This window comes from Pinus tabuliformis, chromosome 3_1 (assembly GCF_031772625.1).
Source record: "Pinus tabuliformis cultivar Carrire ecotype Pingquan chromosome 3_1, CPIR1, whole genome shotgun sequence".
Classification (NCBI taxonomy): Eukaryota; Viridiplantae; Streptophyta; class Pinopsida; order Pinales; family Pinaceae; genus Pinus; species Pinus tabuliformis.
This window is the reverse complement of record NC_142301.1, coordinates 462,785,526-462,857,614: the sequence shown is the minus strand read 5'-3', so window position 1 is coordinate 462,857,614 and position 72,089 is coordinate 462,785,526. Positions and strand designations below refer to the sequence as shown.

At 38.3% G+C, this 72,089-nt stretch overlaps 2 pseudogenes across 1 annotated transcript; one reads left to right on the top strand and one right to left on the bottom strand.

Moving 5' to 3' along the window:
• Window positions 1-27,488: 27,488 nt before the first annotated feature.
• LOC149187745 (rac-like GTP-binding protein 7 pseudogene) lies at window positions 27,489-28,162 on the top strand (annotated as a pseudogene).
• Window positions 28,163-39,548: 11,386 nt separating this feature from the next.
• LOC149187744 (benzaldehyde dehydrogenase, mitochondrial-like) lies at window positions 39,549-63,315 on the bottom strand (annotated as a pseudogene). Its single transcript, XR_016255582.1, has 6 exons — window positions 63,295-63,315; window positions 41,232-42,315; window positions 41,010-41,147; window positions 40,176-40,313; window positions 39,798-39,859; window positions 39,549-39,681 (listed from the first exon to the last, which is right to left on the bottom strand). The product of XR_016255582.1 is annotated as a benzaldehyde dehydrogenase, mitochondrial-like (transcript).
• Between the last annotated feature and the right edge of the window lie 8,774 nt (window positions 63,316-72,089).

The window sequence follows — 72,089 nt, the reverse complement described above, 5'->3', positions numbered from 1 at the left end:
CTCAAATATAAATGTTGTTAAAATTCAATACTAAGGATGAAGGAATAGAAATGGCCAAGAAGAATGCATAATGCCCCAAAAATAGAGGAAGAAGAGGATGTAGTGACTAAAGTTGAAGCAAACAAGAGAGCAGGAAAGGAGGCAATAGGAGGGATTTCAAGAGGAGGTAGGGACTAGGATTACCTAGGTCACTCCAGAACCAAGGAAAATTCTTTTTCTTTGTGAAAGATGTCCAAGATGAAGGTTGAAAAGTTTTCTTGGGAACTAGGCGAGAATATTTTAGAATTTAATGGGACTGTAATAAATCAGAGGTGGATCTTTTAAGTTGGATGATTATGAAAATTTGTGCAATAACATTCCAAGCACTTCTAAACATGGAGAAATTAGTTTACTGGAAGAGTGTACTTTGCCAGTCTATCTTTATTAGATTCCTGATGCAGAAACTCCATTGAATGCTCAACATATGGATAGTAATTCTTTTGCACCAATAAATTCAAATTTTGGTGACACTTTTCAGATACAATATCCATCTGAGTGGCAATTGGAATTAAAAAATGAAATGTTACAGAAACTAGAGAGAGATGAGTGTGACTTTGATAAGGTGGAGAAGTAAACTAGATGTTTGAAATTTGAAATTAAAACCGAGAATTGTCATTCTGGTTGTTTTGATGTTTATGTATATTGATCACAGGAAGCATTCAGAGAAATACATGAAAAAAGAATTCTGAAGGATTTAACTAGAAGTATTAAACTTTAAAGCATATTCTTTAGGGTATATAAATAAGGATAGAATTATAGTACCTTCATTGGCATCAAATTCAACTGAAGTGGGGCTTAGAAATCAATGCTTCATAAATCTGTCATTTCAATGCCATAGAAAACAAACATAAGACAACAAACCTATCATGTGGACTATTGGAAGACAAATTACTGAAACAGAGGATTGTGGTGTTAACAACATGGATGCTAGTTTGGAAGATGAGGCTATGGAAATCTAATCAGTAATAGATGAAGATTCAAGTTCACATTCTTCTATAAAAAATAACTCTAGGGAAACTTTTGAATTGAGTTCTAAAGTGGGTAATTTAGTATTGTTTAACTCAATGCCTTTGCCTACAAATTCTGTTGGTGGCACTTGGTTATTATCTTCTGAAATTTCATAGATGCCACTATGGAATCAAAATGTTGTGGTGCATGAAAGAAATAGAAAGAAAATGGAAGAAAATATTGTTGAATGGAAGCGTTTTTTAAACTTCAAGGAGCAAGTTCTTGCTCTTAAATTTAGAATTCTCAGGGAATGGTTGGAAAAGGAACAACTTATCTTATCTGCTAGGAAAGGCCATGGAAAGAAACATCAAATTGATGGTTTTTTTGATAGTATGTTTCATGCATATGTCATCTTATCAATTCCAATCTTCATTTCCTGGTATGTTTTCAATGGAAATACATGAGAAGCGATATTTCTACCGATTTAATTTTTATGTTGCAAAGGTTTGGCACCAAACATTTATTTTCTAATAGAGTAATTGTCTGTTTGTCAATGTATTTGTAATATTTTATTTGCCACTATTTGGAAAAACAAAATAGTGTAATGGGAAATATCATTTAAAGTGGAATGGAAGGAAGTAATAGTTGAATTTTATTTCCTTGCATCAATGAAATCCCAAGGGTTAAAAAATATACATTTCCTTCTTTATTCTTCCATGCTCTTATGTGATTTGAGGCTATACATATGCTACTCATGTTTTGGAATGACCTGAGTTTTTATGATACAAAACAATTGATAGAAAACAGAAGATGGGGATAGAAACTGAAAACCTTCATTATTATTCAATATGCTTTTATTATAGCCTTGTAGGGGGTTGACAATTGATAGTTGTCTCTCAACAAACTAATTAGCTAATATATGTGCTAACTAACCACTAATTAGTTTTTATTACACTTTATTATCACTACATTTGGAAGGCTTTCAAGTGTTTGGGTCAACACAACTAATCATGGTAAGACCATGCCCCAGTCTTAATAGTCGACACCTTTGTCAAACACTAAATATTTGTTAGTGGAGATTGGGCTTGCCAAGGAAAGGTTGGTCCTACCCTTGAAGTTGCTAGCATTGACTTGGTTCCTATCTAATTTCAGACAGTCATACATTTCCCAAGAAACTTTTGATTTTATGCTTCAAAGAAGTCAGTCATAATTTACACTATATATGCCTTACGTCATGTGTGTAGATTGATCTAGAGCATGGCATGCTTTGCATAGAAAAATTATAGTAGAACCTCAACACTCGTGTTATGAATTTTGATCTATCAAACATATCCCATAGTGGTTTGTAGCAACTCTTATAGTTTTTGTTTTTGTAGCATTTCAACGAGTTATCATACTGAATAACTCCCTTTGTTCAGTGTTATCATAAACACAACTAGTGGCGGTAGGTGATTTACCTTGACTTTCAACAAAATCTGTCACCTAATTCCCGCAATAGTTTGGAAGTGATTTTCCTCCAATGAACAAGATCTAATCACCTGAGAAAATGAGGCCAGGGAGATGATATTGTATGGCTGCATCCAAGTGCAGTCACCTAGGAGTTGTGACTAAGCGATCAAATATGCAGTATTCGCATCTCAATCTTCAGATGATTGATATTTCAAAGGTGTAAAAGCTCTTATGTACTACACAAAAGAAATCAACCAGGAAATATTGTGGAGTAATAAAATAAAGTAAAAACAACCTAGCTCTGATACCATTAATGTATCAATTACAATTTGCTTCACCTCCTTGATGACTTGTGTTTGAAGAATATTATGGCTAGGACCAAAAGGGTTGTATCCTTAACATATTTTCAACTTTGCAATTGAAAAAAACCATGATAATGATAATGATAATCACCATGAACAAAAGGGACATTATAGATTGAAATCCCATTCAGCGGTCAAAGGATCCCAAAGGAGGTGCTAAAAGGAAATTTTATTTCTTTGAGAAATTTAAAGAGGCCTAGTCAAAGTTACAGTGAACAAAAAAAAAAGCGTGTGTGGGGGAGGTTATTATATTTTGATTTGGATCCAAAAGTAAAATTTAAAATTTGGTTCTAAGAATTTTTGTCTCCAACATTGAAATTTGAAATTGCAAATTTTTAAAAGATTGACTCCAAGGTGATTAGGCCATGTCAGGCCCTCCTAGAAGCCTCCACGACCACTATAAAAAGAAACTTGTCTGCTCTCCAAAAGACAGAATTGACAAGCATATTTTTTTCTCTGAATTTATGATGTTTGGGGTAGAGCGTAGAATAATAGAAAGAGGCCAATCTTCTTATGATTTTGGGCTTCATTTCTATGTTTTTTTGTGTATGGATATTCTCTGTATAAGATGATGAAGTCATGTTAAGTCTAAGGTAAATTTCTATGTTTTTATGAGGCTCGCATCAGTTTCATCCAAGGCAACCTCAGAGGATGAATTTCGTCCCCTTCTTAGTCCAATTTGAGGTCAGTTACACATTGTTCCAAGGTATACGAAATGCACATTTGAGGACTGTTGACTAAGGATTCGTTTCGACATTCTTTGGCACTATTCACTTAAGCATTGTGGTTATTTGAGTGTTGGCCCTAAGGCCTATTATTTGGATTATTTGAAATACAAGACCAACCTTAGTCTGAGATCATTTTATACCTAGAATAGGAGGGTAATCAGATCACCTGAGGCATAAACCTTGATTTGTTCTGTGGCTAAAATCATCTACATTATTTGTTGGAGTATTTTCATCTACCTGAATGGTTAATTATTGACCCCTATGGAGTTTTTCTAAGGTTGCTCGCACATCTTCCTGAGGCCCATCTCAGTCCTTCGACGAAATATCATTGTGACATGAATGTGGGATTTTGATCTCATAATACTCTTACATCCTTGAGATTGAGCATTGCTTGAACCAAGACCAGAGTAATACTCTCTCGAGTCTCACTTCAAGGACTGATCTAGTATTATTTCATTGCAAAGTTTTAGGACTGTGTTGACATGGAAAATTTTCGCTATACCAATAATGGAAAGTAACTCAATCACAGACCCCAATTAGATCTGCTTTCATTTGGAGTGGCTAGTTCGAACGGGTTTTAAAGGACCTCGTGAACTGCTATAGGTGTTGAGATATTGCCTCCTGGAGGAAGACTTCAATTGAATCAACAAAAGGAAGCAAATATCCTATATGCATCAAATCCTATCTACACTACCGTTAACTACTCTAAACTATCCTAATCTATCCTACAGGAGCATAACAAAAGGGAGGTTAAACATCATAGGTAAATTCCAAGTCCAAACAAATCAATTGATGGTTCACATAAGAACAAGGCTGCATCAAATCTAAATTGCAATCCAATCACTCATACAGGAATACACATTCCTTTTTATGCAAATAAATCTTACAACTGATGTCTAACATAGTTTCAAATCAGGGACTGCCTATGAATTAACTATGATGAAGAATTACATTCAAACAACCAAGGCTAATCATAAGTTGTATCATTATCAATATGCACAAAAACAAAACACATTTGTATTTATGCTAGCAACGACACCCTGTTTCAAACATATAAAAGCAAAGGACCTTAAATCTGAAACAAATGGCTCCATGTTCAACCAAACAGTTTTTTTTATTCATAATAAATCAAAGTTGTTCTTTCTAAACAAAAAAAGCCCTGATCTCATTTCCAGAGGTAATACTTATATGACTCGGAATGACTTTCCGTATTCCTTTCTTTTCACCTCCCCTCTTTTCATTACATAGATCAAAATATACATATGGGAATGGTCAGTGAAATTGTTGACACGTCGAGGTCACCTTTGCTGAAGCGTTCTACTTCCTAGGGGAAAGAATGGATGTCGATGGAATAGAGAATGACTGCATATCATTTCTTTGTACCTGTGTGAAGTGGTTATCATTCCCTATCATTTCTTGAAGGAAATTGAAGATGTTGCACTCATCATCCCACATCTGGCATGCTTTGAGGTGTATTTGGAGGAAATGACATCTTGATGGATCAGCACTGCCATGAGTGCTACAATTTCACCTCTCATCTCTTGATCCTCACTTGCAGAGATATTTAATCATTAGCTATGGATATAAAAAATATAACAGAAGTGCTTAAAAACAAAAACCTTTTCTTCATTAAATGTTTATATCATCAACAAGAACAAATGTGAAAGAATCGACCCTTGTTTTTTTAATTTATGCAATGATTGAGTCTCGCCAACGTAAATCCGATTTACATTGAAAATCGTTGCATATATCATACCGGATCCGAAATCCGGACTTGAAATATTATAAGCGGGAACCTATACCCTATCAGGTTTTCCATATGGGATTTTCCATTAAAAACCACGACCACATCATTTTATTGAATACACAGGAAAACACAGAAAAACTCGCATCCGGGCCGTACAGCCGGACTTCAAATCTTATATACCTGAGCCTATAATTATCGGCGTGTCCGCTGTATCACAAATCTCTTTATATATAATCCCCAGACCTTGCCGATTAGGATATGCGATGGGGAAGCAGACCCGATAACGTATATATTTTACTTTATAGTCATGTCAAGTCCACTATATCACATCAAACTTATGTATAGGCTTCGAATTCCATCGATTGTGATATGTGGAGGGCTCTGGGTCCAAAGGACAGGTGCGCCTTATATGTATATAGCCTTGGAATCCCACCAATTGCAATATGTGATGGGGCTTCGAACCTGAAATATATGTAATGTGGTTAATAATCTCATCAGGTCCGGTGCCTTATGGTGAACATCATGCCTTAATGTTGATTTCAATAGGAGAAAAGGGGTGATTTGTGCATGTTTTGTGAAGTATTTCCGCTGTAAAGAGTTATGATGGAGATAAGGATGCAATAAAAGGTTTCGTGGGTCGAAAAAGTCCCGATGAGCATATGAATGAAGGGCTTAGAGAGAGTTATAGATAAATCATGTAGCAGGGATTTATTAAGGGGGCCTTGACCATATAAAAGTTGAAGATTTGACTTGGTAAAGAGTTAAAATCCCTGGGATAAAATAGATCATTCAGAGGGGTGCAAGATCAACTTCTAGGGGACCCATTCAAAATTGCTACCAGGGAAAATTTTAATATGGTGGTTGTTGTGGCCACAACAAATGGTGAACTGCTGGGTGAACTAGTTATCTCTATTTCCAAATAAACCTTGGATCAATAGAACATCAGGGTGTTAAAATAAACTTGAAATGAAAACTGTATAGATGGATAGGCATGGGTTCCACTTCAACATTAATTGCTTCAGGTGGGATAAAGACAAATAACTTCTACTTACTGATAGGGTTTCGATAGGCATTCTCCAAAGGTAATATTATGGAATTTATTGACCTTCCTTTACCTGTTTCCTACTTTCAAAAATCCTTTCGGGGCCATCACTGGTCTGTCAATACCTGTTTAGGTGTGTACCTCAGCTCTTTATTTCTCATCAAACTTGATGTAGATACGTTTATCTACACTTCATATGAGAATTTCAGTGCTATATTTTCATATGATTGAATGGGGTGCAGTCATGGATCATGCGATATTTTTAAACTACTTAAGAAAGGTTAGGCTTGCTGTGTCAACTGGTACTCTGAGCCTACCAACAGTCCTTACTCTAATCGGCTTCCCAGACACCCTATCCTTCCATATTGGCACAAGAACTTGACATTTCATTTTCTTTTAAATAAATCCTTCCAGTTTTAGGCACAAGGACTAGAGCACAAATGGATTTGCCACATGGTATATGATAGTGAGTTTAGCCCATGAAAGGAGATTTACTTGTAGATGATAGGTATTGGAGAATTTAGTGTGGTGGATGGGACCAATGGAGAATAACTGCAAACCTTGCAGGTAGGCATAGGCTAGGTATGAGTGCGATTTATTTAAAATGCAGTGTTCCTCCATGCCAGTCCAACTATAGTTACACATTTTTTGTTTTATGAAGATGCCAATACATGCTCTAGGTATTAAGGTTATCAACATATCTTACCTAGTTCCCAAGAGATGCTAGTGAGTGGCTTCAATTTGAATTCCACAACTGGTTTCCAAGCTCTCATAGGCTCATTGAAAGTTTGTTTGATTTGCAACATAATGATGGATTTAGGATCATCATAGTCATCAGCAGGTTAATGAAGGAGGTGAAAGCTGAAGGTGGAAAATGAGGGCAATCTTAAAAGGTAAAAATGAGACTGAAGGACCAAAATCAGTTGGCTGAAAAGGTCTACAATTCAAAATAACAAGAAAATAAACTTTATAGAAAAACAAGAAATGAAAAGACGGAAATGTAACTAAACTAACATCAAAAATAAGATGAATTCTAACCTATTCAGGAGGTAACCACCATTTGGTGGCTACTGGAAGTGTCTCTTCAGATGTTGGCCATTAACAGGGAGTTTCTCAATTTCTCCCTTTAAAGTTTTCCACCTATAAGTTCCTTGACCAATTTTTTCCGCAACTTGGAATGGGCCCAACCATAAGTGTTGGAATTTTGTGTGTTTACCTTTTGGCTCATTCAACTTGTCCCATTTCAGGACTAGCTCTCCTACTTGGTAATCTTTATCTCTTGCCAGATGGTGATCAAACCACCTCTTCATAATCATTTGGTGATTTTTGAATTTATTTCTAGGTTTATCTCTCAATTCCTCCAACCTCACCAGTTGATTGATCCTTTCTTGAAGCAATGCTGAAGGGGTTCCTCTTGAAGCTTGGGAGAGCTGTAAAGAGGGAAGGGTAACATTTGGAGGCAAGATGGCTTGCTGTCCGTAGACAAGGAAGTATGGGGAGTTTCCTAAGGCCACTTTTGGGGTGACCCTATTAGCCCAAAGGGCATTTGTTAGAGCGTTGTGCCGGTTCCTCTGGTTGTCAGTGACAGATTTACAAATTATGCATATGAGGTTCTTGTTTGAGGACTTTGCAACTCCATTTCCCTGGGGGTAATAGTTCGATGCATACCTTATGTGAATTTATTTATCAATAGCAAATTCAATCAATTTCAGTGATGAAAAGTAAGAAGCATTATCAAATATGAGAGCATCAGGAATACCATATCTGTTGATAATGAATTTCCCAATAAATGATATTACCTCATCTTCGTCCACCTTCTGAAGCAGGATGGCTTCGATCCATCTGGTGAAGTAGTCGATCGCTGTGAGTATATACTTATGCTGCTATGAAGAGTTTGGAGTGATCTTGCTTATGACATCCAGGCCCCATTGTTGGAATGGGCGATAAAGCATAATGGGCCTGAGGGGAACGATTGGCTTTATTTCTCGTCCTGTGGCAGTTTGACATACCTTGCATTTCTAAGTGTAGGCATGCGAGTCTCTAAACATTGTGGGCCAATAATATATGGCTCTTTATATTTTGTGAGCAGTGGTCTCTCCACCATAATTACCGCCTGCTGGGCCGTCATGCATATTTCAAGACATGGTAGGCATCATCCTTTTCTAAACACCTTAGCCAGATTTTGTCATAATTTTTTCTGTATAATGTGTTATTGGCCAAATGATACTAATTAGATTTCAATCTGAGTGCTCTCCGTTGTGATGCCTCCATGTGTTCAGGACATGACCCCCGCGTAGGATAAAAGCGGATGTCATAATACCACGACTCAGGATCCAAAAGGGCTTCCAACATTTCATTCTCCCACATCAGCGCTTCATCAATCCATAGGGGCTCCTCCCTTAATTCCACTTGTGTATTCTATAAGTTTTGTGCTTCTGGTTCTTTGGATGCCCCTACTTTCTCTTCCAAGGCTTCTGCCGAGAGCTCACAGTCCTTGCCCTTGAACTATCTTCGCAAGCTTAATCTCGAGGTTGTATTCTTGAAGTGCGGTTATCCAATTTCCTCTCCATTTACCCATTTCTTTCTGCACGAAGAGGGCTCTTACAGTAGGATGGGGAACGATCACTTCAGTCTTGGCCTTTAATAAATAAGGGCAGGAATGTTTTATGGCCTTAAAAACCACAAAGCCTTGTTTCTCCATGTCTGGGTAGTTCAATTCTGCTCCCTGGAGATTAGAGCTCATATAGGAAATGGGGACTTCATTGCCCTCGTCATTTTTTTGGGTGAGGATTGCAGCATATGAAACATTAGAAGTGAAAGTATACAAGAGGAATTCCTTGTCGAAATCGGGACTAACCAACATAGGGGCTTCTGCGATGGCCTCTTTAATTCGCTGAAACGCTTTCTTGGCTTCATCGCTCCACTTATACACCACATCTTTCTTCACCATTAGTTTCATGGGGTGCACTATTTCCGCAAAACTTGAGACAAATTTCCTAACGAAATTGATATTCCCGAAGAAAGAGTACATTGCACTTTTATTGGCAGGGGGTTGTATTCTCATGATGATCTCTATTCTTTGAGGATCAATAACAATCCCTTCTTTAGAGAGGATGTGACCCAGTAGTTTCCCTTTTGTGATTGTGAATACACTCTTCTTGGGATTCAATGATATTGCATGCCTTTAGCATATTTTGAAACTTTGTTTCAAGTGATAAATATGATCCCTTTTGCAATATGAATAACAGTAATGTCATCCATGTACACTACTACTGATCTGTTGATCAACCCTCAGAAAGTTGTGTCCATGGCTCTCTGGAATGTGGTGCCTGCATTAATAAGTCCAAAAGGCATTTTACGATATGCCTAAGTGCCCCATTTAGTGTTGAAGGTTGTCTTTAGCTGATCCCCATTAGATACCAACACTTTATTATATCTTGAAAACCCATCTAAAAGGGACAACATTTCAGACCCAGAAATGCACTGAAGGATGTGTTCCAAAGAAGGGACATGATAGTTATCCTTTTGCGATGCTTTGTTCAAGTTTCTGAAATCGATACACAGCCTAATGTCTCCACTTTATTTTGCACTGGCACGAGATTGGCTACCCAGTGGGTGTGTCTAACCCAGAAAATGATTTTAGCATCCAACATTTTGTTTAATTCTTTCTTCACCAATGGTTCTAGGCTTGGATGCATCTTGCGAAGCTTTTGTTGGTAGGGCTTAGCCTCCTTTTCCAAAGGAATTACATGCTGCATAACGCTACTATCAAAGGTTTTTAGGCCTCCATATGTCCATTTAAAGAAGTCCTTGTATCTTTTAAATAGCTTGACAAATGCAGCCTTTTCTTGTGGAGAGCACCCCAAGCCCAAATTAACAGTTTTTGGGTCTTCTTTGGTTCCAAGGTTGACCGATTAGTACTTCATGGATGAGCTATGCATTTTGCAATTAGTTGACATTTTGAATTTATCATATAGGTCATACAAATGCTCCATCTTAACAATTGACCTGGGAATTTTATTGAACTGATCTTTTTCCTCACCTTCCCTTTCATTCATAAGCCTATCATGTTCTTTTTCATTGATGATTGCATTCTTGAATGTCTTCTCGTAGTGCAAGAACTCTAGGATTTGCTTGTCATCTTCGAACACCTGCCAGTTTGAAATGTTATCAGGCCCAGATGGTCTGAAAATCAATTCAACATAACATTTATTCTTCTTTAATCTAAAATTAGGCAAAATTTTTGTAGCCATATCAGCCATCAGATCGGCATCTTGGTTTTGTCCTCGAGGTATGTATGTGATATTGAAGGAATCAAAACTGTCAATTAAGTTCCATACCTCATGATGGTATCTTACCAGGTGTGGAAAATTGCAGTGTATCCTCTTCCTTACCTAGTCCACAATTATTTGCAGGTCACCAAAAACTTTAAGATTTTTTTCCTTCATATCAATGGCCCTTTTCAGGCCCTATAGCAAGCCTTCTTATTCTGCCATGTTGTTGGTGCACGTGAACTCCAACTGGCTGGCCATCAGATGTTGGTTCCCTTGTGGATCAATGAGAACGCTCCCAACACCTACACCTTCAAGGCAGTTAAAGCCATCAAAATAGAGTGTCCAAAATATAGAGTCTAATGTTACATCAATTGAATTGCTTCCTATGAAACTAGTTCTATCATCTACTATATTACAGGGTGGTTCATCAGTTGGACTATAGGGGAGAGGTTCCAACTATGTGTTTACTGGAGCTTCTTCAATTATTTCTGCATGGAATTCTCCAAAACAGGTTTCTGTGGCACAAACATTGAAACTATAATTCCCAAGGATAGAGTTGGTAAACATTACAGGTTCATTGGGGCTGTTTAATTCCGTCACCACATACTTCATGTATCTTTCACGATCAACTCTCATCATATCACCCTTCCCCTTCTAAGGCAGCAAGAGATGGGACCAATCAGTTGAGAAATATCCATTCAGTTTTGCTGACCAATCCCTACTAAGCAGCTTTCCATAAGCCCTGGGTGTATTGACTACCACTATATCAATGACTTGTGTGTATTTTGGTTTAGCAGCCATCTGAATCAACACATCTTTCAATTCCCCAATTACTTTTACATTTCTCCTGTCCAATTGCATAATTCAAGTCCCAGTTTTCTAGGGTATTGCATGCAGTCTTTTAGCAACTTCGTAAGGCATCACAGTGGATGAGGTACTGGAATCTACCAAGCAATTGTATACATTCATGTTGAGGATTCCAAATGTGATAAGGAAAGGTAGAGTCAAGGATTTTGATTTCCTCCCTATCATGGCTACACTAACATCTTGGGGGCTTCGATTCATTTTAGACAGAGTGGCTTCCATAGCTGATGGTATATGGGTTGTACTAGGGGTACTAACAAGTCTGAACATCGACTTCTTGGTTTGCCTACATGGGATGGTGGGAGTTTTGTAGTTCTGCTCATTCATAGCCTTCAAGAGCAAATCTCTTTGCTGTGTTAATTTTAGCAAATCAAAATATGTGATATTAGCTCAAGATTTCTTAAGATCATCCACAATATTGTAATCAATGTTATAAACAGGATAGGGTAGAGTAAACATACCAGTTTTGCCATTATTAGGTGGGACTTTACCATTTTGAGTCGCTTTGTTGCATTTGGAGATACATTTTCTTTCTGAGGATAGCTCACGACTGGCGTACTCTTGGAATCACCACTAGGTTTATTCTTCTCAACAGGAACCTTGGGAGTGGATACCTTCAAAGGGCGAACATCTTTCTTTGTCTGATCTACAGGCTTCATCACACTCACAAGTGGCCCCTTAGTTTTGTGTGTGGATTTCATTAGTGTGGATTTCTGCCATACTGTCCCCTTGGTCATCATCATTCTCATTTGTATAGAAATCCCACAGTACGTTGATTTGAGATTCTTTGTCCAAGGGCTCTTCTACTTGGTACTCTTCCTCATTTTCTTGTTCCGACTCCAGCTCCACTATGGGTTCTTCTTGGTTAAGGAGTGATCCGATAAGAGCCAGCTCTTTTGTATTTAAATTCCCTTCATTGGGTGGAGCAGGCAGTGCAAGTGGACCATGACCACCTTCTGTCTTCTTACGATAGAAAGTTTTGAAATAGTTTCTATTATTATACTCTCCTCCACTCCCACTTGTACTCTCTCTAGAATTCCTTTTCATATCGATGACTGTATTTGTCAACTTCTTAATGATCCGATGCAAACCTTCTACATCTGTGGTATCCTTTTCTTTGATTTCAACCTTTTTGTTATCCCTCCCATTATTCTTCTTGGATGATTGAGAGGCTTTCTTTTCTCCAGTTGTATGATGGCATGCTGTGAGACTGATCATTTCATTCTTGACTTTCACTGATTCATCGATGGCACCCTGTAAGGTTTGTTCATTACTCCTTTTGACCCACATCGCAATAGGAACAGGGAGAGAAGTGATGTAGAATTCCATGAGCACCTCCTCAGTAGGTCTAGCGTTAGCCGGGATTATATTGAACAAAATTTTGAACCGGATGTTAAAATCTTTGACCTTTTCTTTGGTTTCCATTTTCAAATGGGATATTTCTAAAACTAAGGCCGCAAGTGTTTTTTCATCGCCATACTTGTCTAAAAAGGCCTGTTGAAACGCAACCCACGAGGTGATCGATCTGATTCTCAAGCTAAAGTACCATGTGGAAGCTGCACCAATCCGGGTAAAAGGGAATAGGTGACATACTATATCTTCATCGGCTTCCCCCAACATGCACACGACCAGGAAGAAAGAGTGAATATAGTTATCAGAGGTGTCTCCCTTCTTAGGGTCGAATTTAGGTAGCACTCTTTCTGCATTCTTGGGTAAGGGCTACTACTGCCCAGGTACCGCTACGACATCTTGAGTGAGCCAGGGAGAGAGTGCTCCCGGACGAGGTGGGAGTTGGTTCCCACCTAGTTGAAGCTGATTTCCACCTCGAAGAGGAACGTTAGCCATATTATGGATAAGGAGGTTCTGCTTGAAGGTGTCTTCGAGGTGTTCTTTATTAGGATTTCCCAAATCGGGCCAGGGATTACCTTCAGAGAATGGATCCTTAGGAATTTCTTCCAAGGAGTGTCAATACTTTGCAAGGATTCTAGCACAATATCTTCAAGAGACGGGGCTGCAGAGGTCTCTTCATCCATGGAATAGATCCTTGGCTGTCGGAGGTAAAGAGTGAAAGATGGGGAGCTGAGAGAGGGAATGAGCATAAGCCCAAGTAAATACTCTAACTGGTTGTTCCTGAGTGAGAGGATACTCCCACAGTGTCTCTTCTTTGAAATGAGGCTTTTCCAAATGGGATGAGGTATCTTTTCGACCTTTATGATCCATGCATTAATCTTTTCGAATCCATGACATTTATAGATGAAATCATAAAAATCTATGGACAACATTCAAGCCCTCCTTCTAGCGCCAATTTGTTGACATGGCGAATTTTTGCTATACCAACAAGGGGAACTAACCCAATCACAGACCCCAATTAGATCTGCTTACGTTTGGAGTGGCTAGTTCTAACGGGTTTTAAAGGACCCCGTGAACTGTTATAGGTGTTGAGAGATTGCTTCCTAGAGGAAGACTTCAATTGAATCAACAAAAGGAAACAGCTAACCTATATGCATCAAATCCTATATACACTACCGTTAATTACTCTAAACTATCCTAATCTATCCTGCAGGAGCATAACAAAAGGGAGGTTAAACATCATAGGTAAATTCCAAGGCCAAACAAATCAATTAATGGTTCACATAAGAACAAGGCTGCATCAAATCTAAATTGCAATCCAATCACTCATACATGAATACACATTCCTTTTTATACAAATAAAGCTTGCAACTGATGTCTAACACAGTTTCAAATCAGGGACTGCCTATGAATTAACTATGATGAAGAATTACATTCAAACAACCAAGGCTAATCATAAGTTGTATCATTATCAATATGAACAAAAACAAAACACATTTGTATTTATGCTAGCAACAACACCATGTTTCAAAACATATAAAAGCAAAGGACCTTAAATCTGAAACAAAAGGCTCCTCGTTCAACCAAACAATTTTTTTTATTCATAATATATCAAATTTGTTCTTTCTAAACAAAAAAAGCCCTGATCTCATTTCCGAAGGTAATACTTATGTGGCCCGGAATGACTTTCCGTCTTCCTTTATTTTCACCTCCCCTATTTTCATTACATAGATCAAAATATACAGATGAGAATGGTCGGTGAAATTGCTGACACGTCGAGGTCACCTTTGCTGGAGTGTTCTACTTCCTGGGGGAATGAATGGATGCCGATGGAACAGAGAATGACTGCGTATCATTTCTTTGCACCTATGTGAAGTGGCTATCATTCCCTATCATTTCCTGAAGGAAACTAAAGATGCTGCGTTCATCATCATTGCCATGAGTGCTTCAATTTCACCTCTCATCTTTTGATCCTCGCCTGTAGATATATTTAATCATTAGCTATGGATATAAAAATATAACAAAAATGCTTAAAAAATGATCTGAAAATGGGGCTCTTAGGTTTCTTGTCTAACTTATAAGAACCTCTCCCACTTCCAAAGATTTAAATTTTCCCAAGTCTTAATGATTAACCAATGCAGAAATAAGAAATGCTTGAAAACATGGGTGTATGCTTGTATTTGTTTTCAACTGATTATTTACTTTAAAATCTGTTGTTTGTGCTGATATGGGAAGGTACTTGAACTGATATATAAATGCTATAACAGTAGTTAAAGTAGCAGCAAAAACAAACACATAAGACAACAATATAATATGGAGTTCACCCCAATATGTTGGGCTATGTCTCCTTGAGCTCTCATCAACTCGATTAGGCTCTCTGGGATTATGGCTTCAATTATTTTACAAGTTCTACACTTAACTCCAATGTTTTATACAGGAACATTGGGCTTAGAACACCATCTTATCCCTTGGCTCTTGGAGCTCTTCGACTTTCTAGCTCTGGCTCTTGGCTCTAGCTCTAGCTCTTGCTCTGGCTATGGCTCTAACTATAGCTCTGGCTCTATGGCTCAGGCTCTGGTTTTGGCTCTCAGCTCTCACTTCTGGCACTAGCTCTGGCTCTTGGCTCTGGTTGTGGCTTGTGGCTCTCTTCTCTTGGCTTTTCTAAGCTCTTTCTCTCGGCCTTTGCATGCCTCTGTGAGTCACTCGACCTCCAAGCAACTTCAACAACAATATGCTGCTGCCAATTGAGCTCTCTGGGTTTTCACTCGACCTCCGAGTGGCTCCAAAGGCTCTTTGCGCATTCAGCGTCCTCCAAAGACTCTCTGCTCTGTTCGTGGCTCTTAGAACCATTCCATTCCTCGACTGTTTGTTTCGGCTTCTCGGCTCTCTAGATCGCTTGCCTCTGTCCGCTGGGACTTCTCTACCCTGCATCATCATTGCTGCATAACTCTTTGCAGAGAGGTGGCCACTTGTCTCCTTACGAATAAGTGTCAGGTTCACCGGAAACACTCGATCGTTTGAAATGGTCATTATTTCCATTTACTCCAAGAATGCCCGCGAAACACAAATCTCTGCCAACCCATCATCCACGTCGGACTTCAAATCTTTATGTGTCATAGCTTATTTTCTCCCTCGGGTCAAGTCTCCCATCGGGTGCAATATCCTCCATTAGATCTGGGGCCTCCAGATCCTATAATTATCTCTCTTATCGTGCGGGTGACTTGCTCGGATGTTAGCCCGCGATGAGAGTGGTTTTCTCTCTCATCTACCCGACACGTGTCAATCACTGTATGGAATTGTTGTGTCCTCTGAAAAACCTGCTTATCGCCCGAAACGCCTCCAATATTCCGCCGGTTTTGGAGCAGGGGACCCGCCTTTTAGTTTAGCACTTTTCCCATGGTTTTCGACTTCCCTTGTGACTGAGTGCTTGGGGATATTCCATTTCGAGGGGTTTTTCCCAGCGAAAGCATTAATCGCGCATCAGAAATAGCCTCCGTTTTCTAACCCGAACTTCCCAATCGCTAGCTTGTGCCACTGCATGGTCTGCATGGGCCAATGGTCAGTGTGTTTTAATCGAGGGTCCTCGTTGCTCCATGCTGGCCACAAATTGTTGTGGTTTGGAGGTTATTTCTGATAGGCTTCCACATCCACAAGACTTTAAACTTCGGTATGAGTTTTTACAAAGTTCGGGTAGCTTTAAGAGAGTTTAAGGATCCATTTTCGGATCACGCCTTCCAACTAAAAGAACTTTTGGTCCACCAAAAGACTGATATACTGATTTGAGTAGTCAATGAGAGTAACAACACCCTCTTCTTTTAGCCTCCCTACACTTGCGTTTGTACAGTGCCTCTGACCCAAAATCTCTGACCTCTTCCCTTCTGGGATGGGTTGGTCGTCTTGGGAAGAACTATTTTCCTCCTTGACTTCATGCAGAACTTCTACTGTGAAGTTTACAGAAGGTAGTTTGAACTTCTTTGCCTTGATCCTTGATCCAAGGCGGCTCAAACAAATTTGAAGTACATCTGCTCCACAAAAATTTCATTTGTGCCTGTTTGAAAAGCTACCAACAACCACTGTTAGCAACAATAGGCATATAGACAACAACTGCATGGGCTAACTCCTGCTTCAACAAAGAAACATATTTCACATCTTGTGAACCCTTCCATGTCTTATATCTTCATACAAATGATTAACTAAATAACAAGCCAATAAAACATGCCTTTACAACAAATGACCCTTCAAGTCAAGCATGTAGGAAAAAGACCTTTAGGACTCTTTTCCAAAAGATGAAACACTACATCAAGATCTCCATTTTGGAAACCAAGTTAACTTCTCCCAAGACAACATCACATGCATCTCATGCTCATGCATGCATTCCATCTATCAACTTTTGCTTAAGTACACTGTACTTTCAAAGCTGAAATGAACAAATTGTTGCAGCAATAAAGTGAGTTTCCGACTCAACTTCTTTCTATTTACCATTTTGGTAAGATCCTGCAACTTTCATTTATTCCACAAGGAAATGCAAATAGATGCATCAAAGGACATGTAGTCTTAATTGGATAAGAATTCTAACCATTTCTTACCAATCCATTTCAAAGGTCCCTCCTTTGTTTACACATCAGCATCAATATGTGAATCATCCTGAACCACATCAATCATGGAATCTTTATTTCCATCCCTGCCATTTTCTTTTTCCACCTTCTCCTTCAGCTTTGGTGGAAACAGTGTTGGATTGAAAGTCCAACACCTGTCAGTAAGATGCACTTGCTTATGGCAGTAAGTGCAACACACGTGCATCCTTTTGACAGCATGATTTGCCTTGTCCTGTGGACCTTTGGCTTCTTGCTTCTTGTCCTTAAAAAGTTTCATGTATGTGGCCATCCTCTTCCAACATCTAGAAACATAATGGTTATCCAAACCACAAAAGGAACATGCAATTCTTTTTCCATGCTTTACAAACTCAAAAGGAAGGTTTTTAGAACCAGATTTATCCCTGCCTTTTTCACCTTTATTGCCTTCATGAGGAGGTGAGACAAATGAGGAAGTAGCTCCCTTTGGGACACTATCACTTTCTTCAAGGCTGTCAGAGTTTCCACAACCCTCTGGTTCAAGTATGTGCTTCTGAACACCTGCATCATGCGAATGATGTTTCGAGCTATTGCATTCCTTTTGAATAAAACCCTCACGCTTCTAAGGTAGAGGACCTACAATGAAACTCCTTTTTGGAACTGTTTCAATGTCCTTCATGGAAGCTTTGGAATTCTCTCCATAAGACTGTCCATAGCCAAGACCCAAATACTTAGGCCTTTCCTCAACCATTATTGGCTCAACAATACCTTATGCATGTTTGCCCAATCCTTTTCCTTCATAACCCATCTTGGACATTAGCTTGGAACCTACGCCTCTGGTATGTTTTTCAAAGGAACCAATATAAGCATTATTAGAAGAATTTGAAGAAAAACAGGAATAGTTTACCTCTTCTTCAAGCTGATACTTGGCCAAGGCTTCTTTGGCAACAAAGAGTTGTGACTCCAACTCATGCATCCTTTTCAGGTTCATCTCCTACAATTTTCCAAAAATCATCTGCTTCTCTTCCCCCACGGAATTCTGTTGCTCTCTAAGTATGTTGCTCTTCCTTCCATCCTCATACATTTCTCTCACCATATCCATCATGGTGGACAAGTATTGCTTCATGTCTCCAATAAAGGAACTTCGAGAGCAAGAAGAATTTGAGAACTCACTTGTAGAAGTTTTCATTTTCAAAATGCATAAAATAACTTCAAACAAGATTATTAAAGAGCTTATCCAGTAACCTCTTGCAATAACCTTTTGTTCTTCAAGGATTACCCTGAGGTCCTTTGGGATAGAGGAATGCCTTCAGCTCCTCTTCCTTCTTGTCTTTCCTAGATTGAACTATCAATAGCTTTCCCTTCACCTCTGCAAACTCAAACAACAGTCAGTCTGCAACCAAGCATACAATCAATGAGGTAATCGATCCTTGACTGTCCAAACACCTTTCAGACAAGCAATATTTTCCCTGTCAATCAAGCATTATGATACAACCTTCTTTGAAGGTGGGGTTAATCAATCTTAAGCTCTAATACCACCTGATTTGAAAATGGGGCTCTTAGGTTTCTTGTCTAACTTACAAGAACCTCTCCCACTTCCAAAGCTTTAAATTTTCCCAAGTCTTAATGATTAACCAATGCATAAATAAGAAATGCTTGAAAATATGGGTGTATTATTGTATTTGTTTTCAGCTGAATATTTACTTTAAAATATGTTGTTTGTGTTGATATGGGAAGGTACTTGAAATGATATATAAATGCATATAACAGTAGTTAAAGTAGTAGCAAAAACAAACACATAAGACAACAATATAATATGGAGTTCACCCTGATATCTTGGGCTACGTCTCCTTGAGCTCTAATCAAATCAATTAGGCTCTCTGGGATTATGGCTTCAATTCTTTTACAAGTGCTACACTTAACTCCAATGTTTTATACAGGAACATTGGGCTCAGAACACCATCTTATCCCTTGGATCTTGGAGCTCTTCGGCTTTCTAGCTCTGGCTCTGGCTCTTGCTTTGGCTATGGCTCTAACTCTAGCTCTGGCTCTATGGCTCAGGCTCTAGTTCTGGCTCTCAGCTCTCACTTCTGGCGCTTGCTCTGGCTCTTGGCTCTAGCTGTGGCTCATAACTCTCTGCTCTGGCTTTTATAAGCTCTTTCTATCGGCCTTTGCATGCCTCTGTGAGTCGCTCAACCTCCAAGCAACTCCAACAATAATATGTTGTTGTCAATTGAGCTCCCTGGGTTTTCACTTGACCTTTGAGTGGCTCCAAAGACTCTTTGCACATTCAACGTCCTCCAAAGACTCTATGCTCTATTCGTGGATCTTAGAACCATTCCGTTCCCTGACTATTCATTTTGGCTTCTCGGCTCTATAGATCGCATGCCTTTGTCCACTGGGACTTCTCTGCCCCGCATCATCATTGCTGCGTAACGCTTCGTAGAGAGGTGGCCACTTGTCTCCTTACAAATAAGTGTCAAGTTCATCGGAAACACTTGATCGTTTGAAATGACCGTTATTTCCGTTTACTCCAAGAATTCCCGCGAAACACAAATCTCTACCAACCCATCATCCACATCGGACTTCAAACCTTTATGTGTCGTAGCTTATTTTCTCTCTTGGGTTTGGTCTCCCATCAGGTGCAATCTCCGCCGTTAGATTTGGGGCCTCCAGATCCTATGGTTATTGCTCTTATCATGCGGATGACTTGCTCGAACGTTAGCCCGCGATGAGAGCGGTTTTCTCTCTCATCTGCCGGACACGCGTTAATCATTGTATGGCATCGCTGGGTCCTCTGACAAACTCGCTTACTGTCCGAAATGCCTCCGATATTCCACCGGTTTTGGAGCACGGCACTCGCCTTTAAGTTTAGCACTTTCCCACGATTTTCGGCTTCCCTTATGACCGAGTGCTCGGGGCTATTCCATTTCGAGGGGTTTTGCCCAGTGAAAGCGCTAATCGCGCATCAGAAATAGCCTCCCTTTTCTGACCTGGACTTCCCAATCGCTAGTTTGTGCCACTGTGCAGTCTCCATGGGCCAATGGTCAGTGCTTTTTTACTGAGGGTCCTCGTTGCTCCGTGCTGGCCACAAATTGTCGTAGTTTGGAGGTTATTTCCTATAGGCTTCGACATCCACAAGACTTTAAACTTCGGTATGACTTTTTACAGAGTTTGGGTAGCTTTAAGAGAGTTTAAGGATCCAATTTCGGATCAAAAACACAAACCTTGGCTTCATTAAATGTTTATATCATCAACATGAACACATGTAAAAGAATCAACCCCTAGTTTTTCAATTCATGCACTGATTGAGTCCCGCAAGCATAAATCCGATTTACATTGAAAATCGTTGTATAACACATACTGAATCGGAAATTCGGACTTGAAATATTATAGGCAGGAACCTATACCCCATTGGGTCCACCATATGGATTTTCCATTAAAAACTGTGACCACAACATTTTATCGAATACATAGGAAAACACGGAAAACGCCACGGTCGGGCCGTACAGCCGAATTTCAAATCTTATATACCCGAGCGTATAATTATCAGCGGGTTCATCGTATCGCAAATCGCTTTATATGTAATCCCTGGACCCTGTAGATTGCAATATGTGATTGGGAAGTAGACTCGATAATGTATATATTTTACTTTATAGTCCTATTGGGTCCACTATATCACATCGACCTTATGTATATGCTTCAAATTCCACTGATTACGTTATGCGAAGGGCTCCGAACTTGAAATATATGTATTCTGGTTAATAAAGCCATCAGGTTTGGAAGACAGGTGCGCCTTATATGTATATAGCCTTGGAATCCTGTTGATTGCGATATTCGATGGGGTTCTGGATTCAAAATATATGTAATGTGGTTAATAATGTCGTCGGGGCTGATGCCTTATGGTGAACATCATGCCTTAGTGTTGATTCTGATAGGAGAAAAGGAGTGATTTGTGCATGTTTTGTGAAGTATTTCCGTTGTAAAGAGTTATGATGGAGATAAGGATGCGATAGAAGGTTTCGTGGGTCGAAAATGTCCCGATGAGGATATGAATGAAGGGCTTAGAGAGAGTTATAGATAAATCATGCAGCAGGGATTTATTAAGGGGGCCTTGACCATTTAAAAATTGAATATTTGACTTGGCAAAGAGTTAAAATCCCTGGGATAAAACAGATCATTCGGGGGGGGTGCAAGATCAACTTATAGGGGACCCATTCAAAATTGCTAGCAGGGCAAATTTTAATAGGGTGGTTTTGTGGCCACAACAGACTGTTGTGAAGCATTTTTGAAAGATTATTCACACAAGATGATTCTAAAATATTATGGGTGATACAAGACCTCTGATGGACTTAGACATGGAAGTCAATGAATTCTTTCAAATCTTGGCAGAGCCCCCAACTTCGCCTAGCCAAGGAAATGCTTCGAAAGAAGATACTAACAAGGAACAACAGGTAAACATTGGCACACCTTCAATGGGTTTAGACATCCAAATTCCATATCAATTATGATCCCTATCTGCACATAGGGCACCATGTCTAAGGGACTAATCAGATTATTCTGTCTAAAATGCTAGATATCTTCCTATGAGAGAGCCTGAATCTAAATTCATGTGAAAGCTTACAATCAAAAGTTCAAAGAACACAATGCCAGAAATAGGTATCGATCATAACCCAACATTGAATCAGCCAAAGATTAAAGTATGTGAAAATATAATCGGAGCCTAAAAATACACCCAAGAAGGACAAGCCAGATAGTGAACTTGACATGGACAACAGACCAAGGAACCATCCATTTTCACTATATCATATATTGAAGCATAATAATTTGAACCCTCTCAATATGTGACCATTCTACATAGCCTAAACTAGGGCCCCAAACCTAAAACCCATGAATGGTGGGTTTAATAATAGTGTTGAAAAGGCACTCCTTTGAAGGAATATCCTAAAAATGTATTTGAAAACACTAGCACTCCAAGATGGAGAGTGAAGCATATAATTTACAAAGGTACAACTAGGAGGTAGGGTTTAGATTGAGGATAGGCTAGTAAACTGAACCCCTAAACCCTTATAGGAGATCTGAAATCTGGACAGAGCATCCCTAGAAGTATTAAAAATCATAACCTTAGTCTTAGCTCAACCACTAAGTGTATCCAGTTGTCTCTGTAAAGTTTAAACTGTCAAGAGAATAAGAGAGTAGGACAACATCATCAGCCAAATGCATCAGAGCTATTTCCTAAAGAGTTTTTTTAGGTTGTATATGGGTAGAAGGTATGTCGTATAGAAGATCTTCCAATAGTTTCTGTTAGTAATCATGGCAACCAACTCGGAGCTGAAAAAGGGTTGTAAGTTTCTCACCTATGCCTTCCCTCATTTTTTTGAAATTCCATACCAAAAATGTCGAATAAATTTACCCCTTGGGCCCTTATTATTCTCATGCATCTTGTTTTTAGCTGATTTTGTAATTATAAGTAGCTAAAAAGAATTCCATATTTTCACAAAAGGAGCTACATTTCATAATACCTGCACTATCATCTCTACAAGTACAATTAAGTGATGGATTACTATTATAGTTTCAAATTTCACAAAGGCATATTCAAACGACCCTCTCGAGTTTTGCATGTCATTCAAGGTTTTTGGAGGATACTTTGGACTCAGAAAAAAGAGTCTATATAAGCATGAAAAGGGCTTAACAAAGACAAGACTATTGTAACAAAAAGAAACTATACTCTAGTCCAAAACCAAATAGAGACAAAAAAAAAGGGGAACCCTAGATGAGAACAATTTATGTGCCTAATAGGAAGATAATGAAGGGTTTCAGAAGTGAATGATTGGACATCCCTCCAAGAACCAAAATCAAATATTGAATTTTTTTTATTTGCATAATTACACAGCTTGAAGGGAAGTCACAGGCAAGCAAAGACTAATTGAGGAGGTGAAGAAGACCATAGAGAACATTACTTAAACTGATTAGAATAGGACAAGACAGATCATTAATGTTTGTATTCTAAGATCGGTTTGCTTGAATAGAAAAGAGAAATAATAGCCTCTAGCCATTCAAACACTAGACAATCATTATTGTAATCCATTGCTTTCAAACTACTTCTAAAATTACTACCATTGGCTGTGTTCCTAATGAGTAGTTCCGAGTCTCAAATAACTCATAAAGGGTAATAAAGACTATATGGAATGATTCTAATAGGAGTCGGAGTTAATGTAGTTGAATTCATTGATAAGGCTCAATAGAAGTGAAAATTACTCTTGTATGGTGATCATGTTATTCATGTGTTTCAACTTTCAACTTTTTTCCCTTTTTCTAGTGCACCTTAGCATTTGTTAAATTTTGGATTATAATGTTTACAATCCTAAAATATTGCAAAAATTGATGCATGTTGATTTTCTTAATATAATGCATTGACTAGAGGATGCATGAATACATTTTTGATAGGGAAGGAAAGAAACAGTGAGGAACCTTTGCATCCAACGAGCACATATTTTCATTTTTAACCATATCCATGGATGTTTTTTCTAGCTCTTTTATCCTGCCAAAAAGTAAAGGAAATCAATCTCAAATCATCAGAGCATAATTAGTTTGTCTGGAAAAATATAAGCACAAGTTCCATTTCCAATATATTAGCCCTTGTAAAGAATTATCTATAGACCTTTGTTTAACAGTTTCGATCTCAGAATAGTGGCTTCCTTCTCCTCCAAAGCCTGACATAACTCAATTTTGAACCACTTTACCTAATGAATGAAAATCACATGATAAACAACATTGGGATCAGACATGTAATTCTTCCATTATTAATTACTATATGCCATTTTATTAGAAGAAGATTGAGATTTTATGCATCTTTCCTTTCACACAATACATGTATAGGAAAATAAAATATTCCATAAAAAGGACTACAAATTCCAATAGTTACTTAGACTTATCATCAAAGTTACACAAACCATGGGTGTGACCAAAACCGGCAGAAGATTCTGGTGTGGTTGCGGCACTCATCCCAAACTTACGAATCAGGGAATCAGAACCCTCACCCTAACCTTTTTTTTACAAGTATGTCTTTCAAATATCTTTGAGATCTCCCAAGTTTTTCAGGTTGCCAAATTTGTCCAATATTTCCAGAACTCTTGAGGTCTAAGTTTATTTTGCTGATATTTTCAATATTTTCCCCAGTATTTCTAATAAGTTTCTTTTTAGAGCTTCAGCAATATATTCCCTAAAATTATGTTTTGAACAATTATATATATTGAAGAAAAAAAAAGACAAAAATAAAATATGAACTAAAGTATATCAATTGTTTAGCTTTCATACACATATTGGTAAATGAGATAAACAATAAATTAGAAACACTAAACTAGTAAATATCAAATATCATACGTATCATTTTCTGATATGAAATCAAATTGAATTTTTAGATTTCTTATGTAAATCAAATTTAAAATTTCGTAATTTAAAATCAAATTTCAGATTTTCATCTCAAGGTATTCATAAATTCTATATCTATCAACCAAGGCCCACATAATAATATCAAATTGAAATGCAAATATCATAATATCTCAACATGTCAATGATAAAGTTGAAAACTTCAAAGAACAAAAAAAGAGATTATCTGGAAAGCTCCATGAGTCTAGGAAAAAAGACTTGAGAACATAATCTAGATAGTGAGACTAATTGGACAAAAGTCATCGCCCTCCACATCCTCCAATGGAACTGTTACCCCTCATTTCAGCAAGGGTACCTATAGCTAATTTTTCCTTTTGGGAAGCATCATTGTAGTCCTAGAAAATCCAAATCGTAGACTTGTAGGTCATGTGATGTTATATATTGTGGTGTCCTATGCCTATTACTGTCTGTCATACCCAATCTACTTACACTCCACTTTTAGGTTCTTTCATCCTGCATAGGATTGGAGGGATTAGGAAGGGCATACTTGGACACATGCTTTAGAGGAACCTTTGGTCTTGTAGCAATGATCACTATTTGTAGTATAGCCCATGTCTTGAGCGCACCTATGTCCTATCCACATGGTCATGTGTCATAGAGTCTGTATGCAATCTTTGGCTGTGATATATCATTCATGTTACAGTTCTCAACATGGCAGACTCACATTTTACAACATTTCACCTTTCCCAAGGCAGTTTACAGATCCCAACACATAGGATCCCAAGGATCAAGAGTCAACAAAGACTCAAATTGCTCAACATAATTTTTACTTGCCATGCCACATGGAAATTTTATTAAAATGTCAAGACACCAAGGAGATATGCCCAATCAAAGGTGGTTGTACTCCTTTTGTGACACAGGTGGGCTTGAAGAAGGCATATTGAGGTCAATCCTTGGTCAAATGAGACAAGTGATATGTTAAAAGTTATCGACCATTTTTTGTGCAAGCAAACCCATGTGCCCAAATTGGCAAAACCAACCTTAAAAGACAAGTCCTGGCACATCTCAAGAGATATGTTAAGAAAGGAAGGCAAGTCATTGGGCCTCCTAAGGAATCTAAAAATTATTTCAAGTCACTTCAAGCCAATTCCAAATGGAACATTGCATCTCTAAGGCAAACCATCCTCCTCCTATGTTTGGGTCACTTTATTTACTGGTTGTTTTATGACCCATTTTTTAGCGTGGACTATAAGCAGCAGATTATAGAGACATCGGAGAAAGCCATAGTTTTCTCCCAGTGGACGAGTATGCCATATTTGCTTCAGGTTCCTATAAAAAAATCATGCATACAACATAGAAGGTTGGATGGAAGTTGGAACTATGTCTGTAATAGCATGGGATAAAGCTGTGAATGATTTCATGACAATCCCTAAGGTAACTGTTATGGAAATGTCCCTGAAAGTTGCGAGTCTTGGTCTCAACATGGTTGCTGCATGTTATGTTCTTCTACTTGATCTTTGATGGAATCCAACAACTGAAGACCAACCTATTGATAGATCACATCGAATTGTACAAATGCGTCCTGTAATGGTTTCCCTATTTACAGTTAAATATATTGTGGAATATCGTATTTTAGCACTCCATTAATGGAAGTGAGAAATGCTCGCATCACCATTTAGGGAGGATGGAGCTGGTGGTCATCAAATATGCCTTATAGAGGAGGACTTGATACATCTATTTATGGTTTGAGAACATTGGTCTTATTTCATGAAAGGAAAAGTGACTGAGGAATTACAGAAAAAGAAGCAAAGCTACAAGTTTTGAGATAATTTTGGGATTTCATGGGAGCAAGTTATACATGAAAGTGAATTTCCATTGGGTTGCTAAGACTGTACTTTTCGAAGACCACTAGACATGTATGGTTTTTTCCCACAATTTGTTTTGAGCCGTCAGGAAGGAGCCACCCTTCAAGTAGCTTCCTACATGTTCTAACAGTGTTGGATTCCATTTTCTAGATCCAGTTGTAGATTCTGAGATGTGTTTGGCTCTATTTCAGCATTTTGTGAGCCTCAAGTTTTAGCTTCCCTTCCCTCCTTTTAGAAACATCTTGTGCTCATTCATGTTCACTCTTCCCTTGACACTTTATACTCCTAACCTCAATTAAACCTAAGCGCAGGAGTATCCATCCTACCGAAGCAACCGAAGCATGCATAGTTTATGTCTTCACTTTCCTAGATCCAGGCCCCGCAAGAGAAGTAGTCCCCATCCCCCCTCGGGACATTGGGTTGCTCCTCTGGAAGGTTGCTCGGAGGTGCTTAACACAAGACTTTTAGTAATGATAACAATTTGTTCCTCATCCATCAGACAACCTCCCACAGAAGAACTTGGAAATAACATCATGGACTGTGACAATATCTTATAATGGCCTTTAACTATCAAAATTGATTTTTTTTCTCTTCTGTAGGAAGTTGGTGGGCCTCGCAGTGTGTGAGAAGAGTGAGCAGATCATAGAGTATTTGGTTTTTGTGAGTACAAATCCCAACTGTGATGTTCTGGATTGAGATGTTTGTTTGTTTCTTTTCAAAATGTGTTCCATTTTCTAATGGTTGTTAATCTCTCTAGGACATCCTTTTAAATATTAATTTGAGAAACAATTTTCTTTCTAGTTTGTAATCGCTCTGGGTGCTTTAAAACTTTTGACTGTCTGTTATGTGTTGTTAGCTGAGCTAAGCAGCCTTTGTGAATTCAGCCACTGGATAGGAAATGTTCCAGCAAATATAGTTAGTTTTTCTGAAGAGTCAGAGCAACCATGAGTACTGCTAGATTTATTAAGTGTGTGACTGTGGGGGATGGTGTTGTGGGAAAAACTTGCATGCTTATTTCCTACACAAGCAACACATTTCGAATGGACTATGTACCAACAATGTTTGATAACTTCAGTGCAAATGTAGTGGTGGATGGAAGTACAATGAATCTTGGCCTCTGGGACACGAAGGGACAAGAGGATTACAACAGGATCAGGTCCCTGAGTTATAGAGGTGCAGATGTCTTCCTCCTGGCTTTCTCCTTAATCAACAAGGCCAGTTATAAAAACATTTCCAAAAAGTGGATTCCAGAATTGAGACACTACGCACCATCTATGTCTATCATTTTAGCGGGGACAAATTAGATTTACGAAAAGACAAATAGTTTTTTGTTGATCATCCCAGAGCAGCCCCAATCTCAACAACGCAAGGTGAAGATTTGAAGAGGAAAATTGGGGCTGCAGCATACATTGAATGCAATTCTAAAACACAACAGAATGTTAAGGTTGTTTTTGATGTCGTAATCAAAGTGGTTCTTCAACCACCAAAGCAAAAGAAATGCAGAAACAAGCAAAGAACATGATTTATTCTTTAAGGGATTTATCTATATTTGGCATATGTAGAACTTTACAGTGCATTATTTAATCAAAGGCTAGCATAATATTTCCCAAGTATTTATGATTTGTTACTCTATGTTCAGTATGTTGAATTTATTGTAAAGCCAGATGCTCTAGCAAAAGGTCCTGGTTTTTTCATTTTATATCATTGCCTGTGTGGTTATGGAGGAATGTTTTGAAATGTAAATGAAAGGTCCTGATTTTTTTCATTTTATATCATTGTTTGCTATGGTTATGGAGGACTATTTTGAAATGTAAATGAAAGTTGGGTGTACATGCATAGGATACTATGATGAGAGTGGTCAAATATTTTTTTTTACCATGTGAGTTCTCAATTGCAGTTGAAGTCATACTGCTAAGAATCATGTTCAAGGCATGGAGGTGCTCTGCGCTTTGCCCTGTCAGAAAGCCATGTAATTTTTTATTACTGAGTTTGGCTATATTGTCTCAACGTGCAAGATTTACTTTAGTATATAAAATATCATAGAGTATTTGGTTATTTGACTCCTTGCAAAATATCTACATAAACTTTTTTATGTAATTTCTACTTATAATTCATAGGTTTTTTAAGTACAATCTACTTATTTTCATAACTTAATGGGTTTCACCAATCCAAAAATAGACAATGATTAAATGGAACAGGAGCTTACTAAGGGTGACATCACCGTTGGGGCTCTGGAGCATGGGGCCAAGTGAGGTGCAAAGGATTCTCGCGATGACCCTAACAGCTACAATGTTGGCCTTCTGAGCATCTAAGTCTCTCATTCAGATTTTCTGCACTTACTCCTTCAATATGATAAATGGCCTCTCAAACTCATCAAATGCCAATGCCATGCCTGCAAACAGTAACAAAATGCAGCACAGAGATTAAAGCCTAAACATACAAGTGATTAAAGCCTAAACATACAAGTGTGGATGCAAAAAAATAGTGGATGTTGAACCAAAGACCTAAGATGTGTGTACTCCTCTCTGCGTCGAAGACTGAAAATGGGGGAAATGAAAATGAGGGAAATGCAGTGAAGTTAAATATGAAACATACCTTGGCACCATCAACGAACTGAAGATCGGATGGGGTTCGATACTGGGTTTGCTACTGGTAAAACCCTCATTCGTAAATCTCTTCATTCTAGTTTTCGCTCTCGCCTGTGATCTCTTCAATCTAGTTTTCCCTCCCGCCTGTTGAAAAGTGAACAGACACTATTGTTAAGTGTGAAGCCAAACTGACTCACACTGTGCTAATGTCGGCACCGACTCCCCGACACTCTGCCATCCCAGCCGTCACCGCCACACTCGCGCCGAACCTACCACACCGCCATTTGTTTCTAGATCTTCATCTGAATCACATGCATGATTCTAGATCCTCCTTCAGCCTCTATAAATTTGTATTTTCTCAGCTTGAACATCAGCCTCTATAAATTTGTATTTTCTCATCTTGAGCAAGGCAAGCCAAGGCCTAGGCCTATTGTGTAATATGAAGTGATTTCTATTCTCCAGTTATTTGTTTTCTTTTCTGCTGTCAATTTATCTCTTCTATTGTCTATGATTGAGTATAGAATATGATTGAGTAATGTTGTTGTTTCTCCATTGTTTGTGATGTTTGTCTGTTGCCAGAAAAGTTTTATTTCTGTTGTGTTTCTCCAAACTAACATCAATTTTTTTTATATGAACATGATAATTGAGTTCCAAATTCTGAATCTAGAGAGTCTTGTAGAGACATGACTATGCACCTTCACAGAAAATCAAGAACCATAAAACATGGCAGAAACTATGACACCCTTCATTTTACATTTGATATGGCCATGATAATTGAGTTCCAAATTCTGAAACTACAGAATCTTACAGAGACACTACCGTTATCGGGAAATGTAGTGTCTATTCAGAGCTACTAGTCCCACTAAGATAGGTAGCTATCTTAGAAACAAACAGATTAAAGTCACTTGTTTTTCCTTTACGAGAGAGAGATGAGAAAGAAGCAGAGAGTACCAACCTCAGTTTTCCACTTGGCTCCTTGCTTGTTTCCTTTCTCCTTTGACAGAATCTCGCCACTGCTTCCTTACTTATTTCGCTTCAAAGAGCACCTGTAGATTCACAACAACATAATACCATCAAAGCATAGAGATCTATCACTGTAAACAATATAGGATCAGATATATATTGACCATACAAATGCATATATCAACACAATATTCAGAGATACACAAGAATATGGAGGAAAAATTAAATAGCTTTATTAGTAAAAGTAGTAGAAGAGAGGATTACAACCACTTGGTCTGACCCAACACCATCCTCCCAGCTTGAAAGCCCTCTTCACCTCATACAGAGCAAGATCACCCAACAATGTCTTCAAAGAGAAACCAGCAACACTTCTTTTCAAATTACCAAATTCCAACCTTTGGATCTCTGGGATGAGGGACCCATTTATAGATATTTGCAGGGGGGTGAGTTAGCTTCTGGGATTTTGATTAGTGTCATCTCTCTGATAGTTCTTGGTTCCACTTGGAGATTTCATGATCTCTTACTCATCCTTGGGCGAATTCAGGGAGGCAAGTGTCAAATGAGCAGCTTCTAGAAGATTCTCAGGGCCTCCACCTAGAAAACTGCTTGTGCCATTTGTTTGCTCTCACTCATTGCACCCTATAGAAGGGCTTTCCAGTATGCATCACACTTTTTGCATGTGGCAGGTGAGATGCATCACACCCTTTGCACTGGGCAGTCTGTATGGTCCTGCTTTGACCAGTTCTGAGTGGTTTTTCATGGAAAAATTCTGGGAGATGATGTAATCAGCTGACCTTGCTCCTTTAGGGTATGAAACAACACTTTTAGGGACTTAGAAGCCCTTGGATTATGGACATATGTGATTGGTGTTGCAGTGCCCAAATATGTCTATAACAGTTTCCCCCTAAAGCATGAGGTCGTAAATCTTTTGATGTCGGATGAAATGCTTTATAATGAGGATCCGAGGTTTTTCGCATTGGAAGGTGACCTGTAATAAGATACAATACAATACATTATCTTCATAATATTTTCATGATCTAGCTAAGGCGGGCATTCCCATGCTTAGCTTGATAAATTCATTTTCATGTACATAGGACAGACAACCGTCTATGTGCAGACTGATGATTCTTGTAGAGCCATCATCCCTTAGTTTGGATGATTATTTGTGCAGCAATAATGTACATTTGATGTCTTTATTTTCTTGAATATATCACAGCTCGGATGGATGAAACTAGATCCGGGGTCTTCAAAACTCGTTCAATCTTCGCTTGAAAGTACAAGTTGATTCATGTGAAAAGATGTTTTGATGTCGAACATGGGAGGACATCGCTTGATTACTAGCCATTGATGTAAGCTGTTAAAAGATGCGAGAGGAATCATCGATGATGATGATGACCCTCAAGGTACTGCAGTACAATTTACGTGGTGTGAATATATGACTCGATGTCGAACACCATGCAAAATCTTTCGGTCAAAGGCCATTGATGTAAACCTATCGCCGAAAGTGAGAAACTTGCCATTGAGGCATGCAAGCTTCAAAGTACTGGAAGGATTGTCCCTAGGTCGACTCCTTGGATAATGAGCTAGTGTCGACAAGAAGTGACCCGTCGTAGGAACGCATTAATGGATCCCACATCTACGACACGGAACAGAGAAAATGATTTTATAGACGTGAAAATGATCTGATGATACAAGGTTCAGGGTGGCGGTCATGAAAGAATGAAGCGTGAGGGTATTGTAGCGGATGAGACACAAGCTGGGTAGGTGAATTCTCTGAGTGACTTCTCTTGAACATATCAGCGACACTAAAATGGATTGGTAGCGTTAACCCCAAAAGTGGATGGTACGGTGGACCAATGGTGATATGACCAGTGAACGGAATAACCCAACGCGACTCAGTCATGGTGATGGAGTGAAAGTGGCATGTTCAAGAGCTACCTGCTACTAATAATGTTTCTTCAAGTTTTCTTCCCAACTTTCCCAGTCATTTCTAACCAGTACCTCTTTATTTTTGTCAAGCTTGAGGAAGATAACATATGCTTGTTCTATAATTTTTCCTTTGGGAAAACCCATTGCTATGTTTTAACTAGTCTAGCGACAATGAAACTCACTCTTCTCTGAATGGACAAGTTTGTCACTATTGTTTTAACGAGTTTAACGACAAGGATAACTTGGTCCTTTTCAATTTTAGAGAGTCTGAAAAGAGACGGAAAGGAAACTCCAATATTCCTTTTTCGTAATATAATCCCTTAAGTCCGAAAAAGTATAAAACAATGTGAAATGGACGACTTTTCGATAGTTTTAACGAGCCGAACAAGACAAATGCTTGATCTTTTTGTGTAATGATCCCTCGGGTCCAAAAAGATTAAAATCTAGAGGAGGGATAGCACTTCCGATCACTTTAACGAGCTGGAGAGGCCAATTGCTCATCAATCCTTTCATATTTTACGAGTTTGATGAAAAGAGGCTAAAGGAGACTCGTTTTTTGAGGAACGAGTGATGTTTTCAGATAACAGTTGGTTCCAGGTAAGGTTTGGAACTTCCTCAATCACGGTAGTCTAAAGAAGGTGGCTAATAGGATCATTCGTCGAAGTTGTTCCTCAAAAGGGGTAAACAATCAAATGGAGGTGAATGGTCGGCTAAAACAGAGTGGAGGTGATGGTAAGAACACGACCAAGGCTCAAAAGCTGATGATAATCATTCACAATGGTTATTTACCAGAGGTGGGTTCATTTTTTAATGAGCTTAAACTCTAGTGGAACATATGCTCATTGCTAGGTTTAATTTTTAACGAGCTTGAACTTCACGTAAAACTACTTGTGCCAGTCGTATAATAAGGATGTCTCATCGATAGGTTCATTTTTTAGGGAGCTTGCACCATTCGAAATTATGCTCTGACTCCTTTTATTATGTAAGCTAGGAACGACCGATCCTACGAGTTTAAAGGGTTAAGAATCTACAAACTAGGAAAATAAATGGTCACTTTTCACTTTCATGCAAAAAGGTTTGCATGCCCCCAGGTATAGCGAAGTAGAGTTTCCTAGGTTACCCCTCAATTTGCAGACAAAACATTTGTTCTATCAGGAAAGGCCTACCTTTTCCAGGTTACCCTTCAATTTGCAGACAAAACATTTGTTCTATCGGGAAAGGCCTACCTTCTAACAGAGGTATCTTATTCCAGTCTAATCCCATTTCCTAAACAGATGGGTGTGTCAGACCAGTCATATATCCTCTACGGAAACCTACCCTATACCTGAAGTTTTCCTACCGAAGCAGACCAGGGTGCATGCCCCCTAGGTTTTAGTCACAACCATCGAATTACTCACGTTCATCAGGTGGACAGACTGGGGATTGATGAGACATTCCTTGCGCAAAAAGAACTGTTAGGGATGGAATTTGACTATTAGCTATGTGTGAATCAGGGAATGAAAGCTGGTCTACGAGTTGGACCACTCTGCCTTCATGCGGAAAACACATTACTCGAAAGAGTGAGGAAAAAATAGCTCCCATGTTATAAATGTAGCCATGCCCAAGGATTAGATTGTAATATAAAGGTCCTTGGACTACCATTATGTTTAGATAAATGGTTTTACTTCTCAAAGTTATAGGCAAACTTGGAAGGATCCCTAATGGTCGACTAGTTCCTTTATCGAAGCCTATCAGATTTTGCATCTTAGGCAAAAGCGATGGCGAACCAAGCACTTTCCAAGCAGTCGAGGAAAGGATACTCACAGAAGCCCCTTCATCTATGATGGTACCAACCATGACCATTCTGTAAGTTTGCACTATGATTCAGAATGGTACATTAGACGGTAAACGGGGTCTACCTAGTAGGTTCCAATCAAAGGAAACGACTAGGTTGCTTGGAGGTGGGACCGAATAAACGGTCAGATACAGCTCTGACGAATTTCCTTCATGCGATAAAGGAATGGGAAGATTGCCCCCATGTTCATTGGAGTCTGTGTTTATGAAAAGAATTTGAACGGTGTCATTCTCATTCTCTTTGGTGACTGTATCATCTGAAGGTGAATCCTCTGAAGACAAGATGGGTCGACTGCCGTCTCAACCTATTGACGTTGGTCCGATGTGGACTCAGAGGGTTTATCTTCAATGATAGGCGCTTCGACTGAAAACAAAGGTGCGTCAGTCGGATTTTCAACTAGCAATGGACTTGGCAAGAGTTTCTGTATCCAGGAGGGAGTCACCGCGGTGATGCAGGACGGTTATCCAAGACTCTTTTAGCTTCGTCCAGGAAGGGACAACAGTGGAGGGCATGATCACCTTCACACAATCTGCAAGGAAATTTAGATTTTCCTTTCTGTCCGATAACTTCATTTTCACTAGTTGACGGTGTACTCTCAACATGATCGTTAGAAGTTAACGACACCGGATTGTGCAAGTGGGGAGACCAATCGCTTAAGATCCGTGGGATGTAAGGACAATCTTGATGATAGTGGTCTCCTTTGTAGATGACACATGGAGATTTAGGTTTGGACGATGCAGTGTGTGGATTTTTGCTAAACGATGCATGGTTGCCCCTTTTTGTCGTTGGATCCTTCTTCTTATTCTCCTTCCCTTTCTTCTTCTTTTCAGTTACTTGGTTTTTAGTTTTATTATCTTCACCAAGTGAAGAGGAAGAAGAGGGAGAGACAAACGAAGTAGAAGGTTGAGGGGTAACTCTAGTATCATCTGGTTGCTGATTCGATTGTTCAGGAATCACGGTGCTTTGAACGACAGAGGTCGAGAAAAGCCATATCGGTAGGCCAATTGTCAGTCCTGGAAGGGACAATGTGGCCATATGAGGTGCACCAAAATCCCCCTAAGAGGAGAAAGGACTAGGATTTCCCACGAGGGGAAATCCTTGGTTGGTGGAATCCATTTTCTCAACTTAAGACAAATGAGGGAATAGTGACGTTATTCCGATTAAAATAAATTTTAGACATTTTAACACAACTTGCTTTTTCAATTTTTAAGAGTCGAGAAAAAGCTAAAGATGACTCTAGTCACTTTTGATTTTTAACGAGCCTGAAGTGACAAGTGCTCAGATGGACCTTTTCCTTTAAGGAGTCTGAAAAGGAACAAAAGAGACTACTCTGGAAATCTAGACAGAGGGATTACCAAACAAATTGCAAAACTATAGAATACTTTTTACGGTATGGCAGTCAATCTTCCTGAATGTTGTGTTCATTGCATTGCGATCGATAGGTCGACAGACACGGCTTCCTAAGGATAAAGGATATAGCCTATTGTGGTCTCCCAATATATACTCGATGGTACGTGGGAGCAAAAGTCCGTACTGGCACTTGTCATCTCAAAGAGGAGGAATCAGCCAACCTACGATGAAAGCGATAGTTACTAGGCTTTACGACACCAGAATACGTCTCTAGCCTAGACTTCTAGATGTTGTGCGTTAGGTTCCAAAGCGTTTCTATGTTCATTGAATTTATTTTATAGTTGATCTTTCTTAAGAAGTTTGACTTTAAGATTCACTGCATGATGTAGATATACAATTCCTAAAATGCAATCTAAGATGATAAACAGTCGTTTAATCTTCTTTCTGCAATGAAAATCCTAGCTACGAAGGAAAGAGAAATGAAATCCTTTCAACATAGAGCAGAGAGCACACACTAAATGCACTGTCCTAAATCAAAATCAAAAAACAGTGTATGTGCAAATGCACATGCATGTATTTGTTTTCCTCTTTCTTAATGTGTGAATGACAGAAAGAATGTTAAGCACAAATCTGAACTACATCTTCTTTCAAAGCAACAATACTAACGATTTTCTTTTCAAAAAAAAAAAACAAAAGGGAGACAAGACGACTCTTTGCAATTTTGAATTGAAAACTGCTTTTGACACTTGAAGTACTATTAATTTAGATCAAATACAAGAGTAATAGTGTAATCGACTATCAAAAAGAGAAGGATTCTTTTCCTTGACTGAAAATGACACTTGCGACACTTTCAAATCCAAAGACGACAGTTCGATTAAGCTACCATTTTGTAAATGAGAATTGTGAATGGCGAAAAATACATAAAAAACATTCACAAATCTTTGCACAATGGAGGTTGGATGATGCAAAGGAAGGGGGTTTCAACAGTGGTCTACTGATCACAGACAACAAAACTCCTGAATAAAGCTGAAGAGAGTGAAGAAAAAACCAAAATCTGGAGGCAGAACTAGTCTTGTCTGATCATCGCACCTGTAACATAGGGAAACAGGGATGCATCCCACCTACTGCACACGGGAGGTGCGATGCATCCAGATTGCCAAGAAGAGAAGGTGCGATGGTCCAGGGACGAGACTTTAACTTGGTTTTTGGTCACAGTTTGCAGCTTAGTTCAGGGATTTAGTTCGAGAAAATGATAGTCATTAACTACAAAGTACAGGGGCTTTTCTAATGTGGTTGCTCAAGCTACCTCTAGGGCACTTAGGATGTTTGCAAGTCAATTGTTTAGTTCGTAAACAAACCAAGAGATTGACTGAAGCAGCATTGATCTACTTTGCACTTGCATAGCAAATGCAATTTGAAGGCTAGCTGGCTTAACTTCAGGCTCCATCTGTGGTTTATGAATCAAACAAATAGAGACAAGCAATCAAACTAATCGCTCCCCAGCAGAGTCGCCATTTTGTTATCGGGAAATCTAGTGTCTATTTAGAGCTGCTAGTCCCACTAAGATGGGTAGCTATCTTAGAAAGAAACAGATTAAAGTCACTTGTTTTTCCTTTACAAGAGAGAGATGAGAAAGAAGCAGAGAGTACAAACCTCAGTCTTCCGCTTGGCTCCTTGCTTGTTTCCTTTCTCTTTTGATAGAATCTCGCCACTGCTTCCTTACTTGTCTCGCTTCAAAGAGCACCTGTAGATTCACAACAACATAATACCATCAAAGCATAGAGATTTATCACTGTAAACAATATAGGATCAGATATATATTGACCATAAAAATGCATATATCAACACAATATTCAGAGATACACAAGAATATGGAGGAAAATTCAAATAGCTTTATTAGTAAAAGTAGTAGAAGAGAGGATTACAACCACTTGGTCTGACCCAGCACCATCCTCCCAGCTTGAAAGCCCTCTTCACCTCATACAAAGCAAGATCACCCAACAATGTCTTCAAAGAGAAACCAACAGCACTTCTTTGCAAATTACCAAATTCCAACCTTTGGATCTCTGGGATGAGAGACCCATTTATAGATATTTGCAGGGGGGTGAGTCAGCTTCTGGGATTTTGATTAGTGTCATCTCTCTGATAGTTCTTGGTTCCACTTGGAGATTTCATGATCTCTTACTCATCCTTGGGCGAATTCAGGGAGGCAAGTGTCAAATGAGCAGATTCTAGAAGATTCTCAGGGTCTCCACCGAGCAAACTGCTTATGCCATTTGTCTGCTCTCGCTCATCGCACCCTACGTATGCATCGCACTTTTTGCATGTGGCAGGTGAGATGCATCACATCCTTTGCACTGGGCAGTCTGTATGGTCCTGCTTTGTCCAGTTCTGAGTGGTTTTTCATGGAAAACTTCTGGGAGATGATGTAATTAGCTGACCTTGCTCCTTTAGGGTATGAAACAACACTTTTAGGGACTTAGAAGCCCTTGGTTTATGGACATATGTGATTGGTGTTGTAGTGCCCAAATATGTCTGTAACAACTACTATGCAGGTTCACAAGAAAACAAAAGCATCACACCTATCTGAAGGTCATATACATTATTATTGACAGAGAAAGCTAAATTCAAATTAAACTGACTTGACAAGACCATCAAGAACTGAATATGTTCCCCCACACAATAGAACCATTTGTAGGAACTAACAGCCTACAAACATGGTGGATTCTTTAAAGGAGAGACAACGGCTTTAATCTGTAAGTAGTTATTGAGACTGTAGATACCCTTCTCTCTTCCAGTGCCACTCATTTTATGCCACCAAAAGGTATACCAACATCAAAAATGTCAAAGCAATTAACCCAAACTGTTCCGACACGTAATGCCCGAGTAAGAGTGTTCGCGGTCTCTATATTCTTTGTAAACACTCCTGCTACCAACCCATAACGAGCTAAGTCACCTGACACGGGGATTCGGGACACGTAGGATTCGAGATTCGTGGTGTCGGATTCGGACACGCTGACCCCCCGAAACAAGACACGTTAGGACACGTTATATATATATATATATATAAAATATACATATATATTAAAAATTAGATCTTATCATATTTCTTACACAAATTTTAATTAATGATACAAATTTATTGATTTCAAACATAGATCTTCATCTATAGCTATTAGCATGCATAGTACATACAAAATTCAAATAAATGTCAGTGGTACTGGTCACATAAATGATAAATCTATTAAAAATTTAAGTCATGATTCATAATTCATAACTGAAAGACAACTTACAACTACAAGATAGTAAGATAAACACACTGACAACTATAGTTTTCTCATTAAGTCATCAAATCAAAATGTGCTACATAGGTAGTGTTGGTGCAATGCCAATGGCAAATAGAAATAGAAAATATAAAACAACTACAGGTATACAAGCCTCAAGGCATCAATCAGCATCAGAATCAGCATCACTGTCCCCATCATCATGGTCCCCACTGCTCTCCTCTACATCCTCCTATTGCGCTGTATCCATAGTCGCCTCTGCATCTGCTGGTATGGAGGTTGACCCCTCTAAGTCATCAAATCTAACAGGCTCTAGCACTGGATCATTGAGATCCATGTTGGCCAATGCCAACTCAACAGTGGTGTCCAAACCCATATCATCAGGAATAGTGTTACTTGGGAGTGGGAACGAAAGCGGAGATCGGGAGCAAAAACGGGAGCGGGAACGACACATTTAGAAGCTCTTGGTTTGGTGCTCTTGATTAAATACGAGTTCCATACCCTAATACATGACAAAATTCAATGGAAACATTGCAATCCCCCAATCCTAAAATGCTGAAAAACTGATAAGTCTGCTGGATTTTGAATGAAATCTAAAATTCTACTTTCTCCATATGAAATCCAATGAGGCCGGAACCACTCTCAAACATCCTGAGTCATTTCATGGTAATGTTAAAAATTTAAGTAAAAAGATGAAAATGAAGATTAAGGAGAATGTCACTTTTACTTTAAGAATTTAACATTACCATGAATAGCATATCAATACTAGCGCCTAGATTTGATCATGAAGCTGCCAAAATGCTTTACTCCTTGCTCCAACAGCACAAATCACTTGCCAAATGACAATTTTAATGAGCAAACACGCCCTTTTCATTCCCGCGCTGAGCTTAGCGAGTCCTGGAAACCGGACACGTGTCCTAAAATCGCGACACGCCCTCGAACACGACGTGTCCGAAATGGACACGACGTGTCCTATGATTTGGACACGAATTCGGACCGAATCGTGTCGGATTCACCGGATTCGGGATTCGCAGGGGGTTTAGGACGAATCCGGTGACTTAGATAACGAGTAGCATTCGACCACTTTATTACTTCGTCTATAGTTCTGTTCAAGATAGCAGCAAATAGTATCCACCAAAAATATAGTTCTTAAATCAAAATTCAAACAGACATTGTGAAATCAATATCTTCGGAATCAATTCAGCCATCATCTATACTTACTTGAATTTTATAATTGACTGTACTGGACCAAATATTTCGTCAGTAGCTATGGCCATGTCATCCTATTTTTGTCACATAAACAGAGGTAAGATAAGTACTGCAACCCCATTCATGTTAAGCAGTAAAGGAAAATTTGTGCTCGAACTGACAATACCCTCACTCCTATTACTTGTGTCTAGTTCCACCAGTTAAAGGTAGTAGCAAACAAATCCATAATAATGTCATCTCGAATATATGTGGATTTCAGTCATCTTTGAGAGTTAAAATCCAGTTTAGAGTGGAAAAGAAGAACCAAACCAGTAAAAAGTAAGCATTTTCATAACTAATTGGGGAAAGATTTGCGGAATTGCAATTATCCCCAAAATGTTATTCCCATACCTTAACTTCTAAGAAAATGGTAGGCATAATATAGAAGCCCTTGGTACCAATTTGGTCGCCCCCTGTTACAAGTTTTGCACCACTCTCCCTCCCAGCCTTGATATAACTCATAACCTTGTTAAACTGATCCTGGTCAATCTGCGGCGTTTCAAAAGAAATTCTCAACAATATCAAAATAAGGCCACCGAGAACATGATGACACTTCAGATTTAAAAAAGAATACTTTCTACAAGCAAAACATCCTTTGAATAGCTCAATACTTCCCAACATGCTAGTAGTAAAGTAGTCATGCTTTTGTCATTTATGGAAGGAGGACTTCACAAATCGAGCTTTGTCAATTACCAACTGGAGAACGTAGTAAAGAATGACAAAATGGTTCTGATGGGCATTAACATGGTGCAAGTGCAATGCAAATTCAAGGACAAAGGACCAGCCAAGGTCTCAATTTAAGAGTTAATCTGCCGGTCCTGCAACAGCCAACTTATAAATAGACCAAGAAACTTGTGTGGCAGGGACCACCAGCAATTATACATCAAAGTGCTCAACATTTTCTTCACAAGATAGCATTTCCTAGAACATTTTCAGACAACAAGCTCCCTTCTCAAGTGTAGTGACCTATATTTCTCTTTTTGCAGTGAACCATGATATCCCTCAAAGCACAAATAAGAAGCTGACTTTCTTATTCAAAAGGACCCATTTATGCATCAGGCATTTGATTATCACGCTTTCAGTTGCCTATTAGTTACATGCAGACAAGCAACTTTTCTCTGTTTTCTCTATTTTTGCATTAATATAGGTATTCAATGCTTAAGTAATGACCAAAAAACAGCATACCTGAGGACCTTGCTCAACACCTTTTCTAAAAGGATCACCGACAACCCGACTTAAACACCGAGCTTTTGCTTTTTCTACAAACTCATCATGGATACTCTCATGTACAAAGGTTCGTGACCCGGCACAGCAGCATTGACCCTGCAGAAAGAGCAGCGGCTTGATTAACATGTTACAATATTGAGTGCCATGCAGATTAAATACTTGAGAGATTCAACTCCTTGCCTGATTGAAAAATAATGCAAAGTGAGCGAGCTCCACGGCTTGATCGACATCAGCATCTTCGCATACAATAAAAGGGGACTTTCCTCCAAGTTCCAATGTCACTGGCTTAAGGTTGCTCTTGGAAGCTAACTCTAGCACTGCTTGACCAGTAGCAGTTGAACCTGTAAAAGCAACCTTATCAATATCCATGTGCCTTGCAACTGCACCTCCCGCAGTTGGACCATATCCCGAAATGATAGTCAGAACTCCTGGAGGCAGTCCAGCCTCGTGGAAAAGTTTTGCTGCATAAAGAGTTGTTAATGGAAAATTCCAAGAAAACATAAGTAGTGGAAAATTCCAAGGGATGATTTGACCTGCAACTCGAATAGGCTCATGTAATGTTTGACTGATAAGGTCCATCAACTGGAACTGTAAGACCATGTATTTTATCTGCCCACCCTGCATAGTAACGAAATAGCTGCACTGTCATTGGCACTTCAACCAAGGCTGCTTGCTCATAAGGCTTCCCATTGTCCCGTGTTTCCAAGGCTGCAATCTCATCATTATGCTTTTCAAGCAAGTCAGCGAACTGGAGCATAATACACGATCTCTCATAAGCAGTCATTTTCGGCCATGGGCCCTCGTCAAAGGCTTTTCGTGCAGCCCTTACAACCCTGTCCACGTCTTCTGCATCACCTTCAGCCACATTGACAATCAAATCCCCTGTTCTGGGATCCAATCTTGGAAATGTTTTTCCAGAAGCCGCATTAACAAATTTTCCATCGATAAGAAGGTGTGTATACTTTACTTGGACAGGTGGTGCTATAGGTTCTTCCAAAGCACTTGCGGTTGTTCCTAAACTTGGAATCCGAGTATTATTTATGGATGCTTCTTGTGATGAAGCTGCCAATCCAACCGCGGGTGACCTTGTACCAACCAACAGGACTACTCGAGCTAGAAGTGAAGATAGGGGCTCTGGAGCATGGAGCCGAGTGAGGTGCAGAGGATTCTCGCGATGGCCCTGACAGCTGCAATGTTGGCCTTCTGAGCATCTAAGTCTCTCATTCGGATTTTCTGCACTTGCTCCTTCAATATGATAAATGGCCTCTCAAACTCATCAAATGCCAACGCCATGCCTGCAAACAGTAAAAAAATGCAGCACAGAGATTAAAGCCTAAACATACAAGTGTGGATGCAAAAAAATAGTGGATGTTGAACGAAAGACCTAAGATGTGTGTACTCCTCTCTGCGTCTGAAGCCTGAAAATGAGGGAAATGCAGTGAAGTTAAATATGAAACATGCCTTGGCATCGTCAACGGACTGAAAATCGGATTGGGTTCGATACTGGGTTTGCCACTGGTAAAACCCTCATTCGTAAATCTCTTCAATCTAGTTTTCGCTCCAGCGTGTGATCTCTTCAATCTAGTTTTCGCTCCTGCCCGTTGAAAAGTGAACAAACACTACACTACCTGTTCTAGAAGATTAAACCAAGATTGGGGTTGGGAGGGGTTTCGTAAAGCAAAATTAACGCTTAAATTTTTTTAAATATCTCAAAATTTTCCTCCATAACTAGGTAAGAACATAACTAGGTAAGGACATAATGAAGGGGAGGTTTTTAGTTTCATTAAGTTTTTAGTTTCATTTGATAAGGTAATGCCGATTTTCAAGTTTTAAGCTTTTAGTTTCATTTGATAAAGTAGTGCCCATTTTCACTTTCGCTCTAAGTTTTTAGTTTCATTTGATAAACTAGAGTCCATTTTCACTTTCATATTAAGTATTTTTAGTTTCATTTAATAAACTAGTCCCCTCATGTGTGTTTTTGGTTGGGTTTGAAAGATCATCTTAACAATAATTTAATTTTAAGATTATCGTTTTTATGTAACCATTTTGTTGTTAAAGTTTATGGAGACAGATGTATTGTATTTTTGGAAAATTTGAATGTTATTTTGTTATTAAAATTTATGGAGGTACATATATTATATTTTTGGAATTTGAATGTTATTAGAAGGAAACAAGTTTTTTGTATTGAAAATATTTAAGTGTAAGAAAGAAACATGTGCTGTTAATTTGTCTGTATTGAAAATATTTAAATGTTCTTGCATATTAGGTGGGTGCAAACAAAAGAGAGTCTATAGTAAAGATTTAATAATTAAAAACGTGTGTTAGTTTCTTAAAAGTTATATGACAAATTTGGAAGGAGTAGGGTATATACCCTTCTTTAGGTTAAATATATTCAAATTGTTGTGTGAATGGGTTTGTAAGACCCGATGTTTTTATCTTGAGGAAATGGAGTCCTCTCCACGTCACTCACATAGTTTAGGTTGTCATAAGAAAAATAGATTTTTGCCTTAAGATGTAAACATTTCATTTTAAGCAGTGTGATAATGTGGTTTCAACAAGGCAATAAAAGATGGAACGAGCATGCAGGTTTGGGATGCTAGTGTTATGTTCTACTTGAGGCATGGGTGCACATCCAAAAAGACTCTAACAAGGGTTGAAGAGGTGGAATAGTTAGAGGGGTTGGGGGTTGTGGTCTCACTTAGAGGTGTAGACAAGCACATTATGCACCATGAGAAGTTGTGAAGCTAACTTAAGACATTTGACAAGTTGTGGGACGGCAACTTGGTAGTGGTACTAAGTGAACATTCCTTGATTGAAGTTGATACCCTCTCCTTGCAAGGTGAAGAAGAAATGTGAAATGTATGTGAAACCCACTAAAGAAGTTGGCAAGGTTGTTGCAACATATATAGGTGGTTTTTTCGTGTTGCAAAAGGAAGTGTTGGAACTTGGAAGGTGACCATTCAAGTAGATTTATCATGGAGTTTTAAGGAGGTGCAAGGATTTGATAAGGAATGAATTACACAAATCTAAAAAAATAGGCCATATTGGATTATGATATTACTGTTTTGGACATCCAAAGTTGAAGGTGCATTTTATGAAGGTGTAGTTTAAGCGCTTGGGTGTGGGTCACATCTTACAAGTATCTTGGACTTTTGGTGTGTGTTAGTGGTGTTAGTGCATTATGTTTGATGAGCACTAGCTAGAATGTGTTCCATGAAGGAAAAAAGCCCATAAGTTTGAGATGGCTTGACCATTTTGCATTGTAAGGTGTCTTATGCCCTAGTTTTGAGGAGACAATTAGAACCATCTTAGAGTGTGATGGGTTGTACCATGGACTTAGGTCCACTTGCATGGGTTGAGGTTTAAAGGTACCCCATGAGTTGAGGAAAATGATTCCAATGCTTATCTATATAGAGTGTTTATGATATAAGATTAATGATTTTTTTGTTTGGGAATGGAAGAGGAAGATAAGAAAGAAGAGGCATTGAAGTTTGTTGTAAATTAATCAAAAGAAAGGAAAAATGTCTCCTTTTAGTAGGATTATTCAAGTTGCCTCTTCAATAGGACTAAATTTTAGTTGGAGCTTGGGAGTTGGCCTCTCAAAGGCATTGATTGGGTACTCTAGAATTCCAAGACCTAACATATCTAGAATAGTCAATTAGATAAATTTGTCTTGGGCAAAGGTTGCAAAGGCTAAGGTGCAAATCTCCCCTTTTTAATGTGTGTTTTAAACCTTCCTTTTGAGAATGTTAAAAGCAAGGTCATGATCTTGAAAGGAGGTCCTTGGTTTTACCAAAACCAAATGCCAATTCTTAATCCATGGTGTGATTCTTTCTATTTGAGTTTGGCCTTGAATGTTGAGATCTATCTTTGGGTCCAGTTATCACTATGTTGTTTCACTTATGCATTGAGAAGGTGTTAAGGGTTATAGAGGATAAGACGGTTATTTTCCAATACCCTTCCCTTGAAACCTTGTAAAGGGATGATGTGCCCCATTTTTTTATCATAATATTTCAACCACAAGCTCTTCCTATGAGGATGCCCTTGAAGGGAGGGTTTATAAAGGAAGTGGAATCATGTTGAGTCAAGGGAGGGGTATAGATTGTAGGTGTCTCTAGAGATATTGACAAAGGTGAAGGGGAATGGAGTTTACCTCCTATTCCAATGCCTTTTATTCCACCATTTAAGGTGCTAAAGGGCATTGACTTTAAGGTTCATAGGTGAAAGCTCATGAAGATCTTAAAAATGAAAAGGTAGGTGTGATTTAGCATAGGATTGATTCTTCAATGGTTGACTTTTTGGGTGAGATTTCCCAGTAAATGGAAAAAATTGAAGCCCTACCACTTATAGATTAAGTAGATTATGAGAAAATGTTTCCTATGTAATCAAGAGGTAGGTGATCTCCTTAGCGCACCCACATCATTCCCAAGACCTACCTCTGTTTGTTTGAATGTGCGGAACCAATAGTCACAGAAGAAGGCTAAACAAATGGCATGTGCCCAATAAATTTGTATTTTTTCTGGGTTCTTTTAAATGACTAAATTTTAGGGCTTTGGTCCAATAATAATATAGAAAATTCTCACTTCAATCTTAAAAAATATAAAAATATAAAAGTTAGAGAAACTTCTCACATATCAATTTTTTATGTGTTCAATTTGACAAGATTAATGGTGCAAGCCAAAAAAAATAGTCTCTGTCGTAGGTAGGGACTAAAAATAGATCTACTAAATGGGTCTAAAACATTTTATAGATAAGAAACAAAGGAATCTCTCTTCATAACCAAATATCAATTTTGGAGTTCTCAAAACAAAATAACAAAATCGATATCTTTTATTTCTTAATATTCAACCATATTCCTTCACAATCTGAATGGACATAATCCACCTTCACGTCAACGTTGACATCGACATCATCGATATGTTCTTCACTTACACATTTTTTTTCTTGAAAGTCTACAACCTGTGACAAATCTGCATACTCGGGTTCATATGATGTATTATTTCTCAATCCTTTTGGAGGACATGTTAACACTACATACCAGTCAGTCTCAACTGGATCTTGTACATAGAATACGTGTTTAACTTGTGATGCTAGAATGAACGGATCATCTTGCCAATGATTTTGACTTAAGAATTTCTTCATATTCACCATTGTAAAACCCGAATCATCAGTTTTGATCCCTCTCTTATTGTATACATCAATCCAATTACATTTGAACAATGTGTACTCCATACAAAAATAGTCTAATGTAATTATTTCTTCTACCACTCCATAGGATGTTGTGTTTTGAAGTAAAGGGTTTGCATCTTTGGAACTTAACCTCATCGTTGTTTGAGCTTCCATACGCATGGCACTCTTTTGGGTGGTTCTCTCATTCTCTATGCTTTTTGTATGGAATTTATAACCATTGATTAGGAATCCCATGTACTTATTTACAAATTTCCTGGGGCCATGCGCTAGCCATTTAAGTGTATCAGACACCTTTCCATCTCCTTCCACCTGTATAGTTTTAGATTTTTAAATGTAGTTAGAATTCATACATTTAACCTCTGAAAAAATATTTAATTTCCTACATGACAATATTCCCATATACTGATTTTTAAGTACACTTATAATATAAATAATATTGTTACCTGTTGTTTTAACCAACTAGTAAAATTATGGGTGTGGAGTTTTTGTAATAGAGCTTCATATTTTTTTGTTTGGGTAATTGAGTTGGAAATCTCCATTCTGTGCATCCTAATTCAACAATTATGGACAATAGATATGGTGGTTAATGTGTTTTGATAAAATATGAATAAAATATTTTTAAAGGTAAAATATGTTAATCTATCCATGGAGATGAATTTTGGAAAACAAAAGGAGGTTTTAGTTAAGCATGGAACCAATCACAATAGCCTTCTTCAGTTTTTGCACAAGTGTTATGGTTAAATAGATATGAGTTTGTCTTCCTTGTTTCTCTTTTCGTTGCGCTTTTGGATGGTCAGTTTTGGAATCAAGTTTGAAGAGGCTAAAATGATGTTTTTGCATGGTTTAAAGGCTCCATGGTGTAGTGGACATCTCCAAGTTTCTTCACGGGTCTTCAACAACACTCAAAACCTCATTCAAGTCATCAAAATTCCAAGTCAACTATTTGTTGTGCTTTTGCCAATATTTGTTGCGTTTATGTGTGACCAACTTCAAGCTTGGATTCTAAACAAATGGGAAAGTATTTTTGAAAATGGGAGGAGGTTTTTGTTCATAACATACCCAAAAACAAAATCCTCTCTCATTGTTTACACAACAGTTACTATTTTGGAGTTACAGGTGGCACTTTGAGACCCATTTTTCACAATTTCACCAGGCTAGAATTTCTGACAAGGTCATAGAACTTTTTGAAATTTGACTTGGTGGACCTCCAACTTGGCATGGTTGACCTCAAGTTGGAGAAAGGGAGACTTTGGCTTGGGCACAATATTTTTTTGCTAATGAATTTTTTGAGTTCCCAAGTTACAAAAAAAAAGGTTATCTGTAAGGGTGTTAGTGTTAGTTAGTTTAGCCTATCACTAGTGATCAAATATGTTCTTACAAGGTGTTGTTGGGGCATTAACTCAAATTTTTGTCATTTCAGTGAGTCTTCAAATAAAAATTTGGTCACTAGCTAGTGTGTTTAGGGCTATTTCCACTCTCTCAAGAATTTCATATGCGGGTCACTTTCATCACTCAATTGAGTCGACCATCATGAAAACATCATTAATATCACTTTAGTCACATCATCATGGTCTCCATTCAGCTCAGTGTCACCATTAGGTCATTAGGATTAAGGTCACAAAATCAGTCATTTCATGTATAAATCCGGCAAATGAAGAGTAGCAATAGGTAAATTTGTTCAATAACACTTGATTTCAAGTGTGATTTATGGTTTTAGATGTAATAATGTTCCTAAGGTTCTAAAGTTACAAGAAGAGGTCCTAAGGCTACAAAACTAAAAAAGAAAGTGAATTGGTGAGGTGGGCCATCCTACCTCATTAATAACTTAGACAACAAAATCAAATTATAAAAGCACATGGAGGAGCTCATTCACACTCATTTTCACTCGTATACCATCCTAGCATTGATCTCCCCCCTCCTTTGCAAAAAATTGTGATTCCATAGCCCTCACTGGCAAAAATTGACTCTCGCTATACACAGAGAGCCTTCACTGTGCACCTGGACAGCATGCTACGCACATGAATCCTTCACTGCGCATGGGGCAGAGTTGTCCAAAATTGTTGTTTGACCACCAAAATTCATTTTTCAAATCTCCTCGTCAGTCATTTCATCCTCCAGGCTCTATAACAAGTAATTTTAATCATTTTCATTCCCTCCTTTATGTCATATGTCAAGGAAATGATCAAATACTTATTCTTCTAGGGTTTACATGATTTTCACGGTTTTGATCCTCAAATGATGAGTTGCTGCCCTAAACCCTAAATTCCTTGTCCCTACACCTCTGTTTACAGCTAATACACCATTTCCATCCATCACAAATCCTTATCCCCTCATTTTCCATCATTTTCCTCTAAACCCTAATCTACCATATCTCTTTCTAGGATAGGCCTGTGTTTTGGCCTTTTCTGCCCCCTCCCCTCACTCATTTCCCAAAATTCCTTTTTCCCCTACTCACTGACATCACCCCCTACCCTCCTAAATTTCCTTACAAATTTAGGCAACTCCTAAGTCCATCATACCACCTCATTCCCTCATAGCAACAAATTTCATTGTTGTTGCTTGCCTTTCACCTAGGGTTTGAAGTATGGAGCCTGACTCATCACCATCAAAGAAGAGGAAGTACAACAAGGGGGGAAGATATTGAGGTTTGAGCCCTCTAATTTCAATGAAATCACCTCCTCCCCATTTGTCATGAAATGCTTTCAAGATGTCAATTGTTTAGGGTTTTGTCAAAGAGTGCAGGAAGTAGGTTACCATGAGCATCTCATAGGTATATTTGCCCTCACCTTGAAGGAAGACAAGATCACCATTGCAAGGACTGCTTTCATGTTTTCAGTGGATGTCATCTCTCAAGCTATAGACATACCAAACCATGGTGAAAATTGGTTCAAAGGCATGAACCTAGACCTAGAAGAGTACAAACCCTACTTGAAATCACAATACAAAGGAGCTCACTCACATGTTTTCCCATTCAGATACTTGTTGGATAGATATGCACCATTGATGAAGGTTGTCATGAAGTTCTTCACATGTGAAGGCATATTTTCTAGGCTATATCAATACCACATAAGACTGCTCATGCACTTTACAGCTACCAAGTCTCTAAATTTGTCCAGCTACTTGTATAAGAGCCTAACCAAAATGTTTGAAAGGGTGAAATTGAAAGGAAAAGTGCATTATCCCAGCCTCTTTCACCATAGCCTGATAAAGGTTATAATACTCCATCAATTGACAGAGAAGAACATGACATGGGACACCTTCATTGAGGCGGCGTTGAAAACGCATATAACCACTTCACCAACACCAAACCATGTGAGTACATCCCATGGAGGTGGGTTCATCAAGAAAACATGATGAGGTTTCCAAAGCACCTAGGCCTGAGGTGACCTAGACATATCAGAGAGGCAAAAGGCTTGTGTTTGCTCCTCAAATTGAGGAAGGGGCCAAGCCTACTACATCAATAGAACAAGGATCACGATCACATCATGAGGCTTCTTTGCATGATGAGGAGCCCATTGAGCATGACTTTGACCTAGTTGTTTTGGAGGCACATGATGAGCATAAAACCCTGCAACAAGTGATCAAAGAGAAGGATTCTTAGATCATGGAGCTCAAGGAAAATTTGGAAAGGGCCAAATTCATCATTTCATTCCTTGAGTAAGAAAACAGTCAACTTAAGGAAAAATAGTTAGTCATGGAGAAAGAGAAATTCAAAGCCAAGAAACAAGAGATGAATGGCAAGGAAGTGGTGGACCATGAGGACACTAAGAAGCATGAAAGACATGTGGCAAGGAAGAGACCAAGGACAATGGGTCTTAGGAATGTGCTTCAAAGGGAAAGAGAACAAAAGCCACCAATGGAAGAATTGACCTTTGAAGATAGGATTTCCATGGAAATAAATGAGGACAGGGATTTTGGCTTGACAAAGTCAATTGCCACCTTGAGAAGCTCCTTGAAAAGGCCAATGGGGATAACAAGTTGCAAAAGAAAATGACCATCCATTATTACACAAGGAATCAGGTTTCCAAGGTCAAAATCAAGTAACTCAAGGAAACCCTAATTAGCCAAGAGGAGAAGGGTAAGCTAGATTTGCTTGATGATGCATACATGATTGCATAACATATCTCATTAGGCATCTTTGGAAAAAAAATTGGAGTATTTGGAGAAAATTTTGTGTTTAGGTGCATACTGGTGCAGACTTGCAATTTTTTCGTAATTTTCTGTTTAGGAGCGTAGCGAGCTCATGCTACGCTTCTTCCTCAGGGCTCTAGATGATGGAAAATTAACATTTTTGGAAAGATTATGACCCCCTCTCAAAACCCATTTTCCCACTTTCCTGGTTTGGGGCTCAGGTTTTGAGAAATTTTCAAAAAAGAGGCCAAAAATCACCTTTCTGCCCCTCTTTTTCCATTTCGCTGCGCACCTGGAGACACCTTGGGAGAATGACCATATATCAGCCAAAAATGGGTCCTTTTGAGTGAAAAAATACTCTATATACATCTAAAATCTCCCAGATTTCCAGAACAGGCTTCAGATCTGGATTTGGACTTCATAAAGGCACTCAAAAATGGCCTCCAAAAACTCGATGCACCCCTGGAAATTTATGAGGTTTTTTTAAAATTTTCACTGGGTAATTTTTTGTAATTCCTAGTTTGACTTTGGTAAAAGTAAAAAGGGTGAAGTATATGAATGTGAGGGGTAAAAGTCAATTTAAATAACAGGTGGTTAGTCTTTGTAAGTTGTTTTGATGTAAATTTGACCTCATTTATGAGAGAGGCTAGAGTCAAAGTTAATTGTAGAAGTTGTTTTTAACTTCCCTAGACATTAGGGTCTGGTTAGAACACCTCATGGAACAGTTCCTAGAGTCATGGATTCGACCCTTGAGAGTAGGGAGATGTTGTTTTGGTATTTATGTATCAGTTTCTCAGTGATAGAACGGGTTGGATTTCAGAGGAGAGAACTATTGTAGCTTATACTTGGACATTTTCTGGAAATCAAAGGACACAATTTGCAACTATTATCTAGGAATTCATGTGCAGTAAGTTTGTGATGTTTTGTTTTCTCTGTTATAAATTTATATGAAAGATATTCATCTTATCTTTCCATTCATCAATTCTTCAATGGTTTTCCTTACAGTTTATAAGAAGAATTCTTTGCATAAAGCTCTATTTTGATGGAAAAATCATTATGTGTTACTTTCTTTCTTGCTTAATGAATTCATGTTTCATGCTCATTAAGACCTTTTTCTTCTTCTAAACACTACACTAAATCGAAAAACCCTAAGATCCATCACAAAAGTAATGCTACATTGCTCCTTTATATCTTTGTTGATGTAACCCTTTGATCCTCTGACCTAGCTACCTGGTTTTTCTCCCTTATCCAGCAATAAAACCCTAAATTTTCCAAAACCCACCTGATCCTAGCTATATAGCTTAAAATCCTTTACATTCCAGTCATCTCTTGGGTATAATTTCGTAGATAGATCCCTCTCTAGTTTGGTAGGGCTAGCTACCAAACTAAAATCTTGGTCTGTGGTTACCTCCATAAATCTCCTCATCGGCTTGGGACATTGTGGAGGATAACAGAGGGCATGACAACTAAGGAGTGCCAAGGTGTTCTAGTGAATGTAAGGTTCCCAATTCATGGAAAAATGTAATGTTAGTTGTGAGGTCATGACTGCCAAGGTGTGTTAGGGAATGCTAGGGCATGCTAACACATTCCAGATAGTACGAAGACATGTCAAACACGCTAAGATGTGCCAAGTGCTTAGGCATGCCAAGATGTACAAGGGTGTGACAATGCATGCTAGGGTCTGTCAAGGCAACAAAAGGGAGGAACAAGTTAAACTATGAGGAAATGAGCACATAATAGGGTTAATAAGTCATCAATTTACCTTTTCCATGAGGGACATGCTAGGCACACCAACACTAGGTGCCAATAGGTGCCAAGTGCCAAGTGTCAATGCATTCTAAGTCACAAATTGTCCTTTGTTTCTTCTCATTTAGTTTCCAATAATTGATCTAAGATAACTTTAATATTAAACCAAGCCAAAGCATATCAAGCCATCTCAACACATGACAAACATGCTAAGACTTGCTAAATGCCAACACATGCCAAGTGCTGTTTCCAGGAAAACTAGTGTCTATTTGATCTGCTAGTCCCACTAAAACGGGTAGCTATCTTAGAAACAAACAATTCAAATTAACTTGCATTTTCCTTTATGGAAGATAGATAAGAGAGAAGCAGAGAGCACCAACCTTAATATTTCGCTTGGCTCCTTGCTTGTTTCCTCTCTCCTTTGATAGAGCTTGCCACTCCTTTCTCACTTGTCCTGCTTCAAAGAACACCTGTAGAGGCAAAGCAACAAGAAACCATCAAAGCATAGAGATCTATGATACCATAAACAATGTAGAATCAGAAGTACATTAACCATACAATTGTATACACAAATACAAGATTCATAAACACACAAGTATATGGAGGAAAACTCAAATAACTTTATTGATAATAGAAGTAGAAGAGAGGATTACAACCCAGCTGTCTGATCTAGCATCATCCTCCCAGCATGAAAGCCCTCTTCACCTCATGAAAAGCAAGATCACCCAACAATACAATGTCTCAAAGAGAAACCAACAACACTTCCTTACAGATTACAAAATTCCAGCCTCTGGATCTCTAGGATGAGGGATCCATATATAGATATTTGCAGGGGGGTGAGTTAGCTTCTGGGTTTTTGATTAGTGTCATTTCACTAATAGTTCTTGGTTCCACTTGGAGATTTCATGATCTCTTACTCATCCTTGGGCGAATTCAGAGAGGCAAGTGTCATATGAGAAGTTTCTAGAAGATTCTCTAGGTTTCCACTTAGCCAACTGCCTCTGCCATTTGTCTGCTCTCGCCCATCGCACCCTACAGAAGGCTCTTTCAATATGCATTGCACCCCCCATGTGTAATAGGTGAGATGCATTTCACTTTGACCAAGGAGCAGTCTATATGGGTCAGTTTTGACCAGTTCTGAGTAGTTTTTCAGGTGGAACTTCTAGGAAATGATGTAATTAGTTGACCTTGATCCTTTAGGGTATGAAACAACAATTTTAGGGGTTTTAGAGCCCTTGGTTTATCGACATATGTGATTGGGGTTGTAGTTCCCAAATATGTCTATAACAATTTCCCCCTAAAGCATGAGGTTGTAAATCTTCTGATGTTGGGTGAAATGCTTTATCATGAGGATCTGAGGTTCTTCGAACTGGAAGGCGACCTGTAATAAGATACAATACAATACATTATCTTCATATTATTTTCATGATCTAGCTGAGCCAGGCATTCCCATGCTTAGCTTTATAAATTCATTTTCATGTACATAGGACAGACAATCGTCCGCTGTTGCAGACTGGTGATTCTTGTAGAGCCATCATCCTTAGCTTGGATGATCATCTGTGAAGCTATGGAGTACATTTGATGTCTTTATTTTCTTGAATATATCACAGCTCGGATGGATGAAACTAGATCTCGGGTCTTCAAACTCGTTCAATCTTCACCCGATGTACAATTCGATCCATGTGAAAAGATGCTCTAGAGTCGAACATGGAAAGACATCGCTTGATTACCAGCCAATGATGTAAGCTGTTAACAGGCGCGAGAGGAATCACCGATAATGATAATGACCCTCAAGTTACTACAGTACAATTCACGTGGTGTGAATATATGAGTCGATGTCGAATGCCACGCAAAATCTTTCGGTCGAAGGCCATTGATGTAAACCTATTGCCGGAAGTGAGAAACTTGCCATTGAGGCATGCAAGCTTCAAAGTACTAAAAGGGTTGTTCCTAAGTCAACTTCCTGGATAATGAGCTGATGTTGACAAGAAGTGACCCGTTGTATGAGGGCCTTAATGAATCCCACATCTACGACACAAAACGAAGCAAATGATTTTGTGGGGGTGAAAACAATCTGATGATACAAGGTTCAGGAATGGTAGTCATGAAAAATGGAGAGTGAAGGTATTGCAGTGGATGAGGCGTTAGCTAGGTTGGGGAATTCTCTGAGCGACTTCTCTTGAACATATTGGCAACACTGAAATGGATTGGTAGCGTTAACCCAAAAAATGGATGGTACGGATGACCGATGGTGATATGTCCAGTGAATGGAATAACCCAACCCGACTCAATCATGGTGATGGAGTGGAAGTGTCATGTTCAAGAGCGACCTGCTACCAATGAAGTTCTTCAAGTTTTCTTCCCTTTTTTCCCTAATCATTGTTGACCAGTATTTTTGTCAAGCTTGAGGAGGATAGCATATGCTTGTTCTATAATTTGCCCTTTGGGCAAACCTGTTGCTATGTTTTAGCGAGCCTAGCAACTGTGAAACTCGCTCTTGTCTGGATGGAAAAGTTTGTCACTATTGTTTTAATGAGTTTAACGACAAAGATAACTCGGTCCCTTTCATGTTTAGAGAGTTTGAAAAGGGACAAAAAGGAAACTCCAACAGTCATTTTTCGTGGTATAATCCCTTAAGTCCGAAAAAGTATAAAATAATACGAAAGGGATGACTTTTTGATAGTTTTAATGAGCCATAAAAGACAAGCACTCGATCTTTTTGTGGAATGATCCCTCAGGTCCAAAAAGATTAAATGTAGAGGAGAGATGGCGCTTCCCTTTATTTTAATGTGCTGGAAAATCCAGTAGCTCAACGATCTTTTTATATTTTACGAGTCTAAAAAGAGCTTGAAAGAGACTCGTTTTTTAGGAACGAGTGATTTTTTTGGGTAGCAGCTGGTTCCAGGTAAGATTGGAACTTCTTAAGCATGACAATGTAAAGAGGGTGGCTAACAGAATCACTCATTACAGTTGTTCCTCAAAAGAGTAAATAATCAAGTGGAGGCGTATGATTGACTAAAAGAGTGGAGGTGGTAAGAACATGACCAAGGCTCAAAAGGCTGATAGCAATGAAATCACAAAGGTTATTTACCGAGGATGGATTCATTTTTAATGAGCTTGAATCTTTAGAAACTATGCTCAGTGATACGTTTATTTTTTAACGAGCTTGAACTTTGCAGAAACATTGCTCGTCCCAGTCATCTTTAAAGATGTCTCTTATTAGTAGGTTCATTTTTTAATGAGCTTGCCCCATGCGAAACTTTGCTCAGTGCCTTTTGTATGTAGGCTAGAAACGACCAACTACAGAACTAAGAGTTAATGAACTATTGAGGTTAGGTAGGATAGTTTCCTACAAAACATTTCCTTTGCTTTGCCAGGGCTGCTGACAAAGGTGAATGGTGGATCAGACCAATCACCTAACCAAAGCAGTTGAACTAAAAGTTAGGCTAAAATACTACGGGGTTAGAGTTACACTGGTCGCTTTTCACTTGCGTAAAAAGGTTTGCATGCCCCCAGGTATAAAGAAAAGTAGAGTTTCCAGGTTACCATACGGAAGCCCTTGCATTTAAGCAAGATTTTTTCATCCGCAGAGCAGACAAAACACTTCCTTGGCTTTGTCCATCGAAATAGACAAAGGTGAATGGTGTGGGTCGGCACTTCCAATCACATAACCTTCGAGGAGATCCTGTTTCAGACTGATCCCATATCCTACATGAAAATGGCATTTCAGACCAATCATATAACCTACGATGAGGAGATCCTGACCTAGGCTGATCCCATATCCTACACAGACGGGTGTTTCAGTCTGGTCATATATCCTACGAGGAAATCTATCTTTTCATCTGGGTTCGCCTGCCGAAGCAGACCAAGGTGCATGCGCCTTGGGTTTCGTCACATTCAGTGAATTACTCGCAGTAATTAGGTGGATGAACAAGAGGTTGAAGAGACATTCCTTGTGCAAAGAGACCATTTAGGGACGATGTTTGAATCGCAACCATGTTTGAACCAGGAAATGAAAGCTGGTCAACAAGCTGTACCATTCTACCTTCATACGGGAAACACATCACCTGAAAGAGTGAGGAAACAATAGCTCCCATGCTGTAAATGTAGTCACGCCCAAGGAGTAGATTGTAATCTAGTGGCCCTTGGACTACCATCACGTTCAAATGAACGATTTTCCTTCTCAAAGTTATAGGCAAATTTGGAAGGATCCCTAACGGTCGACTGGTTCCTTTATTGAAGCCTGACAAATTTCGATTCTCAAGTAGAAGCGATGGCGAACCAAGTGCTTTCGAAGCAGTTGAGGAAAGGATACTCACGGAAGCCCCTTCATCTATGATAGTGCTAGCCATGATCATTCTGTAAACTTGTACTATGATTCAAAATGGTACATTAGATGGAAGGCGGGGTCCCGCTAGTAGGTTCCAATAAAAGGAAACGACTAGATTGCTTGGAGGAGGCACCAAATAAACAGCTGGATTAATCTCTTGAAATGGGGAACTTCCTTCCTGTGGTAAAGGAACGAGTAGATTTCCCCCATGTCGATCAGACTCTGTGTTAACAAAAAGAATTTGAACGATGTCATTCTCATTCTCTTTGGAGACTGTATCATCTGAAGGTGGACCTTCTGAAGACAAGACTGGGTCAACTACCATCTCGACCTATTGACTTTGGTCTGGTGCGGACTCAGAAGTTTTATCTTCAGTGATAGGCGTTTTGACTGACAACAGAGGTATGTCAGTCAAATTTTCAACTAGCGATGGACTTGGCAAGAGTTTCTTGTATCTAGGTGGAAGTCGTTGCGGTGAAGCAGGACGATTATCCAAGACTCTCTTAGCTTCATCTAGAAAAGGACAACGGTGAAGGGCATGATCGCCTTCACACAACATACAAGGAAATCTAGATTTTCCTTTTTGTCCATTGACTTCATTTTCACTAGTTGATGGTGTACTCTCAACATGATCAACAGAGGTTGATGACACTGGATGGTGCAAGTGGGGAGACCAGTCTCTCAAGATCCGCCGGATGCAAGAACAATCTCGATGATAGTGTTTCCCTTTGAAAATTACCCATGGAGATTTGGGTTTGGAAGGTGCGGTGTGTGGATTTTCGCTGGACGATGCATGGTTTCCCCCTTGCGTGGCTGGCTTCTTCTTCTTCTTCTCCTTCTCTTTCTTCTTCTTCTCAGCTACTTGGTTTTTAGTATCGCTAGTTCCACCAAGCGAAGAGGAAGAAGGAGAGTGAGAAACAAACAAAGTAGAAGGTGAGGGAGAAACTACAGTATCATTTGGTTGCTGATTTGATTGTTGAGGAATTACGATGTTTTGAACGACAGAGGTTGAGAATAGACATACTGGCATGCCAATTGTGAGTCCTGAAAGGGACAATGTAGCCATATAAGGAGCACCAATATCTCCCCGAGAGGAGAAAGGACTAGGATTTCCCCCAAGGGGGAATCCTTGATTGGTGGAATCCATTACCTCAACCTAAGATCAACGAAGGAAAATGGGTGTTATTCCAAATTAAATGAATTTTATGATGCTTTGACACAACTTGCTTTTTCAATTTTTAAGAGTCGAGAAAAAGCTAAAGATGACTCTAGTCGCCTTCGATTTTTAATGAGCCTAAAGTGACTAGTGCTCAGATGGACCTTTTCTTTTAGGGAGTCGAAAAGGAATGAAAGTGACTACTGTGGAAGTCTAGATAGAGGGATTACCAAACCAATCACAAAACTACAATATACAAATTGGTGGTAAATTAAAGAGAAATTGCCAAGGAATTTACGTACGGCAGTCAATCTTCCCGAATGTTGTGTTTAGTGCATTGCGATTGATAGGGCGGCAGACACGGCTTCCTAAGGATAAAGGATATTAGCCTATTGTGGTCTCCCAATATATACTCGACGGTACGGGGAGCACAAGTCCGTACTGGCACTTGTCATATCAAAGAGGAGGAGTCACCCAACCTTTGATGAAAATGATAGTTACCAGGTTTTACGACGCCAGAATATGTCTCCAGCCTAGACTTTTAGATGTTGTGCATTAGGTTCCAAAGCATTTTTATGTTCATTGAGGTTTATTTTAAATTTGATCTTTCTTAAGAAGTTTTCCTTTCAAGGTTCACCGCGTGATGTAGATGTAAAATTCCTAAATATGCAATCTAAAATGATAAACAGTAGTTTGTTTTCTTTTAGCAATGAAAATCCTAGCTACTAATGAAAGAAAAGTATGATTCTTTCAGTAGAGAGCAGAGAGCACACACTAAATGCACTTTTCCTAAATCATTTTCTGCATGTAGTCTAAATGCAAATGCATATGCATGTATTTGTTTTTATGCTTCCTTAATGTGTGAATGCCAAGAAGGAAACTAAGTACAGATTTGAACTACTTTATTCAAAGTGACACTTCAACAATTTCTTTTCAAAACGAAAGGGAGACTAAGACAACACTTTCGACTTCGAATGGAAAACTGTTTTCGACACTTCAAATATTGAAAATTCAAATCAAATACAATGGAAAAAGTACAATCAACTATCTAAAAGAGGAGGACTTTACGACACTCTTTCTCTTGATTGAAAACGACAGTTACAACACTTTCGAATCAAAAGACGACAGTCTGATTAAGATACTTTTTGCAAAAGGAGGACTGTAAATGATGAAAAATACATAAAAAACATTCACAATTCCTTATCAGTGGAGGCTGAAAAATGTAAAGGAAGAAGGCTTCAACAATGATATACTAATCATAGGCAGCAAAACTACTGAATAGAGCTGAAAACAATGAAGAAAAAACCAAATTCCAGAGAGTGAAACAGTCTCATTCAATCGTCGTACCTGTCCTTAAGCGAAACAAGGATGCATCTCACCTATAGCACATGGGAGGTGCGATGCATCCAGACTGCCAATGAGAGATAGTGCGATGGTCCAGAGAATGAAACTGAGCTTGGTTTTCACTCACAATTTGCAGCTAAGTTCAGTGATTTAGGCCGAGCTTATGATGGACAGTAAACACAAAGTATAGGGGTATGATCTTATGAGGTTATTGAGCCACCACCAGGGCACTTAGGATGTTTGCAAGTCAAATGTTTAGTTCATAAACCAACCCAGAGATTGACTAAAGCAGCATTGATCTACTTTGCAGTTACATAGCAAAAGTAGTTCGAAGGCTAGCTGGCTTAACTTCAGGCTTCGTCTGTAGTTTATAAAGCAAACAACAATAAAAAACAAACAAAATATTTGCTCCCCAGCAGAGTCGCCATTTTGTTTCCAGGAAAACTAGTGTCTATTTGATCATCTAGTCCCACTAAGATGGGTAGCTATCTTAGAAACAAACAATTCAAAGTAACTTTTGTTTTCCTTTATGGAAGATAGATAAGAGAGAAGCAGAGAGCACCAACCTTAAACTTTCACTTGGCTCCTTGCTTGTTTCCTCTCTCCTTTGATAGAGCTTGCCACTCCTTTCTCACTTGTCTTGCTTCAAAGAACACCTGCAGAGGCAAAGCAACAAGAAACCATCAAAGCATAGAGATCTATGATACCATAAACAATGTAGAATCAGAAGTACAATAACCATACAATTGTATACACAAATACAAGATTCATAAACACACAAGTATATGGAGGAAAACTCAAATAACTTTATTGATAGTAGAAGTAGAAGAGGGAATTACAACCCAGCTGTCTGATCCAGCATCATCCTCCCAACATGAAAGCCCTCTTCACCTCATGAAAAGAAAGATCACCCAACAGTACAATGTCTCAAAGAGAAACCAACAGCACTTCCTTACGGATTACAAAATTCCAGCCTCTGGATCTCTAGGATGAAGGATCCATATATAGATATTTGCAGGGGGGTGAGTCAGCTTCTGGGTTTTTTATTAGTATCATTTCACTGATAGTTCTTGGTTCCACTTGGAGATTTCATGATCTCTTACTCATCCTTGGGCGAATTCAGAGAGGCAAGTATCATAGGAGAAGTTTGTAGAAGATTCTCTGGGTTTCCACTTAGCCAACTGCCTCTGCCATTTGTTTGCTCTCGCCCATCGCACCCTACAGAAGGCTCTTTTAGTATGCATCACACCCCCCGTGTGTAATAGGTGAGATGCATTGCACATTGACCAAGGAGCAATCTGTATGGGTAAGTTTTGACCAGTTCTGAGTAGTTTTTCAAGTGGAACTTCTGGGAAATGATGTAATCAGGTTAGCTTGATCCTTTAGGGTATGAAACAACACTTTTAGGGGTTTTAGAGCCCTTCGTTTGTTGACATATGTGATTGGGTTTGTAGTGCCCAAATATGTCTATAACAAGTGCCAATGTGTGTTAGGGAGTGTGATGGATGCTATGAAGTGGAACAACATATCGAAGAGTGCTAAGGTGTGCTAGAGAGTGCCAATGCATGTTGAGGAGTGTTAGGGAGTACTAGGAAAACACAAGTGAGCACTAGGTCAAAATGCATGGAAGTGAATGAATATGAGGGTGTGTCGGGTAGTGTCAATGAGTGCTAGCTGTCATGCCAAGGAGGGAGTGACAAAGTATGCTAAGCACGGGTAAGGCATGCGAGGGAATATTAGGGCATGTCAAGAAGTGCTAGAGTGTGCTAGGTAGTTCCGAGGTGTGCTAACATGTGCCAAATAGTGCTAAGGCATGCTAGGTGCTAAGACATGCTAGGATGTACAAGGTGCTAGAGTATGCCAATATGTGTCAAGAAGTTTAAAAGCAACAAAAAGAATAACGAAGATAAAATGTAAGGAAATGAACACATAAGAGGGTTAATAAGTCATGACTTTATCTTTTTCAAAAGGGCATGCTAGGCACACTAATAATATGTTCTAGTACATGCCAAGTTCCAATGTGTGCCAATTTCTAACATTTGTCAATGCAATATTATGCCAAGGTGGTCCAAGGCATGCTAGGGACTACAGGGCATGCCAACACATGATAGGGGAGTGCTATGCTATGCTAGGGCATGCCAACATGTGCTTCCACATCCTACTCATATCAAGATGTTCTAGGTATAAATATGTTCTAGGTACAAAGATGTTCCAAGACATGAGAGGTGCTAAGGAATGTTAGTGTACTATTCCAAAGTATGTTAAGGTATGCCATGAGTGTTGAGGAGTGCTAGGTCTCTCTCATTAATAGAATTGACAGAGCTTGATTATGTATTAAATAATATAGTTCCTGCACACACTAGTGGAACTTTATTTAAATGAAATTTTCTAGATAATAAACATAATAGAGATGAATCGTGTGTTGACTCATAGGAAAATTATATTCTTATGACTTGAGGGAAATGATACACACTAATTACTTCTTAACAATATGATTGACTATAACCACTATGACCTTGCATAGATAATGAAAAAGACTCCACAACAATAGTCTTAAACCATTATCTTTTGACAAAATATATAGTAACAGGTACATAGTGTCATCAAAAACTCATTGGAATGATCAATGATGACTAACATTTTTTACCATCCCCAAAAGTAACCAAAAAGAGCATTGGTGAGGGTCAATAAAAGATCATCACTAGAAGTGTCACCAAAGAGAGAATTAGTGATGGGCCTTTAACGATGCTCACCAAAAGTGTCACCAAAGAGAGAATTAGTGACGGTCCTTTAACGACCCTCACCAAAAGTGTCATTGAAAATGGATTTGGTGACAAACCTTAAAAGGCCATCACTATATACACTTACAACAACGCTTTTTAAAGACCGTCACCATATGCGACATTGGTGATGGACCTTAAAGGTCTGCCAGAGGCATGAAGCGTCATAAAAAACTCAATGGAATGATCAATGATGACGAACATTTTTTGACCATCACCAAAAGTGACCAAAAAGAGAATTGGTGAGGGTCAATTAAGGATTTTCACTAGAAGTGTCACCAAAGAGAGAATTAGTGATGAGCCTTTAATGACCCTCACCAAAAGTGTCACCAAAGAGAGAATTAGTGACGAGACTTTAACGACCCTCACAAAAAGTGTCCTTGAAAATGGTTTTGGTGAAAAACCTTAAAGGACCATCACTATATACACTTACAACAACTATTTTTTAAAGACCGTCACAATATGTGACATTGGTGACAAACCTTAAAGGTCTGTCACAGGCATGACCCTTACTAATGACCTTTTTTCTTGTAGTGAATGATCTTCCATCTTTATTTGCATGGTTTTGATCTACAAAAATGGAGTGGAGGGAGCGAGAACACAAAGAAGATGATGTAGCAACATTGAATCATCCAGAAACACTACAGGATTTAAGTGACGGTCACTTATACATATTCCTTGTGATCACAGGAATGAAGGCCCAACTAGATTTTTTGGAATGGATGGTGAGAAAATGGAATGGGCATGAAGAGTGCTTTCTTGGGGATCATAGACACATGATAGATGCTAATGAAATCTATTTCTTGACCAGTCTCTCATGCCATGGAGTTTACATTTCTTTGTATGGGCATAAACGAGGTGGTGAAACAACTGCCGCCTACCTAATGCAATATTATTCTCTAGGGTGCGAACTCAAAGACAGACGAAATGATATAAAAACCATTGAGAGGCCTCCCTTGAGCACTATCACCTTTATTGTTCCATGATTATGTGGGAGTACAATAGGATCTGATTTTGCATTTTATTTTTTTTTTCGTTTTTGTTTTTGTTTTTGTTTTTTGTTTTTTTTTTTTGTTTGTTTTTTGTTTTTTGTTTGTTTTTTGTTTTTTGTTTTTTGTTTTTGTTTTTGTTTTTGTTTTTTGTTTGTTTTTTTTTGTTTGTTTTTTGTTTTTTGTTTTTTGTTTTTGTTTTTGTTTTTGTTTTTATTTCTATTTCTGTTTCTGTTTTGTTTTTTTCTTTTTTGTTTTTTTTTGTTTTTTTTTTTGCAGTATATGTGGAAAATAGAGCACCTAACAACGCATCTTCACATACCAAGAACTACGGGTACCCATAGAGAAATTGATGAATAAGAGTTAACCAAATTTACCTGATGTAGAGGCAATTAAAAAAGCTGCATAAGTGAATATATAACCTACGAAAAAGTGAGCTAATCCAACTAGTCGTGCTTGAACAATGGAAAGGGCTACTGGCTTGTCTCCCTCCTAAAATGAACATCGGCTTTCACAATTCCTTCTTTGTCCACCAGAACTACTAGAAATGTTTCAAAAAAGGTACATTCAATAATACCTGGGGCTTTTGCTTCGACATGTCTGAGTAAATGCTCGTTATGAAATAGATTCTTGAACCGTTTTCACACTCATGTTACGGTGAAGTACTGCAGAAAAAAAACCGCAAAATTTGATCCTATTTATCATAATAAATTAGTTAACATGGATAATGATGCAACAAGTCCAGCATTCATTCCTTCAAACTTATCAATTGGACAAATACATGATCAATTGCAAAAAGTTTTTGTAGAACTTCCAATACCTGTTCGACAGATTCCTTCCCAAAGTGTTCAATTCTCATGAGATCTTCTCGACTATAATTTAAGAGGTCCAATAATGTATGTATATTGGCTCTTCTAAGGGAGTTATAGGTTTTGTGGGGTAACTCTAATTGGTCAATGAAAATAAGTTGAAATGAAAATTTTTCTTTCGTTTCCCCTGTATCAGTCAATACGTGCGAAAGGGGGAAGGGAAGCATATTAAAAAGAGCATCTTCCACTATGAGATCAACCTTCCACTACGACATCAACAATGCTATAAGCTTTATGGAAGAGGAATTATTACTGCAAGACACAGGGAAGGGGGTCACAAGCGGGGCACTTCACTTAATTTCTTCTATGGTTTTGCTGGTATTTATCATGCACTCATCGATATTGCTTTGATCCCCTATCAGAGGTCACTAACCCACATAAGAACAAAAGTTAGCTTGTTTTTTCCTCTTGGAAGAAATGATTGTAGATAGATAAATTGGTTTTTTCCGGGGCTGACGTAACCAAGTGGACCAAGGCAGTGGATTGTGAATCCACCACGCGTGGGTTCAATTCCCATCATTCGCCTCATAAAAAAAGATAAAAAATGGACTAGATCCAAAGAGGTCTTCTTTGAGGACTATCACCTTTACTGTTCCATGATTATGTGGGAGTACAACACTTCATTTACTCACTAAGACTCAAATGCATATTTTTGTAGAATGCTCGCAGCCTACGATATTCAACTTGTGTGAAGGGGTAGTTGTAAACCTCAAAGGGAAACTAATTAGAGTAAAAAATGACAAACTCAAAATTTTTGGTTATGGTGCCATTTTTCTCTAGAGAGGATCCCCCTTCTTGTCCCATAGGTAGCTAGAGATGTAGGATGACGAAACGATCCTTGTATACTAAAGTGGGTTACATTGATGGCATGACACAAAGGTGGTGATGACCCAAATATTCAATATAACCCTCACTTATTTGGAAGATTGGAACATCAGATCATTATGATCGAGGAATTTCCATAATGCAGACATGGATTACACGGGTGATCTAGATATCCCACTTCTAGCTAGAATGTAGTGGGGTGACTTCTAGCTAGAATGTAGTGGGGTGACTGAGTAAAAATTTCACATTTTGGTTGTTTTTTGTTTTTGGCATCCAAAAATAATTATTCGAAATAATCATGCAGATTTGGGCCCGGTGAGATCAACATGACTACATCAATTGACAGACATGGTGAGAAGCCAGCAGCTTCCGCGATACAAAACCCTGATGTAGGAGAGACTTTGTCTAAGTTGGAGCACAACCTAGAGAGGTTGACCTTGGACATACAAGATGTTTGAATTGATGATTTTCCTCTCCATTATCAAAGGAACACCGTGGGGGTTCATGTGCTGATTAGTCACTTTCTACGAAGAGGAGCTCCCGCTATCGTCTGCTACCATGATCATCATGCGTAGCTGTTAGTCATAGGGGTAGATTTTTTTTTTGATGTATCAACATGTTTGGATAATAAAGGCCATGGGGATGATGTTTTCTAAATCCACACTTCTTACAAACATTTTGACTAATGAAAACTACTACATTGTTTCAAGTTCAAGGGTGACATACTACCTTTTACAATATAAACAAACGTTCTTTCCGAATTTCCCCCCACCATTACCGACAAGTACCTCTTTATTTTTGTGCAAGCTTGAGGAGGATAACATATGCTTGTCCTTTAAGATCATCCTTCGAATGAGTCCTTAAATGTATTTTTAACAAACCCTAGGAAGGATTGGTTCAGTCTCGTTATGGTTAATGAGTCCTAAACTATTTAAGTTTTATGAGTCCAGTGAATGGGGTAACTCGATGTCGTTTTCATGTTTAAAGTGTTTGAAAAGACACAAAAGGAAAACTTGTTCAGTTCTTTCAATGTAAATGTTTAACAAGCTCGTAGAAAGTAAAGATTGATGTTTTCATTTTTAGGGAGTCACGAGAAAAACATAAGTAAACTCCACAATGTCCTTTTTCATAATTTTAGTCTCTCAAGCCCGGAAAAGGGTAAAATAATGCAGGAGAGAACTCTATTGACCATGATTAGTTAACGTATACATTTTTCGTAAATAGTCTAGTTCAGTCCGTAAAAGGGGTAAAACTATATTGAATAGACGACTGCTCATTTAATTTTAGGAGTTTTAATAGTCAAGTCCTTGATGACCTTTTCATGTTTAGGGAGTCTTAAAAGGGCTTAAATATAACTCCTAGGTTTCACTTTATTGTAAGTTTTTAATGAGTTCAAAAAAATGATATAAATGTACTCATTTCCAAAATGATTCATTTTCATAAATAACCTATGTTATGAACATTTAAACTAAAAAATTATCATTTGTGTGTTTTACCATTTGAGAGTGATTGAGTGCATTTTTCACAAAAAACTTCAGAGTTGGATTCTTGCAAACCCGGTGGACCAAATCACGAGCTGTTTTCTCTAGGTAAACGACCTCTCCGATATCTTTGTTTTGATTGCTTTCATTTATCTTTCCACCATGTATTTAGTTTTTTTGGAGGGTTTTATTAATTCTAAAATCACCCTTGGTGTGCGCAGCCTCTCTTTATCAGGCCCACGCACACCAACCCATTTTTTTACGTTTAAAATTGAGATTTTCATGTTTTATAAAGAAAGAACCACACAAATATTCATTGGAGTTCAAAGGTGCCTGTGCACAACACCGAGGTCTTTGAAAAAATAAAACAAAACGCACAAGTTTTTTGCAAAAATTATCACAATATTTTCTAATGATCCTCCATGTTTTTTTGCAGGGTTTTGATCTACAAAAATGGAGTGGAGGGAGTGAGAACACGAAGAATAGGATGTAGAAACCTTGAATCATCTAGAAACACTGCAGGCTTTATGTGACTATGGCTTATACACATTCTTTGTGATCCTAGGCATGAAGGCCCAACTAGATTTGCTAGAATGGATGGTGAGAAAATGGAATGTGCAGGAAGAGTGATTCCTGATTGGGGATTACAGACACACGATAAATGATGATGACATATATTTCTTTACCAGGTTCTCACTCCATGGAGTTGACATTTCTTTGTATGGGCATAGACGAGGTGGTGAAACAACTGCCACCTACCTAGTGCAATATTGTTCTCTAGGGTCTGAACTCAAAGACAGACGAATTGATATCAAAACCATTAAGAGGTGTCTCTTAAGGAATATCGCCTTTATTGTTACATGAATATGTGGGAGTAAAACACTTCATTTACTCACCAAGGCTCAAATGTAAATTTCTATGGAATGCTCACACCTACGATATTCAACTGGTGTGAAGGGGTAGTTGCCAACCTCAAAGTGCAACTAACTAAAGTGGAAACTAGCAAACTCAAAAGTTTTGGGTATGGTGACATTGTGATCTCATTTTCTCTAGAGAGGACCCCCCTTCTTGCCCCATAGGTAGCCGGAGATGTAGGATGATGACGAGATCCTTGTATACTAAAGTGGGTTACGTTGATGACACACCACATAGGTGGTGATGACCCATCTATTCGATATACCCCTGATTTCTTTGGATGGTTGGAACATCAGATCATTACGATTGAGGACTTTCCATATGCAGACATGGATTACATGGGTGATCCAGATATCCCACTTCTAGATGAAATGCAGTGGGGTGAGCTAGGTAAAAATTTCACATTTTGGTTGTTTTGTGTTTCTCAAATTTTTGTTTTTGGCATAGAAAACTAACTATTTGAAATAATCATGCAGATGTGGGCCCGATGAGAGAAACATGAATACACTGACTCGAAAAATGTGGTGAGTAGCCAGCAACTCCTGTAGTACAAAACATTGATCTAGGAGAGGCTTTATCTGAGTTGGAGCACAACCTAGAGAGGTTAACCTTGGTCATCCGAGATGTTGGGATTAATGATTTTCCTCTCCATTATCAGAGGAACACAGTGGGGTTTCCTGATCTAATTAGTTTCTTTCTATGAAGAGTAGCTCCTGCTATCATCTTCTACCATTATCATCATGCGTAGCTACTAGTCATAGGGCTAGATTTTGTTTTTTGATGTGTCAACATGTTTAGATAATAAAGACCATGGGGATGACGTTTTTTGAATCCACACTTCTTACAAACATTTTAACTAGTGAAAACTACTACTTGTTATCTTAGTTTATCTTGTACAATATGAGGATGGATATCGTTTTCCTTTTTTATAGATGTTACAAATTAGCCAATGCATCAGTACTCAAATGTAACACAAGATAAGCAGGAGAAGTAGCAGAAAATCGTAAAAAGATGTTAAAAATATTGTCACACACAAAACATAATACAATAATTTACAATGTACCCATGGAGAGGCACATGCTTGTCGAGCTTTGTTTGATCTTCTTAAGTAAATGGTAAATTACTATTAGGTAGATCAAATGAAGGTTTATTGATAAAATCAAATAAAATATTTGGTTAAACAGGGGACTTGTTTCATTTTTTAACAAGCTTGAGATAGAACTATGCTCATGAATTTTATAAATGGGTTTCATTTTTATTTAGGCTTGAAATGAAAATAACTATGCTCATACTTTATTTCATTTTTTGACGGTTGACATAGTAAAGTGTTGGTAAAAATACTAGGGGGTGGGGTGGGGGGCATGAATTAGTATTTTAAACACTGACATAAACTTTTCTTTTCTTATTCAGATTTTTGTACATGGCTATAATGAGGTAAACCTACGTATGTGCACGACTTTTATGAAAACAACTAGCATATATCCAATTAACTAGCTTTTTAGTGAATTCATCATCTGTTTAACTTGAACCAATGTATTAGTACTTCATTAGAAAATAATTAAATAGTAACCATGTGTTGTAGAACAAAATAGACCACCACACATAAGAAACATATCAACACACATGAACACCAATATTTTTATGTGGAACCCTAATGCGGGACAAAACCACCACTGTTGTTGTCTCTATATTCATATTTTATTATAATGAAAAAATTATTACAATCTTATACTGGCGTAGACTCATACCAGCATGCAGACAACCAATAGCATAAGGATACAACCTTCTCTCATTTTCCAACACCCACTAGAAGGGAGCCCCAAACCCTTGATCTCGTTTATGGCACCCACCGGAAGGGAGCTCCTACCCCTAATATGATTTAATAGCTACCAATAGAAGGAAGCTTTGAATCCCTTATGGAAGGCTCCAACCCTCAAAACTTCCATGCACCATGTTGCATAGTGTTCATAATGGATCCACCTGAACCAAAACATCAAATCTGTAGGCCACATTTCATCAAATTTTTAGATTGGATCCATTACCATCATTTAAGCCATATATAAAATAAAAAAATGAAACTAATCACTTTATCAAGTCATTGAACTAACTTAATCACAAAATCATTGAATAAACCAATTACTGAATCTCAACCAACCAAAGAAACTAGATCATATTAATTCATTGTATGCTCTTCATCAGAATGTTAGACCACTTACTGTTCATCACAGAACCAAGATCCTGTAACTATAAACCATGGTAAATATTATGTCAAAATATATATACTATTATTAAGAGACATACTCATGTATATACACACTTTCTCTTCCTATAACCCTTGTACATATATGAAAACAATTAACCCTAAAACTGAATCACTGTACTACTAAAATTAGTCACTGAAACACATAATGATATTGTCAGAGATATCTAAACCAATTATAGATAATCTCATAGGAGCATCATTACTATTGAATACTTCATAACATAATCAATTCAACCTCAGCCAGCACTGTCAAACATAGATCATCATGAAATACTTAATCAAGAGACAACAATAAATAAGACTGATCAAGCATAATATTCAACAAAACCCTAGCATATCCATGCAACCCTTATAAGGCACTTCTGTGTATATATGCGCCTTTCAGGAAGCATACATGTGTACATATCTGTACATATTGCAAAATTGATACATGACTACTAAAAAGATGATCTACATATGTACATGAAATTTTTGAACAAAAACTGTGTATAGATCTATAACTATTGAATAATAACTTTGCTATACAACAGATCATCAAATAAACCCAAATCTTGGGACATACTGAAAAATACACACATCATAACATCATCATCACAAATCTATCAACCCATAAGCAAATTATTCAATGTGTAGTCATTTTAGATCTATAAGATCTGATCCATCATCATACTCTTGGGTGCAAACTTATTTTAGATCAAACAATTCATCAATTAACCAAATCATGCACACTTAGCACTTTGATGTCCATCTTCTTATTTAGCTTGGGCCTTAGCCAATACTTTAGGTCAATTCCATAGTTATGTTGATGGTATTATTTTGATAAGATCAAATATCCATTGTCGCGCTTATTACGATGGGCCAATACCATGGTAAATACCCCTGGTATTTAGAATATCATGGTGCGGATGTTGTATGCTACTTTTCTTCACCATAGTCGCATCTGTATGTGACTTTGCTTCACAGAACCCATGTATACTTCTTCAAACTTTATCTTTATCATTCCTTTGTCTCTAAACTGATATCCAATCTATACTAGCCTGAATACTCATCCTACTGCCATCATGTCAACACCTTTATTAAGTAGGTTTCCATGAAGGACAACACATTTGTCATAATGGCAACAATCTTCCCCTTTGTACTTGATGGAAACCACTTTGGTGTTTGGTCACCACCACCTGTAGATATTTGTAAACACATTTGTAGATATACCAAGTTTCTTTCTTAAGTCACCAAGCATCCCCCAAACACCAAGATTCTCTCCCCCTTTGACATCAACGGAAAAGGGCTGATCAATGCTAAATGAAGGCTTCTCTCCCTTTGTTGACATGAATGTTGTAGATATGATCCATTGAGAATGAACTCTGAATACTAACCAGGCTCCCCATGACCACATGTTGAATTTTCTTAAGATATGCAAAGAAGTACGTGACTCTATGACTCAGTCAGACATGACCTTTCCTATCACAAATGAATCATGCTTACATTGATCACCCAACATAGTGGGGTTACATATTTGACTCAAAATTACATAATATGCCCAAAATGATGGGATTAAATGACTTGACCACAATAGTCCATACATGACTTAATTTTACAATGATTCATAACAAAGGTCTTTACATCACATTAAGAGGCAACATTTATAACCAAAACCAAATACCTCTATAGTGACGTAAAAAAACCAATATAGTATAGTCTTTAACAACCATCATATATTATGTAGGATCCACACCATAGATAGCAACAACAAAAACTCATCATCAATATGCAAGATGAGACAATGTATCTTCAACATTAGCAACCTATGATCAAGTATGCAACATCAACAACATAAGTGAGAACCAAGCATATCATCATAAAGTAAGATAGGTCAGTGTAGCATCATGCTTCAACATTGTCAAAATATGTCATGTTTCCAAGTGTCAACTAGCAAATGTAATAGTATTATCAATAACCATGTCTTTATGAAACCTACAACAACATGATTCTTCTTGGCCCATTATCTTCATAAAACAAGAATTGTCACATCCAAGGAACTATTTCACCAATATGCAACTCATGTGGTCATCCACAATATCCCTTTTTGGAATATGTATGAACTCACCATCATCATTAACCAATCTTAAGACTATGAAATCAACCCATCTCTTTGATCTCATATCAACAATATCAACATCCCCTTTTCATGTCATATGTATCATCATATACATGTATCACAAATTTTCTCAGCAACATTATTCATATTTTATATGCATCCCTTCAAGAAATATACAAGCATCATCCATATTCACCATAATCAACTTATGCAAAATGACAACAAAAATATGTAGTTAGCATTCAAAAATTCAACAATCATGTGTATATTTAGCAGAATTACCAATATACTTATCATCAACACCATTATTCAACAAGGAATACTAAAGAAATGATAATTCCAACAATGTGTTATTAGAAGCATAGAAAATGATCCCCCTAAACTTGTGCCAAATGCTCACTATTAGGTCTGATCACTTCAACTCATCCATCGATAAGGTCATCAAAGAGATTTCATCAATAAGAACATCCATGTCATATTGAAACAAATCATAAACCATCATAAGCCAATAACATTTCCAAGTAGCATCCACTGACTATAAGCAACAATATCAGAACAAGAAATCCAAATAATAATTGTTTGAAGCATATTAGAGCCTTTCCCTGAGTCTGTCCTACTATTCCTTCACCATAGGAAAACATACATGACTATCTGTATCAGGACTCATGTATATACATGATTTTCCTTCATAATATCCATGTATAGTAAGTAAAATACTGAACTTTCATAACTACAACTCCCCATGAGTCTGTACTATTGACTGTTACAACATCAGATCCATTGTTAGTAATATAAGTAATATGAACATCAAAACAACCATGTGAGATATCATCAAACGAACATATGTATTGCTCCCCCTGATATTACACATTACTAATCTTCAAGACCTAATAATCATATTCTACTCTTATGAGGTCATGGACC